Genomic DNA, 71370 nt, shown 5'->3' with positions numbered 1-71370 from the left:
AAAATAAATGTGTGCTAGCTATGGTAGTGGATCGGATGTTGGGGACACTGGTGAAGAAAAGGTTACACTGGTAGTGGAAGTGGTGTTTGAATATTTAGTGCCTTAAACAACTGTATTATGAACAGTTTGCTAAGTCTTAGTGCTATGATAAGTTAGAAAAAAATTGAAAATAAAAAATATTAATTTTAATAAATAACAATGATTTATTAATTAAGCTATAGGTCTTAGATTTCATAAATTTTCCCCAAGCATTCCCTTTTATTCATTCTACTTGTGGTTACATTTTGTTGTTGTTGCTGTTGTTTATTTTTGGGTCACATCTAGCAATGCTCAAGACTTCTGGCTGGACTCGGGGGACAGTATAGGATTCTGGGGATTTAACCTGGGTCAGTTGCATCCAAGGCAAGCTCCCTACCCACTGCATGATCTCTCTGACATCAAAAAGTAATTATTGACAAAAGTAGTTTTACTTTTTGACCCCAGTATTTAAAAAGATTAATTTTTTTAAAATAATTACTCCTAGATGTGCTGGGAGGGCCATATGGGATGCTTGGGATCAAACCTAGATGAGCCATATGCAAGACAAGCATCCTACTCATTGTACTACTGTTAGGTTACACCTTATTTTACCTAAAACAAAGATTCCTGGTTCCTTTGTTTGTTTACAACTTGGATTTACCCCAAAACAGAGAATGTTTTACTTGTAAACCTGGGTGGGACTCCTTACACTGTCCTTACTGCCCCATCTAGGGATGGTCTCTGTAGTCAATAAAAACAGCAGTTCTGGCAAGCAGCTGGGTGAAAAAATGAGATCGAGGTAGAAGACTGCCAGACTATATGTGTTTCACTCTCAGCCTGGTTTGGATTATTTTGTGAGCGACTCTGATTTAAACTTGTTCACCTGAGATTGCAAATACAGTACATGAGGTGACTGTTTGTTTGTTTGTTTGTTTTTGGGTCACACCCAGCAATGCTCAGGGGTTACTCCTGGCTCTGCGCTCAGAAATTGCCCCTGACAGGCATGGAGGACCATATGGGATGCCGGGATTTGAACCACCGTCCTTCTGGATGTAAGGCAAACGCTCTACCTCCATGCTATCTCTCCGACCCCACGTGGGATGATTTTTACATACTACTGCTACTATATTCTTTAGTTCTATAATTTTTGTTTGAACTTTTCTCAAACTTTCTGTTACAGGTTCTGTCATTATTGATGTCTCACTCCCTGATTTCATTTCCATGAACATCATTACCACTCTTGCTCTAAAGTCTTCAGATGTCTTTCATAGTTCTGTTATATTAGGTCGTTCTACACTGTGTTCTAATTTACAAGTGTGATTGAGTTCCTCTATCTCCCTCTATGTGCTTCAAATGGAGGATATGAAGGTCTTTTAAGATTAAGGTGTTTTAAGGGGACTGGAAACTGACCCAAGATTCAAAATAATGAGTACTTAGAGGTACTTATTTAATTTATAAGCTATACCAAGCTTCAATTTTTATTTTTCCCCTTTTGGCTGAATTTTGATTATCAAACAGTGGGGGCATGGGAGAGTGAGTATGAAGAGGTGGACTAGAAATGCCATAGAAAATAGGGACATATGGGGGCTGGTGCTATAGCACAGTGGTAGGGTGTTTGCCTTGCAAGCGACTGATCCATGACAGACTTCAGTTTGATCCCCTATATCAGGGGTCTTCAAACTACGGCCCGTGGGCCACATGCGGCCCACAGAGGAGTCTGATCCAGCCCTCCAGTAGTGAGCGCTGTTTGGTTGCCAAGATACCTGCCAGCATATACACTCAGTGTCACGGTTTCTCAGGGATGACGTCAACCGCCTCCGCGTCTACTCAGTCCGTTGGCTGAGTAGAGGGAGAGTTTTGAAACGTTTCTATGACTTACTTCCGCAGATTACAGCTTTTCTACTTTCAAAAAACCAAGAAGTACCAGAGCTCAATGATGCAGAATGGAAATGGCACCTTGCCTTTCTGACAGAGCTACTCAACAGTTTCTATCTGCAACTTCAAGGCAAGGGGAAGCTCATCTGTGATATGGCATCGCATGTGAAATCATTTGAAGTAAAATTAGGCCTTCTCATCAAACAAGTACAGGAGGAAAACTTCAGTCATCTCCCAACAACTCAAAACCTGTCAGCGGACAAACCATTGGTTGCATTCCCAAAGGAAACATGTCTGGCTTCACTAGAATTGTTGCAAAAGGGGTTTCAATTTAGATTCAAAGAGCTTCATCTCCATGAACAGGACATACAGCTTTTTTGTAACCCATTTTCTGTTGAGATTGAAAATGTCCTTACAATTTACCAAATGGAACTGGCTAAACTGCAGAATTGTGACTCTCTGAAAGACGCATTTAAGACAAGTAACCTTTTGAATTTCTATGCATCTCTCCCCTCTGAGACATATCCAAATATCAGAAACCATGCACTCAAAATGGTAACCATCTTTGGTAGCATTTATGCCTGTGAACAGACTTTTTCAAGAATGAAACATCTGCAATCTCCAACCAGATCAAGATTAACTGATGCCCACTTGCATCACTTGTTACGGCTGGCAATGACAGATATGGAACCAGACATTGACCATCTCATTAGCCAAAAGCAGGCCCACAGTTCCCATTGAAATACTGGTGCGTGATCTGTTTATTTATAAATGGTTTTCATTTTATTTATATAAGATATGTGCAGTGTGAGTAGGAATTAGTAGCTCATATAGTCCAGCCCTCCAGCTCTCTATGGGACCGTAATCCGGCCCCCACTTTAAAAAGTTTGAAGACCCGTGCCCTATATGGTTCCCCAAGCCAGAAGCAATTTCTGAGCACATAGCCAGGAGTAACCCCTGAGCATCACCAGATGTGGCCCAAAAACCAAAAAAAAAAAAGAAAAAGAAAAGAAAATAGGGACAATAGTGGAGGGTCATGGAACTCTGGTGATAACGGCCTGCAGTAATTTCCAACATTAATACTATAAATGTAAACCTATATACCCATATTGAAGCAGGCAGATATGAGGAATTTCTGGCAATTAATTCTTGAGATATAATAAAAACAAGATGGAATTTGAAGAAATTACTGTCACTAGCTCTAAAACAGTTAAAAGCATTACTTTCAGACCTACTGTGTGGACACAAGAACTGAAGTCTGATATGAAAGAGAGAGAAAGAGAAGTGTTTTCCATAGGGCGGGATTGGGGTGGGGTGGGGGAGGGCACGGATGGGTGTTATAGCATCGTATGACTGAACCTCAACTATCCACAACTTTTTATCTGTATCTCATGGTGATTTAATTTAAAAAATTTGATTAAAAATTAATTTAATTTGGGGCCAGTGAGGTGGCGCTAGAGGTAAGGTGTCTGCCTTGCAAGCGCTAGCCAAGGAAGGACCACGGTTCTATCCCCCGGCGTCCCATATGGTCCCCCCAAGCCAGGGGCTATTTCTGAGCGCTTAGCCAGGAGTAACCCCTGAGCATTAAATGGGTGTGGCCAAAAACAAAAAAAATTAATTTAATTTAAATTTGATTTAATTTGGGGGCCAGAGAGATAGCATGGAAGTAAGGCATTTGCCTTTCATGCAGAAGGACAGTGGCTTGAATCCCGGCATCCCATATGGTCCCCCAAGCCTGCCAGGAGGGATTTCTGAGCATAGAGCCAGGAGTAACCCCTGAACACTGCCGAGTGTGACTCAAAAACCAAAAAAAAAAAAATTTGTTTTTATTTAATTAAAAAAAAATAGCACAGACACAGTCTCACATACTAACCCCTCCAGAGAGAAGCTCCAGCAGCAAAGGGTTGTGACAGGAACACGAAGGTAGATCATGGTTGTTTTTTGAGAGATTTTGTTTTGTTTTGTTTTGACTGAATCACCATGGGATACCATGAGTTAAAAAGTTGCTGATGGTTGAATTTCAGTCATATAATGTTCTAATACCCATCTCCTCATCAGTGTACATTTTCTGCCATCAATGTCAGCAGTTTCCTTCCTGACACCTCCACCAGTCTGTCTCCATGCTTAATACCTATTCTTTTTTTCTCTCTTTTTTCCCTTTTAGACACCATAGTTTGCAATACTGTCACCAGAAAGGGTATCATGCTTACTACTTTACCTCCTTTCAGCATCCCATTCTCGTTCAGAGAATGATCATTCAGAGAATGGTTATTTCCAACTAGCATTGTAGTAGTGGTCCCTTCTCTACCCTAACTGCACTCCTCCCTTCCCCTTTGTGGCAAGCTTCCACCATGGACCAGTCCTCTCTGGCCCTCCTTTCTTCTTCTTGTCTTTTGGAATTATTATTCTCATACTATAACTTTGGGGAGTTTAATCTATTTATTTATTAATGGGTGGGTTTAAGAGGAAGATGGTTGCCTCACTGCTTCAGGCATCTTGCGTCTCAGCAACTCTAGTTGGAAAAAATCCTTCATGAGAGGAAAACGGGTGAACACAAGTGGCTGCGAATATGAAATAATGAAACCACACAAAATAAATTGTATGGGGACCCGCGTCTTCTGGCATAGGCATGAGACAAGCTTAATTTTTAAGCAGGGAGTTTTATAAGGGGTAAAGCCAGTCATAGGTATTGAGAAGAATGTTTACAACTACAAAGCAGAGTTTAACAGCAGACATTACTTAAGCTATGGGTGTGAGCCATAAGAATTCTGAGCTACAAAGGAGGTCACAATTCAAGGCAGCTCTTAACAAACTAACTTCAAATGCAAAATAAGAAATTATTATAAATAGAAAATATCTAGGAACATGATCTTCGCTGAGCTGAGCTCTATTATTTTAGAGGTCAAGTGAAAGAAAGAGCTAAATCCACTAAGGTGTACTTCACATTTTCTGGGCAGAGTCAATAGCCCAGGATTTGCATTCTGGCTATGCTCTTGATTACCAGAAACTGAGGCTGCAAGGACATATTTGAAAAAGAGAAAAAATGTTTTCTTTGATTTTGGTGCTAAATATTATCCAGAAAAGAGGTTTTCTTAGTAATCTTTGGTGCTGGGATTTCTGAAAAGAATTTGATTGAGGCCATATTTTTGCCTGAGATTTTACAAGGGAGAGATAGTCAAACATGACAGAAAATGTAATGTCAATACCATATCATGAATTTCAAAAATATTTCTTTGGAAATTCCTCAACTATCCATGCAGGGGAAGAAGCATCCACAGCAGGCCTTTTGAGGAACCCTGTGGGGGTTATTTCAACTCTCCACACCAGGGAAATCTGGAGAAATATCTGGTGGGCTGAGTTTCCCTTAAGTTTATGCATAGCAAGGCACCTCACCTTACCTCTGATATTTTATTAGGGCTGGTGGAGCCCTCTGAGTAATAGCCCTTAGGGGCTATTATTATGGAGACTAAAATTCAATAAGATGTCTACAGCCCTGATATCAGCAAGACTATGATAGATAGTTCATGCCAGGGACTCTAACCCATTTATGCTGGATAAGGGGGGGGACCACACCCAGCGATGTTCAGGGGTTCAGGGATTACACCAGGCTCTGCACTCAGGAATCATGCCTGGTGTTGCTCAAGAAACCTTATGGGATGTTGGGTATCAAACTTGCATCAGCCGTATCATTCTACTGTTTTTCTAGCCCCAGCTGGACAGTCTTTTGTCTCTTTTTCCAAGACTATAAGATAGAATCTTGGAGACAGTGTGCCAGATGTTTGGCATTTTTCTTGCTGCCCAAGATAAAGTTATATATCTTGAAAATCTCTTCCCAATCACAACAATTGCTATGGTGGGGCTTCTCAGCATGCATGCTGTGCATATGTGCAACATCAATAACATAAGAGGGGAAGGAAGAAGAAATAATAATTTTGTTCCCAATTATTATGACTCACCCATTGGTGTAGGAATAGCAAAGAGTCATTAATCATTAATAGGCATCTGTCCTGAAATGATGTGGGGAAAAGACCTGGGAATAGCCACAGGTAAATTTCATGCTCCACCTAGCATTAGAGTTGCTCTCCTCAGTTCTTAAAGAGAGACATGAAAATCACTGGCCCTCAGAGAAAGGAGTAGATCTTAGAAACAGAAATAACATAAATTAAATTTGTTTAGGGAGCTGCTGCTGCCTACTGTATTATATGTAGGACTCTCCAAAAACAAGCTTTGTGGAAGATATGAGTTTCCTATATGACAAGTGGACTTTGGCAATGCTGCACAAGTTAATTGACCAAATTCAGAAACAAAAAGATAAGAGATTTATTAGAACACAAAAGTGTGGGCAGGAAAAACAGGAAAAACAACTTAGTCAGGTAGGCAGAAGAATAGTTAAAGGGAAATGGGGGTCTAATCAAATGATATGGCATACCTATTATGTATAATCAGAGTCATAGCTAATCTGATGAGAAAGTTTTTGGTAAATCTCCATCTATGCAGTTTTGGTGTGTCTGTTCAAAAACACTTTAAGGATAGAAATATAACCACTGTTGATAACCTATGAACAATAAAAACAGAATCATCATTTATTATTTCTGAATAATGATAACAGGACTATCAGTTCGTATTTTGTTACCCCTTTCTTACCAGGTGGTTTAATGTCTATTTTTAGTCTTCAATAATAGTTTCTGGTTGTAATGTGCAGTTCTCTAAGTTCTATAAATGTACAGTGTGTTTCCATCAGTTAGACATGACAGAAAAGTTCCATTTCTACAAATTCCTAGAACTGTCCCCTTTTATTCATCTCTCTTATTTCATATCCCTAGAAACTATTGATTTTTGTCTTCCTCTAGCACTGCCATACAACAAAATAATATAATTTCATCTTTGACTTCTTTCATTTAATTAAATGAGTCTTATTTCATTTGATGTATGTTTCAAATAATTCAATGGACAATTCTTACATGTATTTTTTAAACTTTATTTAAGCATCATGGTTCACAAAGTTGCTCAGAATAGTTATTTCTGGTATTCGATGTTCCAACATCAATCCTACCACTGATAAGACCATCCCTCCACCACTACTCCCAGTCTCCCCCCCAAAACATGCCTCCTTTGACAGGCACAAAATAATTTATACTGCTTGTTTTATCAAAATGGTAAGTTGAATTTTAAAATTTAGTGCAGTGAAAAAATTTGTAGGAATTGTCATATCTCACAATGATGTTACTAAAGTTGTTGTTGAAGGATTTACCGAACTATTCGTTGCTAGTTGGGTCTGCTGTGTTTTTGTTTACTAAGCTAAGTTGGCTTCTTTGCTACTTTCCTATCTAAGTTGCTGTCCTCTGACAGAGCTAAGAGTATTGTAGAATGTGTAGATGTGCTCTAGGAGCTCCAGGACCTGTATACTTGAGAATTTCATTGACTTAGCATCTCTTCCAAGATTAATCATGAAACAGTGAAGTTGGGCTATTTGTATGGCTGTGGCAATGGGATGTGAGTGTCACTGCAAAGGTTTCAGCAGGGCAAGAATTCTGCCTGGCCCCCTCTGGAGAACACTCCAGAGTTTTCAGTCCAAAAATTGGTTATATCCATGAGTTCTATCTGCTTGACTTGCATTTCTTCCAAGGTTAGTCAGTAAGTTGTTTTGAAGCTAGGTCATTTATATGGCAGTTGTGGGGTGTGATTATGTCTTTATATGCTTTTTGACAAATGCACACATCTATAAGCTACACATCTATCAAGATTAGAACTTTCTCCTCACCTTTAAATGTTACTTCATGCCCCTTCCAAGTTAAATCTCTGATCTTGCCTCAACTCTCCCCCATAATCACTTATTTGTAACATGTTTATTTATTCATTCATTCATTTATAGGCTTTTGACTCAGGGCTTATTATTGGCTCTGTGCATAGGGATTACTCCTGGTGGTAGTCAGGGACATCAGGGATCAAACCTAGACTGACCAAGTGTAAGGCAAATATCCTACTGACTGTACTTCAGCCTCTTTTGTGATATCTTTAGATATAACAAACACAAACACTGTTTTGAAACAAATTTTTCCTAGAACATATTGCTTTTGTCTGTTCTTAAAATACACATACATATATGAATGTGTGATATATATTTGATATGTGGGTTTTTTGCTTACTCTAATTTTGTAATGACTTTAATAATAAGAGGTCAAACAAATAAAGAATATTTCCTGGGGCCGGGAGGTGGCGCAAGAGGTAAGGTGCCTGCCTTGCCTGCGCTAGCCTTGGACGGACCGCGGTTCGATCCCCCGGTGTCCCATATGGTCCCCCAAGCCAGGAGCGACTTCTGAGCGCATAGCCAGGAGTAACCCCTGAGCGTTACCGGGTGTGGCCCAAAAACCAAAAAAAAAAAAAAAAAAAAAAAAGAATATTTCCTATTAATAAATAAATATAATATTTTAATTTTCTTAAGTCTTGGAGAAACATAAAATAACCAATGTTTCAAACTAGTCACAAAATTTTTTCATTTAGTTTTTTTAGTTTATATAATTAATTATTGATCTGTCATAAACTTTATGAATCAGAGCCTGGAGAGATAGCACAGCAGCATTTGCCTTGCTAGCAGCCAATCCAGGACCAAGGGTGGTTGGTTCGAATCCTGGTGTCCCATATGGTCCCCCGTGCCTGCCAGGAGCTATTTCTGAGCAGACAGCCAGGAGTAACCCCTGAGCACTGCCGGGTGTGGCCCAAAAACCAAAAAAAAAAAAAAAATTTATGAATCAACCTTCCCCATAAATTATGGAATATACTTGAAGGGAGTCGGGGCTACCCTGGAGGTATCAAAGGCTACTTCAAGTGCTGTGCTCAGTCATTCCAGATGGACTGAGTTGGCTGCATGCAAGCAAAGTACCTTAATACTTGTATTACCTCTTTAGTACTGAAATTGTTTATCCAGCTCCATCTTATAATAAACTTGGTAGACTATATGTTAATGTTTTCATGGATTCTCTTCACATGGACTGCATCTAAAGAGAAAAAGAACAAATAAAAATTTCTGTAGATGATAAAATGACCATAGTTTAAGATTTCTCTACAAAACTGACAAGGATTTGATCAATTTGAAGCATACAATATCTTACATCTTTTAAAATAGGGCCAAACATCGTGGTGCTCTGTAATGCTTTTTAATAGGATTCAATCCCTAGTACCACATGCTTTCCCAAGAACTTCCCAGAGTAACCTCAAACCATAGAGTCAAGTGTTGCCTCTGAGCACTGCTGAGAGTGGTACCGAAACAATGCACTTATACACACAGAGCTGTAGCTATGAGATGAAAAATCCCTCTATTCTTGCATTTCTGTTCTGCAAAAATTTTAGGAGTTTAAGGAGCCCCATTATGGTCACTGTAATTTTAAATCATTATAGATTTTATCAGTTGAGTGAAACAAGAATTTACAAGAGCAAAAGCCAACATTTTGTTAAAAAAAAAAAAAGAAATTTAGTAGAATGCTTGCCTTGCACAAGGTTGTCCAGAATTACATCCCCAGCATCCTATATGGTCCCCTGAGCATCATCAGGAGTAATTCCTGAGTGCAGAGCCAGGAGTAATCCCTGAGCACCATCAGTATAGCTCATAAAGGAAAGCAAAACAACAACAAAAACAACAAAAATAGGGGGAATTTATATCATATGTGAATTTCAATTTGCATTTTAAGCCTGATTTCTCTTCTTTCCTTATATTAGATTCCCTGAGGATAGACATTTTTCAATGCAGTATTCCTGGTACCAAAATAGCAGCAGGATTATGTTTTTAAAAAAAATCTCTCCAGCAGTCACACAGTTCCAAGAAATTGAGGCAGGCATAAAGACTGGCAAAGGACTCCTCTGGGAAAATGGGAAGACCCATTTTCACCCCAAGTCAGTGTATCCTGAGGAAAAGAAAAGTGAATCTAGGCTAAGGGGAGGGGGTTGTGAGCCACCCTAGCTGGGCTCCATCAGCCAAACAGTCCCAAGAAACTGAGGTAGACAAAAAGACCAACAGTAGGCCCCTTTCTGACTCAGAAGAGCTATTTTTGCCCCAGATCAGGGTGCCTCAAAGGAAAGACCCAGGAGGAGAGGCGGGTCTTCCAGCCATCAGCTGGAGTCCAGACAACCACACAGTCCCAAGAAATGGAGGTAGAAAGACTGGCAGCAGGCTCTTTGACTCAGAAGAACCATTTTGATTCTAGATGAGTACTCTTCTAGTCAATGATCCCACCACAACACATTTAAAAACAACAACACTACTACAGGGGTACAGGGTCCGGAGAGATAGCATGGAGTTAAGTCATTTGCCTTGCATGCAAAAGAACAGTGGTTCGAATCCCGGCATCTCATATGGTCCCCCGAGTCTGCCAGGAGCGGTTTCTGAGCACAGAGCCAGGAGTAACCCCTGAGTGCTGCCGGGTGTGACCCAAAAACAACTACTACAATGCAAAGGTCACAATGGGAAAGCAACATAGAATCCCACCATGCTTAGCGAACAATGATGGAATAATGGTAGTTCTAAAGACTCAACTAGTATCAGCCACATATATAGCATCTCTAATAAGAACTTTAGACAGAAAATGTTGAGGATATTCAAAGAAACTATAGGATTGACTGCCAATAAGACACAAAAGTATCTGAGAGTAGAAATGGACAAACTTCATACAGAAATGACAAAACTGAAAAACTTGGTAGGGGGGAAAAATCACTAGAAGGCAATCTAGCAGAGTAACAGCTTCTAAGGACAGAATAGGTGAGCTGGAAGAGGAGCTGCATAACACTGCCATAGAACAGCAGAAGATAGAAAAGAGAAGATGGAAAAGTACTCAAAATAAGACAGCAATAAAACTTTAAATAAATTAAAATAAACAACATAAAACTCATTAAGGTCCCAGAAAGCAAGAGAGAAAACCCCTAAGAAACAGCAACAGTCAAAAACTTCATTGCTATACTTACCTGGCAGGGGCGATACCATGATCACGAAGGTGGTTTCCCCAGGGTGAGGCTCACCCATTGCACTCCGGGTGTGCTGACCTCTGAGATTTCCCCAAATGTGGGAAACTGGACTGCGTAATTTATGGTAGTGGGGGACTGCGTTCGCGCTCTCCCCTTAAAAAAAAAAAAACTTCATTGCTGGGCAGGAGATGTAGCCCAGAAGGTATGACATTTGCCTTTCACGCAGCTGACCTGGATTTAATCCCTGGCATCCCAGATGGTCTCCTAAGCATGCCAGGAGCAATTTCTGAGCGCAGAGCCATGAGAAACCCCTGAGTACTGCCAGGTGTGGCCCAAAAGCAAACAAATAAGCAAACAAAAAAGACATCATTGCTGAGAAGTTTCCAGAGCTAAAGAGCACATATACCACATCTTGGATAACCAAAGAGTACCAGCTAAAAAGAGACCCAAATAAAAGCACCATAAGGCACATCCTAGTTACAATAATAAAAAATTATAGATATAACATACTGAAAACAGAAAGATCAAAAATAGAAATTACACACAAAGAAGCATCATTAAGATTTACAGCAGATTTACTACAAGCAACCCTTCATGCCCTGAAGGTAGAGGGATATAGTGAAAAAACAAGTCTGATAAAAAATGGGAGGCTTCATTCTCTGGACTTAAATTTTATTCTAAAACTCAAATGGGTTTTGGGGGTTTTTTTGTATTGTTTTGGGGGGACACACTGGCTGCTCAGGGTTACTCTTGACTCTGTGCTCATAAATCACTTCTGGCTCAGGAAACAATATGGGATGCTTGGGATTGAACCTTTGTCCATCCTGGAATTAAATGAGTTTTAATGCCTCGCCAAGAATACTTTACTCCACCAAACTCAAAATCAATTTTAAAATCATTTAAGAGATATAACTTAAGGCAAGATAAACTCTACAAACACACCAATCTTTTATAAAAAGATGACACAAAATTCCATGGCAATTATTTCTCCCAATGTCAATTAACAAACTGCACCAATTAAGAGACACAATGGCCAATGAATTAGAAAATTTAATCCAACATTTTGTTGCCAGCAAGAAACACATTTGAATAGTCAGAGCAAACAAAGACTCAAAGTCAAAGGTTTGAAGACGATCCTTCAAGCAAACATTTCCCTTAAAAAGGCTGGGGTGGCCACACTAAAATCAGACAACACAAACTTTAGGCTTAAGAAGGTTATGAGAGTGGGTCACTTCTTAATAATCAAGAGATATGTACATCAGAAAGAAATCATATTCCTAGACATATATACACCAATGACAAGCTACAAAATAGTTCAAACAACTGTTAATAGACTTGAAGAAAAACTATTTGAGGTGTTTTATGGTTTCATATAAATGTTAAAGTTTTTATTCCAAGTACTTGAAGAATGCCATGTGCTTGATGGGGATTGCATTTTATCTGTAAAGTGCTTGAGTATAACGGCCTTTATTTTGGGGTGCCACACTCAGTGGTGCTCAGGAGTTACTTCTGGTTCTGCATTCAGGAATCACTCTTGGTGGACTCAGGGAACCATGCAGAATGCTGGGGATCACCCCCTAGTCAGTTGTGTGCAAGGCAAATGTCCCCCACCTGCTAAACTATTGCTCCAGCCTGGAACAACAATTTTGACTGTTCATTCTTCCTTTTTTTGTCAGGGTTCCCAGTGGTTTTAAGGGCTTACTTCTGGCTTTGTACTCAGGGATAACTCCTGGAGGCTTTGGGGGACCATATGAGATACCAAGGATCAAACCCTGATAGGCAGGTGCAAGGCAAGGACCTTTTCCATTGTACTATCGCTGTGGATCATTAACTATTAATTCTTCCAATCCATAAATAGAGGATATATTTCCATTTCCTTGTATATCCTTCTATTTCCTATAATATATTTTATAATTTCCATTAATAAGTCTTTCATCTCCTTTGTTACTTCCTAGGTACTTGATTAAATTTAGGGAGATTAATGAAATTGAAATAGGCTTTTCTTTTTTTTCTTTTCTACCTCAATTTTTGCATATAAAAATGAAACAGATTTCTGTGCTTATTTTGTAGTCTGCTATCTTCTGTACTGGTTTATTTTTTCTAGACTTTTTTTCTTAGCAGAGCAATGTTTTTTATGTGTAATATTGTGTCATTTGACAATGTTGATGGTTTGAGTCTCTAAATCAAATTTTGCTTAACTTGCTTTCATTTCTCTTTCTTGACTAATTTCTGGTGCAAGGACTTCAAACACTATGTTTAATGATAATAGAGAGTGAATACCCTTTTCTTGAGCCTAATTCTATTACAGTAGTTTTTAAATTTTTACCACTGAGTATGATGCAGGCTGTAGTTCTGTATTGTATGGCCTTTACTGTTCTGAGTTTTGTTCCTGATACCAGCATTTTGTTTAAAAAAAAAATTTATCATAGGGCCAGAGAGTTAGCATAGCAGTAGGGCATTTGCCTTGCACACAGCCGACCCGGGACAACCTGGGTTTAATCCCCAGTATCCCACATGGTTCCAGAGCTTGCCAGGAGCGATTTCTGAGTGCAGAGCCAAGAGTAACCCCTGAGCATGTCTGGGTGTGGCTCAAAAACAAACAGAAAAAAATTATAATAGATTGGTGTTGGATTTTGCTGAAAATTTTCTCATTTATTTATATGACCCTATGATTTAATCCTTCCTTTTTGATGTAGTGTATTCTATTTATTGGCTGCATATCTCGAATCATCCTTGTTTCCAGGGAGATGAATCCCATTTGATCATAATATATAATTTTTTTATTGTTTTGGGACCTCACCTGGTGTCACTTAGGGGTTACTTATGACTCTGCACTCAGAAATTACTCTTAGCAGGTTCAGGAGGCTATATAGGATGCCAGGGATCAAACCTGGGTCAGCTGCATGCAAATCATATGCCCTACCGAAGGGCTATCACTCCGGCCCCTGTGAATTTTTTAAGATCTCTTTTTCCTAAGGTTCCTCTAAGCAAGAAAGGGTCACTTCCCACAGCTATCACATGCTTTTTGAAAACCTACTGATTTATAAATTGTTACGGTATAATTTCTTCTACAGATAGTCCGATATGCTATCTATAGCCTCCAGAACAACGTTTTTAATGTATTGTTTAATTTAGACACTAAGATTTTGTTGAGAATCTTTGCATCTATGGTTCATTAGGATATGTAATTTACTTTTTGTTATCTGTGTGATTTGGTATCAAAATAATAATCAGATGGCCGATACGTTCTTTAGGGAAGTGGTGTGATCGTGCTGCCGGACGGGCACAGAGGACGAGGAGGAGGAAGAGGAGGCCACGAGGGAGATTCCCAAGGACAGGGAGGTCAGGCAGCAGAGGGCGTGGAAGAGGGAGATGAGGCTTCTCCAAACACAGACAAAAACGTCTTGCTGCTAGAAAAATATCCCTGTTCCAAGTTCATCATTGCCATAGGAAATAATGTGGTGGCCTTCATGTCCTCGTTTGTCATAAATTCGGGTAACTGGGTGGAAGTGGGCTGTGCTGAGCTGAGTGATGTCAGGCCTCCGACACCGTGCGTGTGTCCCCCGCCAAGGCCTTCTACATCTTCTACCACCTTCAGTCAAATCCCTTGGTCATGTTCTGTCAGTGCTGCTGCTACGTGGCCGAGGAGCAGCAGTTCCAGTGGCTGGAGGTGTTCGGCTCCTGTCCCCGGAAGGATATGCAGGTGACTGTCCTCATGTCCCACCACGTCAGACTACAGGACCTCTGCGGCGGTGGGTGGCTTTGTGTCGCCCTTCCTGAGGGCCCTAAAGACTTGTGACTACCACAACCCGTTGTGCTGTGCCCAGCTCGAGCCGCCCAACTTCGCACATTATCTCCCTGCTGCAGTCAGCAATCCTGAGCCACTGCCAGGACTGACACATCCCGGCAATGCTGTACCTTGTTACACCGACGTCAGGCAGCTCGACCCCGTTACAGTGGGTGCCTTCCAGCCGCTGATCCAGAGGAGCAGCCTGCAGACCCTCGTGAAGTGTGGGGGCATTAGCAAATACTGGAGGCTCTTCAGTAACCAACAGATCTAACTCTGCACCCAGTGAAAACACAAGCCCCACAGCAGGAACTACTGAACTTGGACACAAGCAGTTTATCCAACAAATGCTGCCAGCTCTTGCTGAAGTAAATCCTCAAGTAATGGTACTTTTCTATTTGTGTTTTATATTTTTAATGTTAAATTTTTCCACCACCCCCATAAGAAAGCAAAGTGATGATACTTTGATGTGTAATGAAAGGCACAATATAAGTGTTGAATAACATCCCTGTATGGGGCTGGATGGTGATGGGATGTATGGAGGGGCTTTTCTCCCCCAGCCCAGGCCACACATCTCTAAGCCCCTTCAGCCGGCGGGTCTGAGGGTTCAGGGTAGCAATGAGGAAATCATCCATTGTAGTCAGGTTTCAGCAGACATCAGCTTTATTCAAGGCCTTAGCCAAAATGTGTGGCTCCTAAGTTTTAAAACCTTTCAAGCCATCTCCATTATTGGCCTGCAGTTCTACGCCTTTCAGCCATCTCCTCTCTTGCTTCTTCTTCCTCCATCCCGCCAACTCTCTCTCTCCTGCTTCTTCCTTGCTGAATCTCTCCCAATCTCCCAATCAATCTTTCTCTCCCCCTGCCCCTCAGGGCAAACCTTTTTGTTACCTACCAAAGACCCCTCCCAGAAATGGGCTGGTCTTACCAGCAGGTAAGGTTACACAGGAAGAATGAGAGATGGGGGTAACAATTAGTATAGTGATCACAAAACAGATCATACAAAAATTGTTAAATATGGTATTAAAGGGGCCCGGAGAGATAGCACAGCGGTGTTTGCCTTGCAAACAGCTGATCCAGGACCAAAGGTGGTTGGTTCGAATCCCGGTGTCCCATATGGTCCCCCGAGCGTGCCTGCCAGGAGCTATTTCTGAGCAGACAGCCAGGAGTAACCCCTGAGCACCGCCGGGTGTGGCCCAAAAACCAAAAAAAAAAAAAAAAATATATGGTATTAAAGGAGACTTTAGTGTAGACACTATATAAAATGTTACAGGTTTTGTGAAATGATACTACTCATGCTTAATTTTTAGAGTTGCCTTACAAAATGCATTTTTGGTCATCTTCCTTAAACAGTTCATTTTGGAAAAGTTACTTAAAACCTTTTATAAAAATGTGTCAGGGAGGGAAAATAAAGACAGAACTAAATATATAAGTCAAAGTCAATGATAATAGAATCAAAGGACCTAAACTTTAACAATCTAAACTTAAAAGGACCTGTTATACTGGCAGGCCAGGGGGTAAAGGGTGGTGATATAAGATTTATTCTGGGGCCATTGGTGGAGGGAGGTTAACACTGCTGGTAGGAAAGGTCCTGACTCATTGTATAACTCAGATTCAACTATGATGGACTCTATTGATCACAATTGTTTCAATAAAATAAAAATAAAAAATATGACTTTGCAGAATTGTTAGGATTCCTGTTTCTCAGACTTTCTGGAAGAACTCGAGAAGGGAAGTAGTCTTTCTTTAGAGATTTAGATGGATCCATTGGGGCCTTGGCTTTGATTTGTAGACTTTGGCTTTTGATTGCTGTTCAAAATTTCAGTACTAGTAATCAGCCTATTCAGGTTTTGTTTTCTCTTGATTTAGTCTCTTAAAGATTGTACAATTCTAAATATCCGTTTTCTCTAAATTTTCCAATTTAGTAGTATAAATTATTCATAATAATCTTATATGGTGGGGCCAGAGCGATGACACAGTGATAGGACGTTTGTCTTGCACACGGCTGACCTAGGACAGACTGTGGTTCGCATAGCCAGGAGTAACCCCTGAGCATCACTGATGTGGCCCAAAATAAAAAAATAATGATCTTATATGATAGTCTGTATTGGTATTTTCTGTTGTAACTTTTGATTTTTATTTCCCCAATTTATCAGTTTTCTCCTTGCTGAAACCATCTCTTAAGGTTTTGTTTGTTTTTGGGTCACACCCAGCAGTGCTCAGGGGTTACTCCAGGCTCTATGCTCAGAAATCGCCCCTGGCAGGCACAGGAGACCATATGGGATGCCAGGATTCAAACCGCTGTCCTTCTGCATGAAAGGCAAACGCCTCCTTATTAAGTTTTTTAATTCACTTACTGTGTTCTTCAGTTCAGTGACTTGTTTTTTCTTTGCAGGGGAGGGAGGTGAGAGCAACAGCTAACTCAATTCAGTGCTCACTTTTGTCAGCATTTGAGGAAGTATTCAGCACCTGGAATTGAAGGAATTGAACCATGGACATCTGACATGCAAAGCACATGAGCTAGTCCTTTGAGCAACTTCCATGGTCAAGTTCAGTACCTTGACTGAAGTTTCTTCATTCTTTCTTTCCTTGTTAGCATTTTCTTCTATTGCTTTCCTCAATTCAGTGAACTTCCTTGTCATTGTCACTTTTTTTTGTTTTTAATTATCTTTATTTAAACACTGTGATTACAAATATGATTGCAGTTGTATGATAACAGTCATGTAAAGAACACCCCCCTTCACCAGTGAAAGATTCCCACCACCAATTTCCCAGATCTCCCTCCTCCCCACCCCACCCACACCTGTACTCAAGACAGGCTTTCTATTTCCCTCACTCATTCACATTGTTATGATAGTTGTCAGTGTAGTTATTTCTCTAACTGCACTTATCACTCTATGTGGCAAGCTTCATGTCATGAGCTGCACCAACATGGGAAGATGGGGGAAAAAAAGGGTTGGGACTGAGGCAGTAAAAGATTAGAAATGAGCTTTGTAAGGGTAGTATAAAGGTCACAATACAAGATGGATATTATGTGTATATAAACTATATGCATACAATACATTCAATAGACCAAGGAGAAAAAATTTCCAGTGACTGTCCCAACATAAACCAGTGCTAGAATGACCCGCCCTCCTCCCAAAGCGCATTCTCATTACTGTAGGGAGAGGTAGGGGGAAAGCCTGATGACCCCTATAGAGCCCACCTGGACTGGCGCCCAGGGAAGGCCTGGAGTCCAGAGGAAAAGAGAGGGATGAATGGGGGCCTGCCAAGCATCCCAGCACTCCCCAGGCTAGGGAAAAAGCCTCTGGCATGAGGACTCCCAAACCCCATACTTGGCAAGAGCTGGCCTTCAAAATCAAAGGGGAAACCGGAAGCAAGATTTCTGCCCATCCTCCTCCCCATGCACCTCCCCCCTGGAGTACAAAAGGAGGAAAGCCTGAGGACCACTAAGAATCCACCTGAACCCACTTCTGGCCATCTGAGCCGGCACCCAGGGAGGGCCTGGAGTCCAGGGGAAAAAGAGGGGAACGGCTGGGGGCCTGGTCATTGTCACTTCTATATCTTCATCAGAAAGGCTATAGAAATCTTATGTGCCTGGAGTTCTTTCTACACTTTCAATTTCATCCATCCTGCAGATGAGTTCCTCTACTTCACTGTATGTGTATTGAGGGCTACGAATATCTGGTGCTTTATACATCTTAGAAGCCATCTAGATTTTTTGCTGTGAAATTCCAGAGACTATGGCTTTGTGTTTACATCAATTGGATTACTTGCTAGGAATTACTCAGGTTAATGAGTCAGCTTGTTTCCTTAAAGACAGTCTAGGCTGGATTATTAAGATAATAGGTCAGGTAAAGTCCTTGCCTTGCTGAGTGGTCCATCTTGGTTCAATTTAGGACACAACATAGGGTCCACCAAGCCCAATAGAGAGTAAGTCCTCAGTACCACCATGTGGGCCCTCAATTAACAATTGCAAACACATAGAACTAAAGTAGATAGGGCATTTGTTTTGCGCACAGAAGACCTGGATTTTATTTCTTGGCATCCCATATGGTCCTCTAAGCACAATCAGGAGTGATTGTGCAGAGCCAGGAATAACCTCTAAAGCATCACCAGGTATGGCCTAAAATAAAACCAGACTAGACTACCTTACAGTATTTCACCATGGCCATGTGGAAATTCCATAGGCTTATGCAGAGCTTACATAAATTTGCTTAGTACTCATATGTCCATACTCCATAAGTCATGATGAGCAGAAAGCACAGCTGTATTTCCCTCTAGAGCAGGTCATTTGTCTGCCCACCATTCATGCTGTGCTCAGGTCTCAGGATGACTGTACTTCCCTGACCAGTTTTCAGGGAGACACAGAAGTCCACTTGTTATTAATATGGGGCCCAGCCTTGATTAAGCCTGCTAATCTAGGCTTAAGGAGTGATTTTAAAAAGTTGGATTACAGATTTTCACCTGCCTTTCATTTCCCAGACATCTATGGTTCATTGCTTCTGCTCTGTCCTTAGCCTCTCCTGGGTATTGTAGCTCTTATCTGTTTTGTTCTGGTACTCAATTCCACTGTAGAGAATCTTCAAGAGCTAGAGCTAGAAGTTGGGTGCTCCTCCTGTTCGCCTCCTCTACATCACTATACATGAAATTATTTTTTGGTTTTTTGTGGGGGCCACCCCGAATGATACCATGTGGACTTCATGGATTGAATCTGGCTCAAGAGCATGCAAGACCCATAAATGCTCGCTGTACTTTTTTTTTTTTTTGGGGGGGGGCGCACTCAACCATGCTCAGGGTTTATTTCTGGCTCTGTGCTCAGAAGTCGCTTCTGGGAGGCTCAGGGAACCATATGGGATGTCAGGAATCTAACCGAGGTCTGTCCTGGATCAGCTGCATGCAAGGCAAATGCCCTACTGCTGTGCTATCTTTCCAGCCCCCATCCCACTGTACTATAACTCCAGCCCCCACACACATGGAATTCTATCTTTAATTCTGCTTTATTATGGTTTTTGTTTGGGGATCTGACACACTCTCAAAACTGCGTTCTCTACCATCTCACACTGCCCTTCCTGTTTTCAGTGTTTTTACCATTATAAACAGACAGAATATACTCACATGTACCCTCTTTCAAATGTGATGCTTTAAAGTTAATTCTAGAGATTTGATATTCAAAGTGTGGAATCAAGACCAGTAATATCACCACTTGGGAAATTGCTTAAAAATGCATAATCTGAGTGGGGGGGGTCAGAGCAGTAATACAGGGCATAAGGGCCTTGTGTGAACTAGCCTAGGACGAACCAAGGTTCGATCCCCCAGCATTCCATATGGTTCCCCAAGCCAGGGGCGATTTCTGAGTGTAGCCAGGTAACCCCTGACCGTCACTGGTGAGGCCCAAAAACCAAAAAAAAAAGAAAAAAAAGAAAAAGAAAAACACATAATCTTGAGTCTCACACCAGACCTACTTAAGAAGAATCTTTTTTTTTTTTTTACAAGATGGGCCTGAGAGATAGCATGGAGGTAAAGCATTTGTCTTGCATGCGGAAGGTCGGTGGTTCAAATCCTGGCATCCCATATGGTCCCCAGAACCTGCCAGGAGTGATTTCTGAGCCTGAAGCCAGGAGAGACCCCTGAGCACTGCCGGGTGTGACCCGAAAACAAAAAACAAAAAACAAACAAACAAAAAAAAACTACCAGTAATGTATATATACAAAACAAGAAGTATGATTTTTTTTTTGTTTTTGTTTTGTTTTGGGGCCACACCCAGGCACTCAGGGGTGTGGCTCTTGGCTCTACGCTCTGAAGTCACTCCTGGCAGGCTCAAGGGACCATATGGGATTCGGGGAATGCATGCAAGACAAATGCCCTACTGCTGTGCTGTCACTCCAGCCCATGATTTTATTTTTCAAACTCTGATGAATTTGTGCTACTTCAGATTTTATTTATTTGGAGTGGGGTGGTGCTGTGCTCAGGATTTACTCCTGGCTCTGTGCTCAGAGCTCACTTCTGATGATGGTTTTGAGATTAAACCTGGGTCAGCTGCCAGTCAGGCAACTTACTTGTCCTATTTCAGATTTTAAATGTCCATGCATTAGACATATTTTTGATCTCAAGAAAAAAAAATTAACAACAAAACCCCACATAGTTGGATATCTCAACAATGTTACATTGCTATAAATTTTTTTCAATATTCACTGATTTTGTACTTACCTCCTTGAAAGATCAGTGATAACCAGTAAGTAGATGTGACTGGGATGGTTAGATACAGGTTCTTTATTTAGAGTAGAACCAATGAGTCATCTAGAACACCCATTCTCAGCCCTAATGTCAAATTGTTTTTCAAAGTGATGTAGAATAATGGCACTCATTTGTGGAATATAAAAAAGATAGTGTGGTAATAATATCCAAAGACAATAGAGATGAGGGCCATTCGGGCTGGTCCATGGTAGGAAACTTGCTACAAAAAGCAGGGAAGTGAAGTTAGGGGAGAGAAAGGAAACCATGACAGTAGTTGGAAATGACTCACTCTAGACAAGAACTGGGTGCTGCAAAGAGAAAGTGATATATGCATGCTCTCCCTTCACTAACAATATTGTAATCACAAGGATGGGGGAGAGGAGGAAGAGAAGGAAGAGAAGTATGGAGAAGGAAGAAGAGCTCTGCCAGGTATGATGCCCAAACAAAAAGAAACAACCTGCACCCCAAGGAAAACATGCAGACACCCCACAAACAAAAATATGAAAATATCTCAAAAACATTCCAAGACAGGGGTTTCTGGATGGCAGAGAATTGGGATCAGAATATTAAAATGTCAAAACCTAGGAGAAATTTCAAAAAACAAGATAGTCCCCAAGAAAACCTCTACTAAATGATACCCGATTCCCTTTCAGTAGCCAACCCTTTTCTTGCTAGCAAGGTGTCACCAATGGTGCACATTGTCTCCCAGATAAGCGAGTAGAGCAGACACTCTGGAGAGGAGCCAGTATCTGGCGACCAGCAGAGGACAAATGTCTTCATAGAGAGAAATCACACACACACACACACACACACACACACACACACACACACACACACACACACACACACACACACGAACCCACTTGCTAAAGACAAGTGCCATGGATTCAATCCCAAGGAAAGTTTTACTCGAGCAAAATTTCCAGATCACGACAACAAAAAAGAAACAAATTATCCTTAGGATGTCTGAAGGGGAAACCTTTGTCCTTCACCATGTAACAAAGGCTTACCAAAAATAACAGTACTCCTTTCTGGAAGATTCCCCTTCCAGACCATAAATTCCAAGCCATGTCGCCCCACCCCTAACAGGCAGCCTGCGTGGTGGAGGTGGGGGGGGCCGCTTGGAAGCTGGCATCAGCGTCGGTAACTGTATTAGGTAACAGTCCCGTGTCTTCCCAAATGACTCACCGAATAAATAAAAAGGGGGGGGGGGCAAGTCATGTCCTTGGGGAGTCATGAAGGGTATTTTTCCTCAGAGTGGAGGGAGGTATTCAGAGACTCAGGAAAGGGGCACTAAAATGCCTGCAAGCCCAGAACGAGCAACTCCTCTTGGTGCCCGGGGTTAGCAAACAGGGCGACGCGCGCACGCTAGGCGGCGGCTCCCCTCCATTTTGTCCCCAGTCTCCTTCTAGCACCAGCGGCGTTGCTTTGCAGGCGTTAAGGCAGGCCTGAGGGAGGCGAGGCGGCCGTTGGCTGAAGGCAGGCGCCCAGGGGGTTCTGGGTAGCCCGCTTGGGGTTGAAGCATTCTAGAAGCCGGAAGGACAAAGGACACAGGGGACGCGGGCCCGAGCTGTTACGGCCCCACTTCCGGGCGGGCGAGGCCAGGGAGAGGGGGGAGGGGCAGGGCCCGGCCCGTGCGCGTGCGTGCGCGTACACGACCCAAGAGGCGGCGGCGCGCGCCCGCGTAGGCGAGCACGCACGCGGACAGCAGTTCGAAATGGCGGTTGGGCTCGGGGGTGGGGGAGGGGCAAAGGCTAAATTGGGCGCTGGGGCGCCGCCCCGCCCCGCCGGGGGTGACGGGGGCGGCGAGGATGGGTTTTATCCCTTCGGTTCCTTCATTGGAGCTTCTCGGCATCTTTGTGTTAAATTAGCAATTTAACGGAGGGAGAAAGCGCCACCGTCCCGGCGCGAACAAAGAGCAGGGCCCGACCGCGACCCACCGCGACAACGGCGGCGCCAGAGCGAGGTCCCTAAGATGGCGGCCGCTGCGCAGAGCGGGGCGGGACTTCCGGCCGGGGCGGGCCCACGGGGAGCAAGCGGGCGGGGCCGCCGCCGCCGACTCGTGCCATGGCCGCCGCGGAGGAGCCCAGCGAGCCCGGGAAGCGGAAGGTAACCCGAGGAGCGGAGGGTCGCGGGAGAGGTGGCGAGGGTTCGGGGTCGAGCGTGGGGCTCAGGGCGGAGATTTGCAACGCCTGGGCCTCTCTGCCGGGTGCAATTCATTCTGATTTCTCTGCGATCCTTTTCCATCCAACCTTATAAACCAAATTGTCCTGGCCAAGGTAGAATGAGGGCAAGGCTGTTTCCTTCCTAAGCTGCAGCTAAGTCTCCTCAACATGAATAATACCTCGCTGAGGCCGTTTTCCTTGCACACGGTAGACCTGGGTTCGATCCCCGGCTTCCTCTATGGTCCTCTAGCACCCTAATATGCTGGTACTAGTGACAGTGCGATTTAATAGTTCCTTGACGATTCCCTTCAATGTTGCATGCTTCGCAGCACTAAACGTACGGGGTCAAAAATGCACTTTAATTTCCATTTCGGTGACTATATATCCAGAGCCGAAAGACCGAATGAGATTGGGAATTTCCCATGAACCTTACTTTCTCTTCCAAGTGGACTGCAGCATTGCATGGCATCAGTTGCTTTCCCCCGCCTCCTGTGCTGTTTCTCGATTGCTTCTTGTGGGGTTCTGAAGCTGGGAGAGTTTGCCTTGCGCGTGGCCCACCGAGGTCAATTCCCCCGCCATCCCATAAGGTCTCCCGAATCCCAGATGAGTGCAGAACTTAAGGGTTACCCCATTACCATCAAATGTCAAAGAAACTTATGCGTTAAAAATTTAATGAACAACGATGTGGTAATTATTTCTGAAGCTAAATCCTCCACACGTCAGGCATGAGTTTTAAGTCAAGGATTCCCCTAAAATTTTTATTATTGGAAATTGATCGGTAATGCCTGAAAAATTTGCTTTGCAAATATTAACTTTACTATTGGTTGGAGAAGTGATGATCTAAAGTGATGCATGCTCAGGGGTCACTTTGGCACTGCTGCTGTGCTGGGGATTGAAGCTGGGCCTCTAGAATGCAAAACATTTGCTCTGGTTTTTGAGCTACCTCCCCAGTTCCAAAGTCAAAAGGGAGATTGAATCCGGGTGGGCTTGCATGCAAGGCAAGCACCCTATCCACTATTATATCATTCTGGTCCCCGTTTGTTTCCCAGAATTTGCCAAAGGTGACCTTGCAAATAAAAGCAGGAGTGCTATAAATGGCTAAAACCAAAAATCGTTAGTAGCTACAAAGATGCCAAGCCCCAAAGAAAAACAAAACCAGAGATAAAGGGCCTGCCTTTAACAGCCTACCAAGCAGGATTTGATTCTCCAAAGGACTCCATATGGACCCAGCTCACTGGTAGGAGTGATCCAACTGCAGAGCAAAACCAAATTAGAAATAGAGAACCTGAGTACAGTGGCCTTGCACAGGGCCAATCTGAGCTTGATCTGATATCCTATATGGCCTATATGGCAACACTGCCAGGTGTTGCCCCTCCTCCCCAAAAAAACTTGGGTGGAGGGGAACCAGGAGATACAGTATTTATAGTTGCATAAAATGTCTTAAGGGTTCTTTCCTACCCTCCTTCCTTTTGTCCTTAAAAAAGGAAAAAAGATCAAAAAAGAAAAAATGTCTTAACTCGGAGATCAAAGAGCTGACAAACATGCAATGTGCTTGCTACTCCCCCTGAGCACAACAGGGTGTCATCTAGTGACCCAGTACACTGGATCCAAGCACCATCTTACTTCGAACCAGCCAGCCAGCTTGAGAGCATAATACGGAGTAACCCTAGGACTATGTGGAAATCCCCACCCCAAGTTCAAAATTTTGCACTACTCCCCCCCCCCCCCGTCACCTCATGGCTTCCCCCACAGTAAGTAATGATTAGCCCCAAGAATTTTCTTGGTTCTGTTACTAGGTCACACCTAGTGGTACTCAGGACTCACCCCCAGTACTTGAACTGGGGCCAGTGATGGGAAATCAGCTGCCTTTGTAAGTGAACCCGAGCTTTCTGTATTTAAAGCATAAGTACTTAAAAAAAAAAAAGGCTTTTATACATCTTTATTTAGTACAAACTATGAAAGCAATTTGAAATGAGACTTTGCTGTACACCCGCTATTGCAATCTCAACAACCCAAGTGGCTCATATGTGTTCCCTAGTACAGAGCCAGGAACACCCCCCAAATATCACCATCTGAGGCCTAATCCCCTCCCCCAGTCTTATAAATTTAAGCGTTAACAATGTACATTTTTACTAAATGAGATAACCATGAGCACATGCTTAAAAAAAATTAGTAGGGTCTTGGCTTACTCATCATGGACCTGGGGGCTTAATACCTAGGATCCAATGTGGTCCCCTAAGCACCCCTAGGAGTGATTCCTGAGTGCAAAGCCAGGAGTAACCTGTTATGATGTACATTCTTTAGAGCCAGTAGAACCTCATGCACCCACCAATGTGTATGGAGACATCTAAGAATGCCATAGAAACGGCATACTCTTGAGCCTTTATGACATGAAGACCTCCTTTTAAAAGATGAGCTTGTAGGGGGGGACAAATACAGTACACCAGATAGGGCACTTACCTTGACTCGCATTTAAGAGGTTGAGAGGTTTCTGTTGGGGTCACACATGGTCTGCTATGGAGTTACCATGTTAGACAGGGCTCCTAAGAGCATCAGTGAGATTGAAGATAGGAATTGTAAGGGTTTTTTTTTCCAGACTAGCATAAGACTGGAAATAAATGTTCCATGTGATGAAACAAAAAGGAATGGCATTCAATAACCTGGCCCCAACAGAATCTAGCCACACTGGCATGGCTTTGCCAGTGGTCCTAGAAATCCTGAGCACCACTGAGAACCCTGTAACCAGTTGAGGGGTTTAGAAAGAGCACTAATGTTGTTCATGCAGTCTTGAGAAATGTTCTCCAATCAGAGAAGCAGAAAAGCTCAGTAAGAATACAAGTTTATTGAGACAAACTCCATAAAACCAAATGTTGCCCACCCCATTATATTCACTTGTGTCCATCCAACTTGCTTTGACCTACTTCATCCTTTAGAATTCTTCACTTGACTCCACTTCTGTATCACATTTACAGAGAAATGTTCACTTAGAATTTAATTTTATTAGTACTGGAGATGTGGTTCAGTGTGTGGAAGCCTTTCATGTAATTGAAAATGGGAACATGGGGCTCCTCATGCAAAAAGCAAGCACTCCTTCAGCCCTTTGGGCCATCTTCCCAGTGTGCTTCCTGGAGTCAACTAATATTCAACACACAAGGCTTATGGTGGCAGTTTTGGGTGTTTATAAATTTGTTATTTCTCATCAGGGAAGACATACTAAAGCCAAAGAGAGTAGCCCAACCCTCATTACAGGGGTAGAGCTGAGACAAAACTAGATTTTCAAGTTGTCATGCTTAAGCGTGGTTAAAAATAACCTCATTATATGCAAGAAAATAAACCAGGCAGGACAGATTGCCCACTTTCAGATGAAAAGTTCTTACTCTTCCCAAGTATCATCATCATGGTTAAGCCATTTATTTTCCCACTCTAGTTTTTAAGGCGCTCACCAAGGAACATTGAGATTTTCCATTAACAAGCTTTGGCAATTTAATAGTATAATTCAGATACCTCACACATATACCTTTTAGAATTGTCATACTCAAAAGGTTCCTATATATACAAAAACAGAATCAACTGTTTGATTTTAGTTCAATCTTTGCCAGTATTTCATGTTCAACCTAGGTTTGTTTTTAAATCCTAGCCTTTTAAACTCCTAGGAATTTTAGATGTTGAAAATACCCCCTGTGCACGGGATTCATTATTATACGGTTCACTGGGATCTGTTGTGACCGGCTTTGGACACTTTTTATTAACTAGTGAGTATTATTTTTAATAGATTTTCTGTACGAGCATTTTCGATATGAAGAAATATATAATTAATGATTGTTTTATTGACAGGTAGAATTAAAAGATCATGTGATGTTGGTTTAGGAGGATTTATCTTGGTTACTTTAGGATGCTGGTAAGTACATGCCTAATGTTCCAAATCTTCGGTGCTAAGGCACCTTTCGATTTTGCAAGCACCCTTGATTTTGTTTCTATAGAAATTCCTAACAGTGTGGTCTTTTCTTACAAGGTTCCACTGTAGATATAACTATGCAAAACAAAGAATTCAGGAAAGAATCGCCAGAGAAGGAATTAAAAACAAGATTTTATATGAGAATACCCACCTTGATCCTGAGAGAAAACCAAACAACTGATGAATGTTGGACACAGAAAACCCATATGAAATCCACTCAAGTTCAGCATGGAGTGCTTTAATGTTAAGAACCTCGTGTATCATAAGGCTTTCTCAATAAAACAAAATGAAACCATGTTTGAGGTTTTTTTCACCCTATCCATTTTTACTGCAAGAAGTGTACTCCCATTAAGGAATTGATGGCACTCCAGGTAATCATTCCCAATTGAAAATTTTAAAGGAAAACAGCTTAAAAGGCTTGGGAGGCAGGAGCCTGGCCTTCTAAGTTTTATCCTTGGCACTGCACGGTCCACTAGACAGGGCTAGGTATAGCCCTGGAGTATGGTTAAGCACTGAACTGTACCAACAGGCAAGAGCACAGCTGGCAGGCATTAAGTGAGTACAAGTTACCTAGACAAGAAAAATAAAACTAGTTATTTTGTGGCCCTTTCTTTTTCAAAATTCACTCATTACAAATATGCTTTCATTTAAAATAGCAATGCTTTTGAAGTTTAATAAGAGAACTTTACTTTCTAAACAGTATATTTCTCCAGGAAATACTTTTGAAATAATGAGACACAAGCTAGATTGTAGCCTTATTCACCCAGCATAACTGTCAGTTAAAGAAACAGCAAGGGAACAAAGAGATGACTTCCAGAACATTTTCCCCCAGTAGCTTTTCCCCGATTTTAATAATTTTATTGATCCTCACACCATCTGAACTGCCCAAAGGTTTTAGAGAAGGGCTATTAAGTTCTGCCTGCCCACTCTTATGTAAGCTTTAAGCAGCCTGCCATTTTCTCATGAACCAGTAAAACCCCATGAATGGGAGATTCAATTTTAATTGGCATGAAGGTGGAAAACCTGACTTTTAAAAACAATCGTCAAGGGAAAAAAGGCTACTTCTACTCTTCAGGTTATGAAATATATAAAACTCTCCCCACCCCGTTAAGTAGCCAATAGCCCTTCTAGCTCTGTATACATTGACTGTATGACATCTTACCCTTAGTGAGAGAGCAAGTTAGTTGGTTAAGCATGTCCAAGTCTTCACCAATAAACTTCCAAGCTTTCATTCATTTTCACAGCAGACTGCATGGAATTGGAGAACCTGGATTTAAAAAAAATACTTGATTGGATATGGCTTTATCTGAAATACTTTTATTTTCTCCTTGAAATGCATGTAGAGAAGGTATTCATTAATCTCTGGACTGGAGTACCTTAGGCATAAATTTATATAGCATAAACATTAATAGTTGTCTTTGCATTAACTTGGAAGTTAGTCTTAAAACTTCCACTTATTAGATCTATTCTCCAGTATCATCCAGCTCAAATCCAAACTGTGAAGTTCTGTAATCCTATCTCAAGTGCAATTACCATCATCAAAGCCTGAATTTATGCTTTAGAATAGATCATGCCCAAAACCTTCCATTTACACTTTCTTCCTTTTATCATCTATAGACCTCATTCCTTTTGTCTAATAAGTTCCACCAAGTAGAATTCCTATTCCCTCATTTAGGTTATTTTGTAGTAGTTGAGGACTATGCTAATTTGTCCTTCGAGAACAGCTCAACTTTGTTGAGAGAACTGTTTATTGCATATCGGGGGCAATGGGAAGATGTGCATTTATTTAATCTACAACATAATTTACTCCTGAGTGTTGGGAATTGAACAGGGATCAGTGTCATGCAAGCACAGTATCACACTGTACCATCTCTGGCCCTCAATTTTTTTCTAAGCCTTTTGAGCCAAGTGTCTGACACAAAATAAATTACTAAATGCCCAAATCATTTAAGAATTTTGGTTCCCCTCAGCTCCACACAACACACTCACTTCACTTCAAAAGGAAAACCTACCTTTCATGCTCATTTGAAGCCTCCAGCTGGATAGCGTTCTTGATCGGTCCATTAATTCCAATTTCACACTAGGTGATTTAGCAGTAGGTACCAGCTAAATAGCTGATTAAAATAGAATTGTGGTCATTAGTTTTGAAGACTTTATGTGCTTACCATACCTTTAAATACTTTCTAGTACTTTAGCATTTCCCCTTCCCTAATCCCACCCAGTTTTCCTTTACTATTCATACCTCAATAAAAGACCTCAGGGAATTTAAAATTAACAACTTTGGGAGACTGGTGATTTATAAGTTTGGCAAAGGGGAATTTTGACTATACCTAGAACCATATTATTTGATTTGAGAGCATCTTTTTAGTCTACGTACCTCTACTCCATCGCTGGTTTCCCTTTGCTTCGATTATATAATGCGAGGAGGTCTATATAATAAAGTCAGGATTCCTGTTTATGCACTTTTCAGCAAAGAGCTAGGGATCAAATAGGGTTTGAATAATCCTTCTATTCCTAGATAAAAATCTGGCAGATGAGGGTGGGTCATGGCACCCCTTTAAAAATCAAGATATACCTACACTTTGGGTGTGCAGAGAACCTTTATGAGGAAAATAGAAAAATTAAAAGATGATTGCTAAAATCAACTTATTGGCCTTCTAGAATAAGTCGTGGTCAGTATACCAATTTCCTCTACCACCCAGAATTGTGCTACTTTTGCAGGTTGTGTATTGAGTTCCATGTTTAAAATGTTTACAAATTCCTTAAAAGGAAGCGGTTAGGGACAAAACTTAAGTTTGTAATATACACCTCTAAAGCAGTGTTAACTACTTGAGCCATTTCAGCCACTTAATTTTCTAAAATAAGGATGACCTTTACCAAAGCATGCTATTATTATACTCAAGTATACCAAGCCGTCTTTGGTTCACTTTAAAGATTTAGATCAATTTAACAGGTGTTGTTATATAGTCTGCCCTTAAAATCTTCAATTTCCATGAAAGTGCTGAAGTCATGTGAAATGAAACATGCTTTCCTATCTTAAAATAGATTTTCCTAAGTTTTCAACATGTTTTACCTTTTACTTTGAAACCTTTCATTTCTTGACAGTGTAAAATAGGTAAGATTCATTGACTATACCGAAGTACATCTCAAACCATTAAGGCACCAAGATCTCAATACTTTATTTAGGATTGAGAAGTATTTATTTTTATATCTGGCAAATATTAATTTCCTACTTCTCCTTTCAATTACAAGGCAATGACAAAAAGTACATTCTCTAGTCTGACAAAAATTCACTGTGCCTTCTTTATACAACTTAAATTATTTACTAGTTAATACTTTGATCAGTGTTTACATTGCTTATGTATTAATACAAGATTCCTTAAGGAAGTCAAGTCAGATATAGGTATTCTAGACTTAGGGTTTTGTGCATTAGAACACTAACATGGTAATAATTAAGCTCTTCTAAGGGTATTATTAAAAGCAAATGCCTTCGAAGTTAAGTAAAAGAATCTGACTAGGAAAAAAAATCTAAGCTCAAGCTTCAACTATTTACATCTAGTGCCTAAAAACATGCAAGGAGTCAAATAGTAGATATCAGGTATTGCTGTGGGCATGCACAATAGCATCAGGAAGCCTTTCTGCTAAATAAACAATCTGGATCAATTTCTCCCTTCCCACTCCTAAAATTAAGTTCTAATTATGGTGACTGAAAGCCCACTAAAACAAGTGTTACATGTACAAACAGCAATTAATTTGGAATACCTATTGGAATCACTGGAACACATTTAGTTGGGCCCTTTTACTCTTCCACACAGCACATTCACATGGACAGACTAAGGAAAAGGAGATGAGATCTTGTCAGCACACATCTTTTGCTTTATTTGCTAAAAAGAAAAACTGGAACATTTTATTCTTGTAATGTTTACCATGACTTGTCCAACTACTTCCTGAACTAGAAACTGACATGGTTCAAGGATACCTTAATATCTACCTTTAAAAATACACTAGTGGAGCTGGCTAAATACCGGAGGGTAGGGGTTGTGCCTTATGCACAGCTGACATAGGTTCCATTCGTAACATCCCATGTGGTCCTGAGCACTGCGCCAGGAGTTAATTCTTGCAGAGCCAGGAGTAAACCCTGAGTACCACTGGGTGTGGCCCAAAAATAAGATTAAAAAAAAGTATCATGCCACTAAGGTTCCCATTCACAAAAGCACCAAAAATTCTAAAATTCTCATCTATTGCCTAGTACCTTGTAACTTTAACTTTGCTGTTAGGTAGTCTGTTTGACAGGAATTGGTGACACTGCTTGGCAAGTTACTTCACAACACTAATTTTATTTGTCGATAGGGATGAATTTAAAAAGAAATTAGCAGGAAAAGGGCATGCCAAAAATAAATATTTTAATGCTATTAATATTAATCTACTATTAATGCTATTTAATCTTTTAGATGCTATTTATTGCCCTGGCCAAAAATCCCCTCATAATCTCATAATGACGCAAAAACTCAATCCGAGCATGAGAAGTTACTATTTGATAAGAGTGTTAACAATGCAACAAGGACTGAAATCTTTCCATAAGACATCTTTTTGCCTAGTCTGTTAGTATGTTATCAATTATAGTAGTTTCTCATACCTATAAGATCCAGCTTTATTTTTTTTTTAAAGTAAAATCCCTGTTCCTTGTTGAATCCTGGCATGCGAGGCAGATAAAATTTTCCTAGGCAATGCAAAATATATGGTTAAGTTCCTTTGTCCCAATTCACACAAGTGATTAACAAATTATTCTGACCAGTTATGTGTAGTTGCATTAATACTGTACTACAGTCAAATGGCACAATTTGCCTCTGAACCCCAAAATAGCTCTTGTTCAGCTTTAAGACAGCCTGCACCCATTGCCAAGCAACTTGGGTATCTTCAAAAGAAACAAAATTCTGGACTAACATGAAAAATGGGACTTTATTTCTAAGGTACTTTCTCCCCTTAGACTAAATGAGTTACACCTTGGTAAACTAGACATACTCATACTTTCAAGTGCATTTAAAAATATCTGCAATTATTTGCACTGTTGAAATTGATGAGACATCACTCAATATAGTGGTTGTTTCAGTTTGTTTTATAAACACTGGGAACTCATTCTGGATTAACACTTCTCATATTCATGGATTACCAGTTTTGTGACTTGACTTCCAAAAACTTATGGACTAACTTAAATATAGAAACAAAATGTATTAAAACCTACGTTACCTCAACTAAATTAACTGTATCAAGCATTTTTAGTACTTGCCATGAACCTGTAGCACTGGTGCAAGATTAGTTGCTCTTATAGATATACCAGCTTCATATATCTAATCTTAAAATAACCAGAAGGCTCTTATGAGCATGGTATTTTGTTAACTGCAAAGTTTGACTGAAAGATTGCTAACATGACTGATCAACTGTTTAGATGAAATTGTTAAATTCCCCACAAAGCACTAAGTAACCCCTTTATCATTAAAACCCTATATTTATCATTAATATGTGAAGAAAAATTCAGTATGTCAAAATTAAAGTCCATTGAAGGGTCCAAAAATACAAAACTGAAGATTATATTGAGAGGGGTATGGTTCCCACACCTGATGGTTCGCAAACATCATTTCTGGTAAGCTTTGAACTCTTTGGGGTGCTGGAAATGAAAGCTAGGACAATAGCATGCAAGGAAAGCATGCTGTACAGGCTGTTATATCACTCCAGCATCATAAGGAATAAAACTCAAGCCAGAAAAAGGGTATAACAGTAACTGGGTCAACATTTTAACCCCATTTCAGATGAATATTGGTGTGAATGGGTAGATTAAGGCCCTAACCATTCTTTGCGACAAGTTCTAACCATCCTCCAGTTTATTCTGGCTTCAACCTTTATATTGGGTGGTGGGAAACAGGAGCATTAGGCCATACAAGGGTGTACTTATGTGACCCATATGGGATGCTAGAGATCATACTTGGGTTTCCAATTCTCTGGTCTGAATTTTTTGCTTGGGCCACTTCTGTGCTCTGAGAACCACATGGAATGCCAGAAATTGAGCCCAGGCTGACTGTGTGCAAGGCAAATGCACTACCCACTGTACTATCACTCCAGCCCCAGATCATTATCTTGTGTGCTGAAATCAAAAATATATCCTGGGAGAATTAACATTAAACTTATAAAAATGCAAATTCCCACAATATCCATGAGTGTAAACGTAGAACTATCTTTTGTGCTTTTACAGGAAAATACTAAGCTTTGGTAACCTTTAATAGTACTCAAGAATATTGTTTCAATTCCAATGACCAGGATCTGATCATTCTCTCTAGGAGAGTAACAACAGTCCAAGACTGAGAGGTGAGGTCATTAGTTCTCCAAACTTAACTTCCTTTAACATGTCTTTTAGTTAGTCACATTTTCCCCATCTTGACTATATTTTTGTCATTATTACTGACAGCTAACCCAAATCCTATCCTAGTCATGACCTATGATATTTAATAGTTACAGTACCTCCTTTACAACAAGAGAATTCCTGTGGATTTTCTCTAATTCTTGTTATAGATGGGACATTCTGTCCATATGGTCTGCTGTTTGGCATTTTGATTGCCAGAGGCAGGTAGACAATGTATTTTCATGGTTATCTATCCTTCACTCATTCTGCAAAAATCCACATCTAACTTTTTCTCCTTGAAATTTCTTTATCTGGCCATGACTTGCTCACTACTAGTCTTTCAAATATACTAACTTTTCATTCAGTAGTAAGAAAGATCTTTTAAAGGCACCTAATTTTGTGCCACCTAAAACAAACTACAAACTAGTGTTCTTCCTTTATTAAATAAACCTATGCAACCCTAATTATACTGATAGAGGTGGTTCGTGTCAGTGGCTCATGTTGCTAACACAACTCCTTTACTTCTTTGTAACATTACGTAATCCTCTTCTTCAGATAGCCTTTGTTCCAAAAAGCTTCAACTGAGCCTATACAATCACCTACAACTCAATCCAGTTGAATTTTGTCATGAAGTTCCTAGAAATATGAATTAAGTTAAATAACTCAAAGTGGCTAACCCCACAAAACCTAAGCAAATAGACACACCTAAACTTACCAGAAGCAACCTAAAAGTAACAAAACTGAAGTTTTTTAGTTCTACAGTTTGACTCCTGATTCCTCACTTCAGTGAGAATCCTTTAGCATATTTAAGTGTTCTGTGCAAACCCAATAAAATTACAATTAGGGGATCTAATGTTGTCACATAGCTATAGTTAAGTTAGCAGTGTTGTGTAGCAGTGGAATCAACTGGCTCATATGAAGGCTTCTAAAAGCGCCTGTTCCCAAAGTTTCTTGTATTACATAGAGATGTATATAAAATATATCAGTTGTGGACAGCTATTAGCATTCGTAAAGATGATCATGTGAGCGTTAACTTCTCCCAGCCAGTAGTACCTTTATCCCCTCATTAAATAGGTTAAGTCATCTTGGTGGGGGGGAGGGGAAGGGGATATTCATCATAAAATTCCATTTTACTTCATACTTCAAAATCATTTGTATTACACATTTAAGTTTTTAAAACCTAAATGTTCCAAGTACAGAGTATAAAGAATTAAGCTGTCCAGAAAGCACACAAATTTTCTCCTCTTGGGAGTTTTATAAAGGGATTTGAACCTTGATGGCGAGAATCCCAAACAAGAGTAAAATGAATTCTTTTTATTGCAAACAAACGTCTAAATTAATTTCTCCACCCACTTTCTTTAGAAAGAAAAAGAAATCAGCAGGCTAAGGAGATACCCATTCAAGAACTGACATGATTAAAAATTAAGATATAAATGGGTGACTCACAATTTCATTAGCTTACAAAGATGGTGGAGTTTACTACAAGCACACTAGTATACAGTATTTTGTGGGAGAAGGGCATACAGACATAGCTAACTTCATATAGATCCCATTAGACAACTGGATTTACAACAAGTTTTTTTTTAATAAGAAATGGGCAAAGCCAGCTTTCTTTTCAGAATCAAAATGCAGAACAAATGGAAAAAGTTATGGTAGTAACCTTCACAAGTTTGAGCCTCCACAAATAATGCAACCAAGTTTTACATTTTTAACAGCCCTTCTACATACACTCCATCTTCTCTATTTTGGTTCCAATTTTCATCTTCATTTCCAATTATGCCAATTCCATCGCTAGTTTAAAAGAAGTCCTTCCCGGTTGTCATCACAAACCATTTAGCTTACCCCCTCCACTACTCAGAAAACTACAGAGAGGATGGAGTGTAATATGAGCAATACAGAGTCTTAATGAAATTCATGAGGACCACTTGGTCCTTACATGAATCTGGTTGCTAACATTTCTATTATATTGTGACAATGACTCCCGACTGTTATCTCTGAGAAAGGGGGGAGTAAATTCTTAATAAAAGACACCAGGTACAAAGCAACATTTTACTTTTGTTGTGATAAAAAAAAAAAAGTCACATTTTACAGATAAAATGTAGAACCCTGAAATACTGACACATTCTCTTATCGTGCACAATGCTGAGGTTCTCTTACGATTCACTTTAAAACTGCAATTAAAAATGTACAAAAAAGAAAAGAAAAAAAATCAACCCACAAAGCTTCTAAAAAAGGAACCCGCAGGCACTTCCTCTTGTGGAATGTTTAAAAAGTTAGCCTACTAAAGAAAACAGTCGACTTCTTGTGAAGGTTTTGGAGAAATATGTATCAGTTCGTTTTATTTGGGTATTCAATAATATCCTTGGTGATAATGCTGACTCCATGGCTTCTGACCCCAGAATTGCTGTAAGAGAAAATTTTTTTTTTAAAGAAAAAAACATCAATAAACCACTCAAATGATTTTAGGAAATGACAATCTAATTCAGAGTAACTGCTGGAAACAAATTTATAACTGTCATTGCCTCTGACTTTTATCAAACCAGTATTATTAATGCCCCATTACCATTAAACACATTACAAAAAAAAACATAACTTGGGTTAGTTTATACAATTAAAGGTAGTAGAAAAAAAGCACCATATTACTTAAAAAATATTACATTACAGCAAACTCCAACCTGTTTTTCTTACAAAGGTAATCTACATCTTCAACACAATTCACAACTTGCCCTGTAGCACTTATAGACACTTCAATTTCTGGACAAGATACTTTAACACTAACTACTATAAACTCATCATCAACATAAAACACTTAAATTACTTACACCCTGCTGCCACTGGTTGTAGCCCTGAGATTGATTTTTGTAGCCACGATTGTTTCCTCGTCCTCTGAAATTCTGTAAAGAAGAATGAATCTCTTGAGAAACTTTCCACTAAAAACTTGTTCAAATAGAAAGGGACTGACTAGTGAATCATTAAACTCTGGGTACCCTTCTGTTTCTATGATGTGATAATAGTAAACCTGAAAGTCAAAACAGTCCACTCTACTAAGTTCAAACTTTATCAATGTAGTTATTTTCCAAGAGTGCCCAGTATCAATGAGGGCTACCCCCAAATAGAACCAAGACAGCCCCTAAACATTGCTGAAGGTACATCCTTCTAACATTCTTGCTGAATTATGCAATACAGGCCCTTCCAGTTTAAATTACACAAATAAGCACTGCTTCGAAGGATTGAATCTCATTACCTGGTTGTAATTCCCTCTGTTGGGCATTCCACCTCTGTTGTAGTTCCCTCTGTTTGAGTAACCGCCTCGGCTGGGGAAAACAGGGCCGCGAGGGTATGGATAGCCAATTCCACCACTTCCACCACCACCACCTCTCTGTGGCATATTGCCCCTCCTGTTATATCCTCCACGGTTACCAGGAGCTATAAATAAATAAATTTAGTAAATGTTGTGCTTTTTACATATAGCTAAATTAATTCCTCTAGATTTCTCTTTTAAAGAATCCTGACAGTAAGTAGCTGTGATTATTCTTATCAGTCATAATCTAGTTGCATTTACTATCAGTTTCTAAATTATGTCAACAAGGATCAATATAATCAAATGCAGTAATTCAGCTAGACAACTAACCTAGATAGCAACTAAAGAATTGTTTTATCTTTAAGCTACATGTTACATACATACATACACACACATTCTTTCTCTCTCAAAATCTACTTGCCAAAAAAAAATTAAAAAAAAAAAAAAAAAACAACAACTACTTGCCTCCTCCTCTGAAATTCCCACCACGCATATTGAATCCACCACGTCCTCTATGGCCACCTCCTCTATTAAACTGGTTCTTGCCACTCTTGTTTTTATTGCTCTTCTTAGAACCAGTATTCTGTTTCTTTTCTGGAGGAAGAGCTTTCTTGCTTTCTTCCTTGTATTGCTCCAGAAGTTTTTGGGCTTCCTCTTTCTGAAGTTCAACATATGTTATTTCATCAAAACACTCAGCTACCTCTGGCAGCGTAAAGTTTCCTACAAGGAATAGACAAAATCTTTAATCCTGAATGTTCCTCATTTGACTTAACAAATTTACCTATTCAGTTTAACATTTTTTAGAAAATTTAATTTATTAATTCCTTAGCAGCAAAAAATCTTTTGCCATAATATAACAAAGAATTATATTAAACTACAGACCTTTCATTTTGAGGACTGCATGTTCTGGTAAGTCTTTTCCCTCTACTTCTGCTTTCTTCTGTGTTCTTTGCTTATAGTCTTCATCTTTTGGACAAACTACAACAGCTTTTCGCTGAAAACCTGCAAACAGGCACATTTTTCTCCTCTGGGCAGCAGCAGACACATTTGTCTTTCCAAAGAGAAAGGAAAAAAAAGGTGGTTTATAATCCAAATCCTCAATTTTATACCAAACCCAACTGTGAGGCTTTAATTTCAAAAAACCTAGTTCAGGGACTGGAGAAATAGCAGAGGTAGAGTGTTTGCCTTGCATACAGTAGAACGTTGGTTTGACTCCCAGCATCCCATATGGTCCCCGAGCGCTGCTGGGTATGACCCAAAAACCAAAAACCGAAAAAAGCTAGTTCAAACACCACAGCTATATGTACAGTTGGTAGGTAGGGGGTTTGCCTTGCATAGGGATGACCAAGGTTTGATCCTCAAGCATCCCATAAGGAATCCTGGGCCCATCAGGTGGGTGTGACCCCAATACCCAAATCACAAAACAAAAACAAATACTAGTTTACCTGATCCAGAATGAAATTTCGTTTCTTGCGGGCAGCAATCTCAATAAACTTTCCAAGACACTGTGGAGCTCTCTGCAGAAGTGTGTTCAGTTTTCCAGTATCTGCCATTTGCTTCTTAAAACCTGCCACCTATTATTGAAAGTTGAAAATGTCCTTTTAACCATGCAATCTTAAGATAAACGTAACCATTATAGACTTTATGTAAAACAAGTATCATCTTAAGTATCTTTCAGTTTTTCATATGCAGTATTCAGATGATGCTGTTGAGGCAACATATCCCTGACCAACTAAGATAGTGCTTTTGGGAGGATAGGAGTGAGCAGTGTTGGTCCAGTACCAGCTAACGAGGAGAGGGTAGGTAGGAAAGACCCAAACTACTAATCTTAAAGTTCTTTATAAAAGGGGTAATGACAATAGACAAAAACAGGATTATTAGAATATCCATGATTTATAATCATTAAGAATAGGCCCTATACATTTTACTTACCATCATTTTATCCATTATGGTATTTGTTCCAAGAATGTTGTATTTACCAGGGTTTTCTGCTGCATGTTTAGTAACCCAGGTAGTTTTTCCAGCTCCTGGCAAGCCAATCATCATAACAACCTACAATGTGAAAAAAAATCTTAAAATACTTTTCACCAGGATTCACCAAATTTCTTACATAAATCAAGCACAAGAATGCAACTTAAAATACTTAATTAACAGAACCAGAACAATTAGTACAGTGGGTAGGGCATTTGCTTGCACACAGCCAACCCTTAACCAGTAGGAATAATCTAGTACAGACCCAGGAGTAACCCCCTGGGCAATGAAAGGAGGCCCAAAAGCCATTTTTTTCTAATATTTAAATATCTATTAAACATTTAATATTTCAGAAACCAAAGATATACAGGGGTGGTGAAGAAAGGTTAAGGCACTTGCTTTGCCTATAGCTGACCCTGGTTTGAATCCCACCGCCAGAGCACATTCAAGTGAGCAGACTGCCTACATTTTCATAGTTCTAATAAAGGAATTCAAACCAAGTAAATACTTAAAAATTAGCACATATAGGGAAAGACTAATCAAATAATACATCGCTGACAAAAGGTATGGCAGAAAATACCTATCCCTCAACTCATTTTTTAAGTGTGACTACTAAGCAAAAGCTATCTTCAAGTACTGTTTTAGCACAAAATACTTACCTCACAATCTTTCTTCTCTTCAGGCCCCTTTGGCCCTCTAACTCGATCCTCTAAGGGAACATTCTGGATAAAAGTATAATCTTCAGGAATCGGGAAATATGGCTTTTCCTTCTGACCGAAATTAAATTCAACTGCACAGTTATGGCAGAGAACGTGTGGAAAGAGTGGCCGTTCAGCAAGAACTTCCTTACTAATTTTGAAGGCAATGCCAAGATCTTGTCCATTCTTGGCATACGAGAGTTCCACTTCATCACTTTCAAAGTTCTGTTAATTGGAGAGAGTAAAAAGTTCATTTTTATTCTTTTAATAATCCCTCAAGTATACTTTTATTTATGCTTATTCCATTATATATAAGGTTACAATTGCTTTTGAAGCAGAAACAAATTGTCCAAAGAGGTAAACTAGATTTTCCATTCAACTTCATGATCAACTTTCCTTAGTTCCTCTAACTTAACTTGCCATTCACATAAATGACTTACAGCAAAACATGTAATCACATCATTTTCATCAAACTTCTCTCCATAATCTTCAGTCTCACAGTTGCATGTTTTAATCCCTTTTAAAGAATACCCATAAGAAAACTCTTCTTCACCTAAGGAAACAATTTATGTTGAGTTAATTTTTCAAGTCCAATGTAAGCTCACTACTTAAAAACACAGGTCTCATAGGTCTTAGGCCAATGAAGGAATAGTAGGTAGGGTCCTTGCCTTGCAAACAGCCAACCCAGGTTCAATCCCCAGCATCCCATACAGTCCCCAGAGCATGCAACTGAGTGATTTATTCCTAAATGCAGAACCAGGGTGTGGCCCAAAACAAATACCAGAGAGCTCAAAGTGCTAAATTATTTAACCAACATTCAATATGTAGTTCAAAAAAAAAATTCTGAGCAGTTTTATATCCTGTTATAATTCGAAGGAGCTTATATAAGACAAAAAGTGGTCTGAACAGACAATATGGTGAGCAGGGCCCTCGTCTTCATGTGAAAAGACCCATATGGGTCAGCCCAAGAATGATTCCTGAGTGCAGAATCGAGTAAACTGACCATTGCTGGCTGTTGGGCCCCTCTCACAGTAGACAAAATTCATGACCTAGATTAATATACAGGCAGATGTCACCCCCCCTTCCCAGTGGGCCAGAGCAGTAGTATAGCAGGTAGGTACTTGCCTTGCATAGGGCTGACCTTGGTTGATCTCTGCATACTATATGATTCCCAGAGCATCACCAGGAGTAACTCCTGAGTAGTCAGTAGTAAACCCAGAGCACAAGTAATTGGTTGTAACTCAAACCACCCACCAATAGATAAAGCAAACTAAAACATGTCTAACACATGCTAATTTATTTTTGGGCCACATCCAGCAGTGCTCAGGGGTCGGCCCAGCTCTGCACTCAGCGCTCCTGGCAGCCCCAGGCCAGGGTCATGCCCTACCACTGTGCTATCTTCCCCTATCTCTCCCGCCCCACATGCTAATTTTTCATTTATGAATTACCATAGGAATAAGCAATGGGGGGGAGGCGTGATCAATGGCACAATAGATAGGGCATTTACCTTGCAGGTGCTAACCTAGGATGGACCTTGCGGTTCACCCCCCAGTGTTCCATATGGTCCCCCCCAAGCCAAGAGCGATTTCTGCGTGCATAGCCAGGAATAACCCCTGAGCATCACCAGTTGTAGCCCAAAATCAAAAAAAAAAAAAAAAAAAAAAAGAATAAGCAATGGGGCTGGAGTGATAGCTTGGTGGGTGGCAGGGTATTTGCCTTGCACAAAGCCAACCTGGAAGGCGGTACCCAGCATCCCATATTGGTTCCCCGAGCCTGCCAGGAGCAATTTCTGAGCAGAGAGCCAGAAGTAACCCCTGAGCACCACTAAGTGTGGGCCAAAAACAAAAACAGAAAAAAAAGCAATAGCTTAGAATGCCTTCTAATAGTTTCTCTACAGAAATTGGAACATTTAAGACAAACCCATATTATTCAAATAAACTTTACCAAGTAACATTCCACTTGTGGTTAGTGACCAACCGATCCGAACCTCATGTATGTCAATATCTTTTGTATATAAATGCCTTACAGGTATCTTCTCAGTAACCTAGAAATCAAGATTATGTAATTAAGCAAAAATTAATGACAATTAGAGCCTAAGTGTTGGTCTCTTTTACATTTTGCTGTTCTCTGGCTTTAAGACTCCACTCTACCCACTCCCAACAAGAACTTTACAATCATGGAGCCTTTTAACTAGAAAATTAAGATTATTCTAATCAGTGACTTTTTGTAAGCTCAATGCCTTATTCCAATTAAAAAACTGATCTTTTAATATGCTCTTTTCTGAACAAAAGCTCAACCAGGGAGCAGAGGTATAAGAGCAGTGCATATGGATGCTTGAGGCCAACCTAAATTCAATCTGGCACCCAAAAAAGTACCCAAAACAAACAGAAGTCATCCATGAGTAGGAGTTAGCATTCAGGTGCTGAGCACAAGCTGTTCCAGAATATCAAAACCAAAATTTTTGTGCCATACCGAGGTGCTTAGGGTTTACTCTCAAAGGACTCAGGGGTCATAGAGGTAACAGAGATTGAATCAGCATCAGCTGCGTTAAACAAGCATGCTATTGACTGGAACACTCTTGCCCCCCAAACATAATTTTACACTTAAAAAAAAAAAGGCAGCCTAAAACCCCAACCCTAAATGTCCAACTCTGACAGACTAGATTTAATCATTCAAGTCCCTTTTCTGGAGTGGACAGCCATGGATAGCAGTTGATAGGGTGCTTACCTTTCACTCAACTAAGCTGGATTTAATCCCCAATAAAGTTCCAAGTCTGTCAGAAGTGAACCCTGAGCACAATACAAGCCCAGAGCACAGCTGCATGTGGCTCAAAAGCAAAATCCCTTTTTTAAAACAAGGAAAATAAAGGTTCTGTAAAAGCCCGTGGTCTCTCTTCTCCCTCAGATTACTCTAAAATTCTTCTCTATTAGGAACTCATTTCTCTTTGTTAAAAAAAAAAAGTTACTCTGGGGCAGGAGATATAGCACAGCAGGTAAAGTATTTGCCTTGCATGCAGCTGAGCCAGGTTCAATCCCCTACATCTCGTCATGTCCCCAGAACCTGCCAAAGTGATTTCTGGGCACAGATTCAAGAGTAACTAACTAACCCCTGAGGGCTGCCAGGTGTGCCCTCCCAAAAAGCTTCTTTTCCACATATGTTCAATGGGGTTAAGCAACTTAAAATTCAATTTCCTGGGCCCGGAGAGATAGCATGGAGGTAAGGTGTTTGCCTTTCATGCAGGAGGTCATCAGTTCGAATCCCGGTGTCCCATATGGTCCCCCGTGCCTGCCAGGAGAATTTCTGAGCATGGAGCCAGGAATAACCCCTGAGCGCTGCCGGGTGTGACCCAAAAACCACAAAAAAAAAAAAAAAAAATTCAATTTCCTAAAGTATGTATTTACGGAGGCTAGCAAGATAATAGTGGACTAGGTAGAACTGCCTTGCATGCAGCCAATCCAGATTTGATCCCCAATTTGATTCCTGGTTGCAGTTAGAAGTAATCTCTGAGCACTGTCAAGTGTGGCCCCCAAACCAACTAATGTATATTAATAATTTACCTTCATCTCAAAACAGACTTTGCCTTTTGACACACCGTAAGATGCCCTTCCTCCAGCCCAAAGGAAAGCAAAACTTTCCATAGTAAGAGAAGATGCACTCAGACGATCTCTTGATATTTTAAAATGCAAATCGCAATTATCTGTAATTATATAAAACACCATATTATTTTTTGACATTCAATCTAACTATGTTGTTAAATAGACAAAGCTTGGTTAAGTTTTTATCTTAATGCTACACATAGTTTATATACATCATGCTGCTTGCTGTTTCACGATCAGAACCCCACTCCCACCAGTAAGGAACTCCAAATTATAAACTCAAATACAAACTAACTATAAGACTAAGGATTAATATATTTAAGTATATAAAAGACTTGACATTAATACATACCTGCTCTGCTCTTTACCTTGATTTAGAGGCAAGCAGTAGAGTATAGCAGGAAATCAAAGTGAAGCATGCCAGAACCAGGTAGGATTTACCAGTGCCATAATAAAACTGAAGGGAGGCCAAGACCAAGTATTTTTGAAGAGTATGAGCTGTTGACCCTACACTTCTAATTATGAACCCAGTGGCTCTGCTCTAATCCCTCAATTCTCTGCTAAAATTTGTGACAACCTTAATCTTCAAAATACAAACCTTAAATGACAAAAAACATTGTCTTGTAATCTATACTTGGCGTGAGTAAATAGGTCATTACCTGCTTCCCAAAGTTATTCAAAAGTTGTATCTTTTAACCTCGCTACTTTTGGGTCACTGGTGTTATTAGCATGCACCTCTCTTAAGTTCTTCTAAGGAAATCATATTATGGCTTGGTCATCTACTTTGTATTAGAGCTTGGCTTTTAAAATCCCCTGACAAGGTAAGATTTTTAATTCAAAAATTGTGTTTGATCCCCAACAATATATTAAGATTCCTAGATCATCAACTTAGTATTGTTACCTTCCTGACTGCCTGGACTTCCCTATTCCAACTAAAGCAATAAGTACATAAGAAATCAAGAGCTTTATATTTACCTTCTTTTAAGTTTTTGACAATTTTGTACTTCAAAGTATAAAGACTTAAATCTACAGGAGTTGATACCTTAATCTTTCATTATTAAATCATGCCAAACACTAATCTTGCTCTCTTTAACACAACAGGGCATTCTGATCAAGCATTGAAATTTCTTTTGTAATAAAAACTACAAATCTGACGGGCAAGGCCCATTTAAAGGTTTGCACTACTTCCTCATACTCAATTGCAACTACAGCGCTGCCATTGATACCATTCGTGGCTGAAGAAAGCTAGTGGCCCAGAGATAGCCCACTGCTGCTGCCCCAGGTCTTTGGAAGAAATCAACTTATTTGTTAAAGCAGCAGCTACTGAACTGGAATCAAGAACAAAAAAGCGGTTATTGAAAGTATTACAAGTCTTTCAGAATAAAGAATATGCTCGTGTACTAATGGGGAAAGCATTAATATCCAAACAGCCCAAATAGCTCGTTATTAATAGTTCCACCGATAAAATTAATGTACTTTTTATTAGGAACCTACCTGAACAGATTCTTACAGATTCTCATTAGCTAACTCGCCCAAAACTCATTAATTTTACATTCCTGAAGTTTTCTATACAAAATTTACCAAACGGCTAGAGGCGGTAAAAGTATCAAGATGACTGATAAGCTACCAAAATCTCAAAAAGCGATCGTCAGTCTGCGTTATAAAAAACTCAGTTCCCAACTAACAATTACAACCAAACACCCGGAAAGAGAAAAACTTCACTTACAAGTATCAAGACAAACCACTGTGTCGTCGAAATGTTCGTCTTCTTCTTCAACAGGTGGCTGAGGGGACTTGGCTCTGAAAGAGAGAATTGTCTCCTGGTCCAGCTTTTCCCAGCAAAAAAATAATGTAAAATTAAAGGGGGGGAAATCCCCAAAACGAAGTCTTCTCTACCTGCTATACTTGTTCTCTTCAATGTACTCAAAATAGCCACGGCCATGATCTTCTCGGGGTCTCTTAACGCCTCTCTTTTTATCGCCGCCTTTTTGTTCAGTTTTGCCGTCTCCTACAACACAACAACTGCCTAAGTTAAAAATAAAAAAGCCAGAGTCGCTCGCAACCCAAGCGAGGTCAAGCAAAGAGAGGAAAAAAAAAAAATACCCGTTTCCTTTGCAGATCTACATGGAAGGCACTTAAAATGTTTTTATTACTTAAAAAAAATCAATTCCTTTGCAAATCTACATGAAAGGCACTTATATTCATTCCTTTGCAGATCTACATGGGAGGCACTTAAAATAATAATCTCTTCGCAGATCTACATGAAAGGCACTTATATTCATTCCTTTGCAGATCTACAAGGAGGTAACATATATTAAGGAGGGTCTTCCAACCGCTGTGTATTTTGGGGATCGAATTTTTTTTTTAAATAACCGTTTGTGATCGACGAACTCATCGCCAACTCCAAAGAACCCTCTACAGCGAGGCGAGTGACGCAGCTTCAAGACAAGACTAATGACAACTAGGCCACGCCGGCTGAGAAAGCCCACGCTTAGAAAAGAAAAGCGAGGCCCGGGCTCTAGGCCCACCACGTGTAGCCGAGTTCAGGACGGAGGGAGGGAGAGAGGGGAGAGAGGGAGGGGCCCCAGAGCAGGCGCAGGCGGCTCCCGCGCTCGGGGCCTCCCTTCCCCCACCCGGGCCCGCCCGCGCTCCTGGAGGCCGCATTGTGCCGCGCTTCCGCCCCTCCCGGCGGCCCGGCCCCGCCCTCCGGAAATGACGTCACGCCGGGCCCCTGCGCCACTTGCACAATACCGCGGCCCGTTCGCCGCCGGCGCGCGCCCTCCCCTCCCCTCCCGCCCCGGGCCTTCGTGCAGTGCCGCTCCCCTCCCCCACTGACATGTGCCCGCTTCTCTCTCCTCTCTGCTCCTCCAGGCGCGCACGCGCCGCGGCGGCGCCACCGCGCGAGGGCGGCCCGCCTCCCCCCCCCCCAGTCCCCTCGCAGCTGCAGCCGCAGCAGCTCCCCCTGGCTGGCGAGCCGGATAATGGGGGCGCTGCGGGCGTCGCCGCGCACGTCCCGCCGCCCGAGGCCTCCCGCCCGCTAGTGGAGCCGGGATTCCCCGCGCCCGCCCCCCAGGGGCTCCCCGACGGCCGCGCGCAGCGCCCCGCTCACCTCCCGCCTGCTGCTGGCCCTGCCGGGCCCCGGGCGGCGCCACGGTGACGGCGAAGAGCGAGGTGGGGCCGCTGCTCTTGGCGGCCGCCGCCTCCTTGTTTGGGCCGCGCGGCTGCGGGGGCTGCGCCTGCGCCTGCGGGGGCTGCGGCTGGGGCGCCGCGGGCGGCTGCGCCGGGCGCTCCCCGTGGCCGTTCTCGTCGCCCGCCGCGTCGTCGTCGTCGCCCAGCTCGTCCTCGCCCTCCTGGAAGCCCTGGTCGTCGCCGTTCTCGTCCTCCGACGCGCCCTCGTCGTCCTCCTCGCCGGCGCCCGCCGCGCCGGCCGCCCCCGCCGCGCCGTTCTCCTCGCCCAGCTCCATCTGGTCGCCGTCCAGCGCGGCGATGCCCTCCTCGTCCTCGTCCTCCTCCTCGTCGTCGTCGTCGCCGCCCGCCGCCGCCTCGCGCTCCAGCCCGGCGCCCGCGCGGCCCGCCGCCTCGCCGCCCAGCTCCAGGCTGCCGTTCCCGGGCTCCAGGCCGGGCCGCCCGCCCGCCGCCTCCTCGTCCAGCGCGGCCTGCAGGCGCTCCATGAGGTCGGCCTTGAGGCCCTTGTCCGACAGGCGCCGCTTCTTGAGCTCCTCCTTGAGCTCCGACACCTTGAGCTTCTTGACGTTGATGGGCGACGAACTCATGGCGGGCGAGGCCGAGGCCGAGGCTGAGGCTGAGGCTGACGGGCCCCGCGACTCCGGGTCTCCTCCGCGGCGCTTAGTGCGGCGCTGGGCTCTGGGCTCGGGCGCGCTCGCGAGGCCACGGGCGGCGGCGGGAGCGGGAGCGAGAGGCTCGGTGCTGCAGAGCCGAGGGAGCGCAGCGGACCCGCCTGGGGTGTCGATCGGCGCCAATTCCTTTCACCGAGTTCGCTCGCTCGCGAGGCAGCAGACGCGGAGACTCGCCCGGCGCGAGCGAGCACGCAACGTCCTCTCGCCCGGCGGGGCGGGGCCGCGCACGCCATATAGCCGCCCGCCCCGCCCCGCCCTCGCGCCGCGCGCAGGGGACGCCGGAGCGCGCTCGGGCCCGGCCACGCCCACCGCCCGCTTGCCCCGCCCCGCCCCGCTCCGCTCCCGGGCCTCCGAGCCAGCGCCGCGCAGGCCTCGCCGGCCTCTTCCTTCCTCCCTTCCTCCCTTCCTCCCTTCGTCCCTTCCTTCCAATTGGGATTGGGCAAATGCGAGCAAAAAAGAAACCGCCTTTCAGTTAAACCGACCCCACTCTCCACCGACCAACCAGCCTCTCGGGGCCATGCTTTCTTGTCCCGGTCTCTCTGCTCTTGCATTTTATTTTTCCCCTTTGGAGTCCTCCTCTCTCTCCCTCTCCTGGGCCGCTGCAGTTTTCAGTCCTCCTCCACTTCCCTCCTCCCTGTCTTCCATTTTAGATTTGCCTGCTCTGGATATCTCTTTCTTTCTCTCTGGCCGGGTGTTGTTTTTTTTTGTTGTTGTTTTTAAAAAACGCCTTACTTTTTTTTTTTTCTCATTTGCACGGCGCGATTTGACTGTCCTTAGGGGAGAGATTTTTTTCCCCCCTTCATATTTTAATTTTCCAAGGCCCGCCCGGAGACATTTGAAATTCGGGCAGGGTGAGTTTGAGGGCAAGAGCCTTTTCTTTTGTTCCACAAACCCGGAGTGCAGCCGAGCTTGGTAGCCTCTGGTTTTCAGGAGACTGACGGGCCCCAGGCATTCAATAAATCTCGGAATGGCATCGACCCCGCAGTTTTCTCTCCCTGCCCAACAGAGGAGATTTGTTCTGCCCAGTGTACGGCCTACTCATCGGTGACCAAGTCCCCACTGGCTAACAATGGGGATGAGACCCAGCTCCGTGGCTCTTCCTTGTCCTGGAAAAATACTCGACCAGATGGTGCTTAGATAAGAACTCCGAGGAAAAAATCGGACTAGTCTTTGGAAAAACGTCCCTTTAACAGAATATTAGGGTCTCATTGAAGTTAGATGTTTTCCTTTATCAAGTAACGGTTCAGTGCCGTGCTATTCAAGATTTAGAGAAAGGTACTGGAACGAATTTCTATTTACAACACATGAAACACATAAAATGTTTTATCCCAACGTCTACACAATGATTAGGAAGGAGGGCCATTAATACCCAAGTTTTGGCACCTTAGTTTACACAGTAATGCTACCTACGTGATACTTTGAAATTTGCAAAAATACACGGGCGAATTTTCTCCATTAATCTAGTATAATTTAACCTTATAAAATGTTTTTATTTTTAAACTTCTGATACCTTTGAAGAAACTCCTGGTGAAGGTCCCTGTTCACCCCTAAGCACTGGCTCTTGACTTAGCTCTACTTGAAGCCATGCAGTGTCTTGCCATGCAGTAATATGTAAACAAAATGATTAACACTTAAGAGATTACTTGAAAAAAATTTTAATGAGCTCTATACAGTAATGGTGATTCTCAATTCAAGTTAGTGGAGGTTGGAAGGCACAACAACAAAAGCATTCTTTGTAGGCCACAAGGAGCTGTTCTCTGGAATCACTCCTGGAGGAGTTGGGGGACCACAAGATCAAACCAGGGGTGAGCCTCGAACAAGACAAGCACTCTTCCTTCCCTTTGTACCATCGCTCTGGTTGGACAGCAACCAAAAAACTTCCAAGTAATATCAAAACTCATTTAAGATTTTCAGTTATCCTGTCTTTGGACTTTCTAAACCAGTCACAAACTAGTTTGTTGAAATTTTCCAACTTTCTGTCATTGTTCAAAAATGGGAAGAGAGGGGCCGGGAGAGATAGCACAGCGGCATTTGCCTTGCAAGCAGCTGATCCAGGACCAAAGGTGGTTGGTTTGAATCCCGGTGTCCCATATGCCCCCCCCCCCCCCCCCCCGTGCCTGCCAGGAGCTATTTCTGAGCAGACAGCCAGGAGTAACCCCTGGCACCGCTGGGTGTGACCCAAAAACAAAACAAAACAAAAAAATGGGAAGAGAGTTTTAGGAGGCTTAGGTGTTCACAAGTTGAGTAGTCCTCACTGAATCAAAGTTAAAGATAGTCATAATTGTCTTTTAAGTTTATATATTCCTCAATGTTATTTACATGTTAAAATTGTGATAACCATCTTAAGATTGGATAAAATTAAAATGTATAAAGTTTCTAGTGAAATATAATTTATAATTTGTACTTCGTATGTTAAATACCTAGAACAAATACGACTTTTAAAAATAAACATAAAGAAAGGCTGGTGAGGTGGCGCTAGAAGTAAGGTGTCTGCCTTTCTGCCTTGCAAGTGCTAGCCAAGGAAGGACCTCGGTTTGATCCCCCGGCATCCCAAATAGTCCCCCCAAGCAAGGGTCAGTTCCTGAGACTTGGCCTGGAGTAACCCCTGAGCATCAAACGGGTGTGGCCCAAAAATACAAAAATAAATAAATAAATAAACATAAAGAGCCAGAAATAGAGTCGTATAGCTGTTAAGGAACTTGCCTTGTATCAAAGGCACCCTGTATGGTTCTCCAAACCAGCCAAAGCAAACCCTGAGCACTGCTGATATGTCCCAAAACCAAAAAATTAAATAATAAGCATAAAATATAACTTTAGATGGAACATGCTAAAGTTTCATGACTTTTTTGAGCTTTGTAGAATTGTTTTGTTTTGGGGGCCACACCCTGCAGTGCTCAGGGTTTACTTCTGCAGGCTCAGAGGAACTATATGGGATGCAGGAAATTGAACCTGGGTAAGCCACATTCGCTTCTAGGCAAGTACCCTACCCACTGCTCTATCACTCCAGCCCCCAAAACACTCATTTTATTAATTTGGCTTTTTTTTGGTAGGGAGATTCGGTCACACTTGGCGGTGCTCAGAGATTACTCCTGGTTCTATGCTTAGAAATTATTACTAGCAAGCTTGGGGACCATAAGGGATGCTGGAGATTGAACCCTGGTCGGCCGCATGCAAGACAAACACCCTAACCACAGTGATACAGCTCTAGATCTCTGAACTTTGTAGATTTTTAAAGTTTAGTAATAGTTGAGTCAATGCCTCAGCGTGCTCATTCTATAGACCCCAAAGCTTCCAAAGTTGAAGCACTATCATTTCCTTTTATTTATTTGGGGGGGGGGCAGTGCTCAGGGGCTACTCCTGGCTCTACGCTCAGAAATTGCTACTGGCAGGCTCAGGGGACCATATGGGATGTCAGGATTCGAACCACAGTCCTCCTGCATGCAAGGCAAATGCTCTACCTCCGTGCTATCTCTCTGGCCCATCATTTCCTTTTTTTAAAAAAATATAATCCATACTTACCTGTCAGGGGAGATACCATGATCACAAAGGTGATTTTCCCAGGGTGAGGCTTATCCATTGCACTCCGGATGTGCTGACCCCTGCGATTTCCCCAAATGTGGGAAACTCGACTGCATAATCTGTGGTAGTGGGGGACTGAGTTCGCGCACTCTCCTGAAAAAAAGAGAAAAAAATAAAGAATATAATCCTTTTAATGTTTTGAAAAAACAAGTAGATTTTTGCTTTTTGTACTTTTAATGATTGCTATCGTAATTCTAATTGCCTTGTTTTATAGATACTAATATAGATATGGGTCGCACACATCTCATAAATCATTGGAGAGCCTGCAAATTTACTAAACTTTTCCACTAAAAACCCCTTTTCATCAGAGAAACTTTGGTTTTGTTTTTGGGACCACACTGGGTGGTGCTCAGGGGTTACTCCTGGATCTGTGCTCAGAAATCATTCCTAGCAGGATAAGGGCTGGAGTGAGGGCCGTATGTGATGTCGGGGATTGAACCCTGGTCAGCCGCATGCAAGGCAAACACCCCACTCACTGTGCTATGGCTTCAGACTCCAGAGAAATTTTTATGTGAACCGAATATATATATAAATACATATATATATATATGTAATATTGAAGCACCATGATTAAGAGCCTGATTGTAATTGGGTTTCATTATAAACAGAACACCCACCCTTCACAAGTGCAACATTCCCACCACCAGTGCCCCCCTCCCTCCATCCCAACCCTTGCCTGTGTTTGATACAAGCATTCTACTTCTCTCACTCATTGAGACTGTCATGATAATTGTTAGTGTAGTTATTTCCCTAACTGCACCTCTTCTCTCTGTGGTGAGCTTCATATTGTGAACCGGTCCTTCAGCCCTCATCTCTATTTTCTCTGGGCATTATTACAATAATGTCCTTAATTTTTCTTAAAACCCATAGATGAGTGAAACTATTCTGTGTCTCTCTCCCTCTGATTTATTTCACTCAGTATAATAGATTCCATGTCCATCCATGTATAGGAAAATTTCATGACTTCATCTCTCCTGATGCTACATAATATTTCCACTGTACATATGCACCACAGTTTCTTTAGCCATTCATCTGTTGAAGGGTATCTTGGTTGTTTCTAGATTCTGGCTATTGTAAATAGCACTGCAATGAATATATGTGTGAGGAAGGGATTTTTGTTTTTTTTTTTTTTTTTGGTTTTTGGGCCACACCCGGTGATGCTCAGGGGTTACTCCTGGCTATGCGCTCAGAAGTTGCTCCTGGCTTGGGGGACCATATGGGACACCGGGGGATCGAACCGCGGTCCGTCCAAGGCTAGCGCAGGCAAGGCAGGCACCTTACCTCTAGCGCCACCGCCCGTCCCATGGAAGGGATTTTTGAATTGTATTTTTGTGTTCGTAGGGTATATCCCTAGGAGTGGTATAGCTGGATCATATGGGAGCTCAATTTCCATATTTTTTGAGGAATCTTCATATTGTTTTCCAACAAATTATCTAGGCATATAAAGATTTACTAATAAAAATCATAAGGAGATTTTTTTTTTCATTTTTAGGCCACATACTCCTGGCTTTGCTCTCAGAAATTACTCATGCCAGGGATCAAAACCCAGATAGTTACGAACAAGACAAATGCCCTACTTGTTGTGCCATCACTGAGGCCTCCAAGAGATTTAATTTTTTTAAACGATTGATTGATTGATTGGTTTTTGGGCCACACTCAACGGTGCTCAGGAGTCATTCCTGGCACTCAGAAATTTCCCCCTGGCAGGCTGGGATGCTGGGAATCAAACTAGGTCTCTCCCAGGTCAGCCCCATGCAATGCAAATACTTCACCACTGTGCTATCTATCCTGTTTTTATTTTATTGATTGATTTTTGAGGTCACACCCAGCGGTGATCTGCTTACTCCTGGCTCTAAGTTCAGAAGTCATTCATGATAGGCTCAGGGGTGGGGTGGGGGAACCATAGGGATGTCAGGAATCGAACTCATGTCAGCAGCATGCAAGGCAAACACTGACTATGGCTCTGGTCCCAAGATTTGTTTGTTTGTTTGTTTGTTTTGACCACACCCAGTAGCACTTAGGTTATTCCTGACTCTTCGCTCAGAAGTTGCTCTTAGCAGGATCAAGGGACCATATGGAATGCCAGAAATTGAACCTGAGTCCATCCCAGGTCGGTCATGTGCAAGGCAAAACACCTTACCACTGTGCTATCACTCAGGCCAAATATTTATTTTTAAATCAGTTTAAAAAGTTACAGGATCCCATATGAAGTTGCATCCAAGGTTTAAGAAGCTGAACTGTAATAACTTGAAATTTCCACCTTTTGAAATTGTTTTAAATACTGGCCTGGGATGGGCCTGGGTGATAGCACAACAATAGGGCATTTGCCTTGCATGTGGCCCACCCAGGATGGACCCAGGTTCAATCCCTGGCATTTTTTTTGTTTTGTTTAGTTTTTGTTTTTGTTTTTGGGCCATACCCGGCGGTGCTCAGGGGTTACTCCTGGCCGTGGCCGTCTGCTCAGAAATAGCTCCTGGCAGGCACGGGGGACCATATGGGACACCGGGATTCGAACCAACCACCTTTGGTCCTGGATCGGCTGCTTGCAAGGCAAATGCCGCTGTGCTATCTCTCCGGGCCCAATCCCTGGCACCTTATACGGTCCCCTGTTGCAGTTAAGCCCTTGATGGGGCGGAAGGTGATGGTATGGAGAATGAGGTCTTTCTCCTCCAGCTTGGACCACTCGTCTGCCACCCTGTTCAGCCGGCGGGTCTGAGGGTTCAGGATAACAGGCAGTCAGGCTTCAGGAGATATCAGCTTTATTCAGTGGATAAGGCTGAAGAATCCATCCCAGAATTGGGATGCTTTTATACACAAGAATCAGGTATCACCCTAGAGTGGGAGCAGAATATTAAGTAAGGAATAATCCAATATATCACCAAGTGACTATCACCAAGTCACGCCCTAGGGTGGGGTACAATTTATGAGTGCAAAACCAGGAGTAACCGCAGAGCACCACCGGCTGTGGCCAAAATAAAACCCAAAACAAACAAAAATAGGCTGGAGCACAAGTGTTTGTTTGGTAGCTCCATATTTAATCCCCTACATCCTGAGAACCATCTAGGTGTGCCCTGCAAACCCCTCTAAAAAGGAAATTAATGCCTCTACTACAGAATGAAAGAGCAAACAAAATGTGGTTTGATCAAAATGTGATTCCTTAATTACCCATGGGTAATAAGAAATTATTACAGGGGCTGGAACAGTGGCACAGCAATAGGGCATCTGCCTTGTACGCAACTGGCCTGGGATGGACCACAGTTCGATAACCCTGGCATCCCATATGGTCCCCCAAGCCAGGAGCGATTTCTGAGTGCAGAGCCAGGAGTAACCCCTGAGCATCACTCACCGGGTGTGGCCCAAAAACAAACAAACAAAAAAACCAAATTATTACAGCAGTTGGAGCGACATTATACCAAGGTAAAGTGCTTGCCTTGCACAAGACTGTCCTGGTTCAGTCCTTCAATCCCTAGTATAGCAGAATGATCTCCCCCTTCTCTCATAACACCACCAGAAGTGGTCTCTAGGCACAGAGCCAGGCCAGGAATGAGTCCTGAGCATCAACTGAAAAACAAAAAAAGAAAAATAAAGATGCTCAGAATATAGAGCTCACATTTTATTTATTTATTTATTTATTTTGTTTTTGGACCACACCTGGTGACACTCAGGGGTTATTCCTGGCTATGCGTTCAGAAATCACTCCTGGCTTGGGGGACCATATGGGACGCCAGGGGATCAAACCATGGTTTGTCCTAGACTAGCGCGTGCAAGGCAGTCGCCGTACACCCTGTGCCACTGCTCTGGCCCTTAGAGCTTACATCTTAAACTCAAAAATGGGGGCTGGAGCGATAGCATGGAGGTAGGGCATTTGCCTTGCATGCAGAAAGATGGTGGTTTGAATCTCGGCATCCCATATGGTCCCCTGAGACTGCCAGGAGCGATTTCTGAGCACATAGCCAGGAGTAACCCCTGAGTGCTGCCAGGTGTGACCAAAAACCAAAAAATAAATAAATAAATAAATAAATAAATAAATAAATAAATAAATAAATAAATAAATAAATAAATAAATAAAGTCAAAGATATACTAAAGTTTGTTAATTCACTGAGCAAATTTTTTTAACTTGTCTAATATAGGCACTGATCTACGAAGAATAGAGTGAACTATATGACTTGATTCTCTTGGGAGAGTTAATACAATAGATAATAGCAAGTACTTACCTCAGGTAAATGAAAATGTTAAAGGGCACAGCAGGTAGGGCTTTGCCTTACATACAGCTGACTGAAATTAAAAATAAAAGTTAGAAGTGGTAAAGTACAGCTTACCAATAATTGCCTGGCAGAAACTTTGTAAGTTATTAATAGTGACTCAATATTACCTGACAGAGTGCTATATTCAAAGGAGTCTGGATATTGCTTATAGATAGATAGAGAGAGACAGAGAGAGAAAGAGAGAGAGAGAGAGAGAGAGGGAGAGAGGGAGAGAGAGAGAGAGGTGGGGAGTATAATATCAAGTGAAATGAATCAGAGAGGAATAGAATGATCTCTCACTCATTTGTGAGAGATAAGGGGGAAAATAGTAGGGTAATAATATCAAAAATAATAGAGATAAGGGCCAGGAAGACCCGTCCATGGTACAAAGCTTCCCACAAGTAGTGGAGCAGTGCAGTTAGGGTAGAGAACGGACGACTATGACAATGATAGTTGGAAATGATCACTCTGAGTGCTGAAAGATAAAGTGATAGGCATGATACTCCTCAGTAACAATATTGCAAACCATAGTGTCTAAGGGGAGGAGAGACAGACAGACAGAGATAGAGGGGAAAATGTCTGCCCATAGGCAGGCAGGGGTGAGGACTGGAGGGAAACTAGGGACACTGATGGTGGGAAATGTGCAGGGGTAAAAGATGTTGTATATTGTATATATACACCTGTATATAGAGTGAAACTCAATCATGAATAATTTTGTGGGGAAAAAAACCAACTGTATTATTAACAACCTTGTAACCACGGTGTTTAAATAAGGTAATTAAAAAATAAAGAGGAGTCAGAATATTATTTCATTTAATAAATAATGTGGGGGGGGTTATTGTTGTCGTTGTTGTTTTGTTTTGTTTGTGGTTTTCGTGTTTTGTTTTGTTTTTTTTTTTTGGTCACACATGCCAGCGCTCAGGGGTTACTCTTGCCTCTGGACTCAGAAGTCGCTCCTGGCAGGCTCGGGGAACCATATGGGATGCCAGGATTCGAACCACCATCCATATGGGGTTGGCCGCATGCAAAGCAAATGCCCTTCCGCTATGCTATTGCTCTGGCCCCTAAATAATGGTTTTATAGTTTATTCCTCAAAGTGGTTTTGTTTTGGTTTTTGTTTGTGGGAAACACCTGGTAGTGCTCAAGGCTTACTCCTGGCTCTGTACTCAGGGATCACTCCTGCAGACTTAGGGGACCATATGCAGTGCTATAGATCAAACCAAGATGGCCTTGTTCAAAGTAAATACCCTATCCATTATACTATCACTCTGGCTCCCAAAATGGTTTTGTCCTGGTTTGGCTTGGATTTTAGCTGTGTTTTATTGTTGTTTGTTTGTTTGTTTTGTTTCTCTGGTTCTGATGGTTGAATCCAGGAGCATGCATGCCAGAAAGTTCTATATCACTGAACAAATTATTTTTGGATATACTTCAGTCAGTCCCACCTTCAAGAATAAAATACGTTGAAATACATTGCCCATCATATTAAAAGAAATTAAAGCAACTGTAATTTATTATACATTAAAACTAGGCATTTTCAAATGGATAAACAGGATGCGTCAAATTAAATAAACAGGAAAGTTCACTGGGTAAAGAATATGTGTCAATTTTGGTTTAGAGTGCAAGTTTAAAGCATAAGACATGAGATATTACAGGAATTAAAGTGTTTGCCTTGAATGTAGTCAGCCCTTGTTCAATCCCTGGAGTCCTCAGAACAGTATTCACAGACTCCTGAGGCAGATCCAGGAGTATTCCCTACATACTATCAGGTGTGGCCCTAGAACAAAACAACTAGGCTGGATAGTGGGAAGGATGTAGTTGCTTTGCTTGCAGCCAACGCGCAGACTCAATATCTGGTACACAGCCAGGAGTGACCCTGAGTACAGATCCAGGTGTAATCTCTGAGTACCACTGAATGTGGTCCAGTGGTACAAAACCAAAACCAACCCCCCCCCAAAAAAAAGTGTGCATTAGATATTTTGCTTTGTTTTCTTGTGGGGGGAGTCACATCCAGCCCCCGACTTGCCTTGCACTATATAATCACTCTGATCCTAGTTTTGTTTTTTTTTTTTGGTGGGGGGGGGCCACACCTGTTGACGCTCAGAAATTACTCCTGGCTATACACTCGTAAATCGTTCCTGGCTTGGGGGGCCATAGGGGACGCGGGGATCTACTCAAGGTCCGTCCTGGGTCAGCCGCATTCAAGGCAAACACACTATCGCTGCACTATCGCTCCAGCCCTAAGACCCCCAGATTTTTTTTTTTTTTTTTTTTTTTTTTTTTTTTTTTTGGTTTTTGGGCCACACCCTGTGACGCTCAGGGGTTACTCCTGGCTATGCACTCAGAAGTTGCTCCTGGCTTCTTGGGGGACCATATGGGACGCCGGGGGATTGAACCGAGGTCCGTCCTAGGCTAGCGCAGGCAAGGCAGACACCTTACCTCCAGCGCCACCGCCCGGCCCAGACCCCCAGATTTTAAAGTACTTTTTAAATTTATTTTTTTGGGTTTGGTTTTTATATGGGGCCACACTCACCTGTGCTCTCGTGGCTTGCTCGTGGCTCTGTGCTCAGGGCTCACTGGTGGCTTAGGGAACACTAAGGGGTGCTGGGGATTAAACCTGGGTTGGTTTCTAGTCCTGGCTCTACTTCAGGGACTTTGTGCAATGCTGGGAGTTGAGCCCATGTGCTCCACCTCATTGAACTCTCTCCCCTTGGTCCCCCAACCCCTATACCTATACTTTTAGTGTTGTTTTGGTTAAAGTTTTAAAATGGTTTTGTCAGCATAGAAGATGATTCAGTGTTGAGGCCAGAGTAATAGCACAGCAGGTAGAACATTTGCCTTGCACGTGGCCAACCTGGTTAGATCCCCGAATCCTGTATCATCCCTAGAGCCTGCCTCGAGCGATTTCTGAGGCAGAACCAGGAGTAACCTCTGAGCACTGCTAGGTGTGGCCCCTAAATAAAACAAAACAATCAAACAAAAAGATGATTCTGTGGTTTTGAGTGCTTGCCTGGCAAAATTAGAGCTGTGAGTTCAAAACCTGACACCCCACATACTGGAATCCTGGTAAGGCAAAACAAAATAAGTAAAATTAACTAAGTAGTTCCTTTTTTATCATCTTGTCTGTTTTAATGTCATTAATTTGTTTATTAATCATGTAACCACTGTAAAATAAGATGTGCCCCTGGTGAAGGGGGAGTATTCTTTTTTTTTTTTAATGTCCTTTTATTTATTTTTTATTTATTTATTTATTTATTTATTTTTTTGGTTTTTGGGCCACACCCGGTGACGCTCAGGGGTTACTCCTGGCTATGCGCTCAGAAGTCGCTCCTGGCTTGGGGGACCATATGGGACGCCGGGGGATCGAACCGAGGTCCATCCTAGGCTAGCGCAGGCAAGGCAGGCACCTTAGCTCTTGCGCCACCGCCCGGCCCGGGAGTATTCTTTTTTTTTTTTTTTTTTTTTTTTGGTTTTTGGGTCACACCGGCGGTGCTCAGGGGTTACTCCTGGCTCTATGCTCAGAAATCGCTCCTGGCAGGCACAGGGGACCATATGGGACACCGGGATTCGAACCAACCACCTTTGGTCCTGGATCAGCTGCTTGCAAGGCAAATGCCGCTGTGCTATCTCTCCGGGCCCGGGAGTATTCTTTTTTATAACTGAAACCCAACTACAAACATGTTTGTAATCATGGTGCTTAAAATATTAATTTTAAAAATCTTTAATTATATGTGATGAAACATCTTTTTGTGGTATATATCTTTTTGGCAAGGGGTGTGTGTTGGACCACACCCGGTGACACTCAAGGCTTACTCCTGGCTCTTCGATCAGAAATAGCTCCTGGTTTTGGGAACCATATGGGATGGCAGGGACTGAACTGCGGTTCATCCTAGGTCAGCCTCGTGCAAGGCAAACGCCCTACTGCTGCACCACTGCTCCATCCCAAAGGTATATATCTTATGTCTCTAAAAAATAATAATAAACAATATGTGCTCATTTGAAAGTTTCAAGAAAACTTAGACCTGAGAGAGAATATGGTGAGGAGGGTGTTAGGTAGTTTGATTTTCGGCATCCATGTGGTCCCCCAAGCAACTCCAGGAGTGATTCTTGAGCGCAGAACCAAAAGTGATCTGTGCTGCAGCCTAAAACAAACAAAAATTGCAGAAAGTTGCAGAAAAACTAAAATCGTGGTTAATACTAAGATGGCAGGTCAGAGAGCACAGGTGAAGCATGCATAGACTACGGAGAAGCACTGGGTGTGGCCTAAAAACAAACAAACCAAAAAAGAGCTTTACAGCTTTACATAAGTGTTCATTAGATTATGACATAACAGGACATCAGTTAGTCAGAAGGCAAGTGAAACACAGAATGCTCTCCCTCATATATGGGATATAAATAAACATAATGGTGGAATAATGAATACCCAAAGACGATAAAAACAAATAATTGAGAACTGATAAAATTCAGTAGGAAACAAGTCCCTTGAGGAGACTAGAGGCTGACTGGGGGCTGGGGAGAAAAAGGCAGGGCAGGCAATATCTATGGTGGAAAAGGAAAAGGACTTGATGCTGAAAGGTGATAAAGTGTTACTTACATATCAGGAACAGTACTGCAAACCACAGAGCAAATATTTATCTAAAGCAAAAAGGGCCTCTTGAGAAGCAGACTGGTGGGAGGAGCAGACTGGTGGAGGGGGTGGCATTGGTGGAGGGACTGGTATTATGGAGGGACTGAAAAATTGTATGCATGAAACCCAATCATGAATTGCATTATAATTTCTCTCGAGCCTGTCAGGAGCGATTTCTGAGCACAAAGCTAGAATTAATCCCTGAATATTGCTGAGTGTGACCCAAAAAACATGCTCAGGGGTTACTCCTGGCTATACACTCAGAAATCGTTCCTAGCTTGGGGGACCATATGGGACGCCAGGGGATCGAACCACAGTCGGTTCTAGGCTGGCACGGAAGGCAGACGCCTTACCACTTGCACCACTCCTGCAGGCCCAAGACTGAGGGGTGTTTGTTTGTTTGTTTGTTTGTTTTGTAACAATGCTCTTTTTTTTGGGGGGGGGCCACACCCGGCGGTGCCCAGGGGTTACTCCTGGCTGTCTGCTCAGAAATAGCTCCTGGCAGGCACGGGGGACCATATGGGACACCGGGATTTGAACCAACCACCTTTGGTCCTGGATCGGCTGCTTGCAAGGCAAATGCCACTGTGCTATCTCTCCGGTAACAATGCTCTTTTTATGTTTTTGTTTTGTTTTGGGGCCCCAACCACCTGTGCTCAGGGGTTACTCTTGGCTCTGCATTCAGGAATTACTCCCAGCTGGCTCAGGACTATATGGGATCCAAAAAAAAAAAAAAGAACCCCCCTAGGGACCGGAGAGGCATTTGCCTTTCATGGAGAAGGATGGTGATTCGAATCCTGGCAACCCATATGGTCCCCTGTGCTTGCCAGGGGCAATTTCTGAGCATAGAGCCAGGAGTAACCCCTGAATGCTGCCAGGTGTGACACCCCCCCAAAAAAAAAAGGACTATATGGGACACCAGGGATTGAACCTAGGCCAGTCACATGCAAGTTGCTACCCACTATACTGTCTTCCAGTCCTTACTAAGATTAATTTGTATTTTGCAAAGAGCACTACGAAAAAACACTTGGAGGAATTGTTTAAAAGCTCTTCCTGAAAGCTATTGGGGCTGCTCTTCAAGCCCAAGTTCTCCTTTGCATCTTGCTTGCTTGTCTCTAGGTATCTTTGCTTGTTTCCCTTTTTTACCCTCACTCCAGAGATGCCCAAGTTAGTCTCTAAGTATTACCAGAATAATGGCCTCCGGAGAAAAAAAGAAAAAGAAAAGAAAAGAAAGAAGGAAGGAAGGAAGGAAGGAAGGAAGGAAGGAAGGAAGGAAGGAAGGAAGGAAGGAAGGAAGGAAGGAAGGAAGGAAGGAAGGAAGGAAGGAAGGAAGGAAGGAAGGAAGGAAGGAAGGAAGGAAGGAAGGAAGGAAGGAAGGAAGGAAGGAAGAAAAACATCATGAAGAGACACCTGGAGTAAGTCATGGAATCAAAGCAGTTCTTAGCAACCTGTGTGCCTGGGAACTTGGTCTCTCTTTGCAATTTGGGTTAAACTGACTATCAAGGAATGTTATCAACTGGAAAATGAGACAAAGAGAATGTGTGACCCACAGAGGTCATGTGGAAAGAAAGGTGATTTTTTTTTTTTTTTTTTTTTTTTGGTTTTTGGGTCACACCAAGCAGTGCTCAGGGGTTACTCCTGGCTCTACGCTCAGAAATTGCTCCTGGCAGGCTCGGGGGATCATCTGGAATGCCGGGACTCAAACCACCGTCCTTCTGCATGCAAGGTAAATGCCTTACCTATATGTCATCTCTTGGCCCCAGAAATGTGATTTTTAACTCTGGAAAGAAAAGCTCTGTTATAGGACCGAATGAAAAGTTAGAAAGAAGAAGGAGGTGGACTACCACCAGGAAACTCAGCCGCTCCTGTCCATTGCACTGTCTTTCCAGCAGAAAAATGGGCCTGCTATACCAAGCTCCAAAAGAAAATAATGGCCCAGATTCTCCCCCAGGTAGTCTGGTAGGAATTCTCAAAATGGGTCAGAGCAGATTCCCCTTTCTGCTACAGCCACTGAACCCTACACACCCACCCCTTATGACAGAACTGACCCAGCTCCACGACTTAACCTTATCAAACTTCCAAGCAAACAAATTAAATGAGTTTGTAATATGTTTCTGTCTTTATCTCTCATTGACTGAACTTGTCAAGTTGGCTTTGTTATAGTCGCTTTTTGTTTTGGGACTATATCCGGCATTTCTCAGAGCTTACAGTGCTCAGGGATCCCTCCTGTGAAGGCTCAGGCAGTGTATGTTGTGCAGGGATCAAATGCAGGTCAGCTGTGTTCAAGACTAGTAACCTAGGTTCAATCCCTGGTGTCCCATTGTCTATCTTTCCCCCTTTCCTGGTGGTTTTTTGTTTGTTTGTTTGTTTGTTTGTTTTTGGTTTTGGTTTTAGAGTCATACCCGGCAGCGCTCAGGGGTTACTCCTGGCTCTACACTCAGAAATCGCCCCCAGTAGATTCCGGGGACCATATGGGATGCCCGAATTCGAACCGCCGTCCTTCTGCATGCAAAGCAAATGCCCTACCTCCATGCTATCTCTGAGGCCCTCTCCTGGTGATTATTTTTGGAGGGGGTTGTTTGTTTTTTGCTTTTGGGGGGTTTGACGCTCTGGGGTTACTCCTGGCTATGCACTCAGAAGTTGCTCCTGGCTTGGGGGGACCATATGGGACGCTGAGGGATCAAACTGTGGTCCGTCCCAGGCTTGCTCTTGCAAGGCAGATGCCTTATCTCTAGCGCCACCGCTCAGGCCACCTTTCCTGGTGTTTTAAAGTTGTATTTAAGCAAATACATTTGACTCTTAGGTGCTCCTCTGAGCACTAGGTTACAAGCACCACTTGAGTTAAAGAAAGAAGAGGCTGGGTGCAATTGTCACATTACTTCCGCAGAAATACTTCTATTGCAAGCAACAAAATTGAAAACTGTAAAAGAGGCTAGCCCTTTAAAATCTGAAGATAAAGTCACTACAGATAAAGATCCCCATTGAATTAGCAGGCTACTCCAGGTGACAGTGAGTTTGCTGACACCTGAACACACCATTTGAAACAATAAATGTATTGAGTGCAGAATGGAGTCTTACCCCCAGGGTATGGGTGTACGGGAGAGTGGTGTTGTCCTCCAGGTTTGCAGCATTTTCCTCTCCAGAAAGTCAATTTCTAATCTGGCCTTTTTAATATACATATTCCAACAGCCCCCTAGTCCTACAATAGATGCACTAGAAACTAATTCGCTTTTAAACTGTAACTGGCAAAAGGGAGGCAGGGCCAGAGTGATAGCACAAGCAGGTGGGGGTTTTCCTTACAGGGGTGTGGGCATCCTGGATTGGATCCTCAACATCCCCGAGCTTGCCTGGAGTAATTTCTTTTTATTTTAATTAATTTATTAATTCATTAAATTTTGTTTTTGTTTTTGGTTTTTGGGTCACACCCGGCGGTGCTCAGGGGTTACTCCTGGCTGTCTGCTCAGAAATAGCTCCTGGCAGGCACAGGGGACCATATGGGACACCGGGATTCGAACCAACCACCTTTGGTCCTGGATTGGCTGCTTGCAAGGCAAACACCGCTGTGCTATCTCTCCGGGCCCTAATTCATTAAATTTTATATATATTTAAATACCGTGATTACAAATATGATTGTAGTTGGGTTTTGGTCATGTAAAGAACGCCCCCCCCCCCTTCACCAGTGCAACATTGCTATGACCAATGTCCCAAATCTCCCTCCTTCTCACCCCACCTCCGCCTGTACACGAGACAGGCTTTCTACTTCTCTCATTCATTCACATTGTTAGGATAGTTCTTAATGTAGTTATTTCTCTAATTGCATTCATCACTCTTTGTGGTGAGCTTCATGTCGTGAGCTGGACCTTCCAGCCCTCCTCTCTTTTGTCTCTGAGAATTATTGCAAAAATGTCTTTCATTTTTCTTAAAACCCATAGATGAGTGAGACTATTCTGCATCTATCTCTCTCCCTCTGACTTATTTCACTCAGCAAAACAGATACCATGTACATCCATGTATAGGAAAATTTCATGACTTCATTTCTCCTGATGGCTGCATAATATTCCATACCACAGTTTCTTTAGCCATTCATCTGTTGAAGGGCATCTTGGTTGTTTCCAAAGTCTGGCTATTGTAAAAAGCGCTGCAATGAATATAGGTGTGAGGAAGGGATTTTTGTATTGTATTTTTGTGTTCCTAGGATATATCCCTAGGAGTGGTATAGCTGGATGGTATGGGAGCTCAATTTCCAGTCTTTGGAGGAATCTCCATATCGCTTTCCATAAAGGCTGGACTAGACAGCATTCCCACCAGCAGTGAATAAGAGTTCCTTTCTCTTCACATCCCGCCAGCACTGCATGTTCTCATTCTTTGTGATGTACGCCAATCTCTGGCATGAGATGGTACCTCATAGTTGTTTTGATTTGCATCTCCCTGATGATTAGTGATGTGGAGCATTTTTTTCATGTGTCTTTTGGCCATTTGTATTTCTTCTTTCACAAAGTGTCTTTTCATTTCTTCTCCCCATTTTTTTTTTGTTTTGTTTTGGGCCACACCCGGCGATGCTCAGGGGTTACTCCTGGCTGTCTGCTCAGAAATAGCTCCTGGCAGGCACGGGGGACCATATGGGACACCGGGATTCGAACCAACCACCTTTGGTCCTGGATCAGCTGCTTGCAAGGCAAACGCCGCTGTGCTATCTCTCTGGGCCCTTCTCCCCATTTTTTAATGGGATTAGTTTTTTTTTCCATGTAAAGTTCTGTCAGTGCCTTATATATTTTGCATATTAGTCCCTTATCTGATGATATTGGGTGAATAGTTCTCCCACTCAGTGGGTGGCTCTAGTATTCTGGGTACTATTTCCTTCGAGGTGCAGAAGCTTCTCAGCTTAATATATTCCCATCTGTTTATCTCTGCTTCCACTTGTTTGGGGTGTGCTGTTTCCTCCTTAAAGATACCTTTAGTCTCAATGTCATGGAGTGTTTTACCTACGTGTTGTTCTATAAACCTTATGGTTTCAGATATGATATCAAGGTCTTTAATCCATTTGGATTTTTATCTTCATACATGGTGTTAGCTGGGGATAAGTTCTTTAATTGAATGATACAGAGTTACAAAGCTGTTCATGCCTTCACCAAGTGAACATTTCCTGCCATCATGGTCTCCAGTTTCTCTTCCACTCACCCCTACCCCACCTCTCCCCAGCCTGCCTCTGTGGCAGACATCCCTCTCTCTGAGTTCTTTTTTCTTACCTTTTTTTTTTTCCTTTTAGACACTGTGGTTTGCACTATTGTTACTGAAGGGGCATCATGCATATCACTTTGTCCACAGTGATAATTTCTATCATTGTCATAATAGATCCTTGTCTGCCCAAACTATACTCCCCCACTATGTGTGGCAAGCTTCCTACCATGGACTAATCCTCAAGGCTCTCGTCTCTATTATCTCTGGATATTAATCCCATAAAATTTATTTAATATCCCACAAATGAGTGTGACCAGTTTATGTTATCATTCTCCCTCTGGCTCATTTTGCTCAACCAGGAGTAATTTCTGAGCGCATGACGAGGTGAAACCCCTGAGAGCCACTGCTGGGTGTGGCCCCCCCCAAAAAAAAAAAACAAGAAACAAAAGAAGGAAGGATGGTTATGATCACACTTTCTGAAAGGTGATAGGATTACTTCCTAATATAGCAGAGGTTTGTTGTCTGCAAAAGGTGACATATCACTAGTTTTCTACCTTCATTGGACCTTGACTTGAGTTATACTGTTTACTCAAATGTGAATTCCCAGAAGAGTAGCTTTTCTACCCAGTTACAGTGTGGTCTAGGTTGAACAGGGCTTAAGGTGCACGCCTTATATGCAGCTCATTCTAGTCCAATTCCTGCAGTATGTATCCTCCAGAGAACTGCCAGGATGGCTTAGGTCAGTGGTCAGCAACCTGCAGCTCTCGAGCCACATGTGGCTCTTTACACTAAAATGCGGCTCTTCTGTGTGCCGGGTGGCTGCTCCAGGAGTCAGGACTCTGCTCCTACCCTCTGTCAGGAGCGCCCTGTGTGGCTCTCAAAATAATTTTCAATCGTGGTTTTGGTGAGATTTGGCTCAGTTGAAAAAAAAGGTTGCCGACCACTGGCTTAGGTAATTCCCAATACCACAGAGCCTAAATGGCTTCCCAGGGTCTTCAGAGAACAGCATAAGAGCCCCCCAAATGAAACAAAACCAAATTGGTAGTGCATAATGATGTTTTCATAGTTAACAAGAGACCTCACAAATGATGCTCCCAAACTCTTTTTGCCTTGTGATGTCACAGTGATGGCCTGTGTAGTACTGCAGCACAAGGAAGTGGCCAAGCCTCCGGTAGAGAGGAGTCCTAATTGAGTGCCATGCCCGAGATATGGAAGGTGGGTGTAGGAAAAGCTACACCATATGTAGTTTTTATATACTACATATGTAGTTTATATATTACGCATATACATGTGTATATATTTCTACACAACCATAAAATCACCCATGAATGTATTCTCAGGACTTAGTCAATCGGGGATCATATGGGATGCCAGGAATCAAACCCGAGTTTGTCCTGGGCTGGCCATGTGCAAGGCAAATGCCCTACCGATGTGCGATCTCTCCGGTTCTTTTTTTTTTTGTTTTTTTTTTTTTTGTTTGTTTTGTTTTTTTTTTTTTTGGTGTTTGGGCCATACCCGGTGACGCGCAGGGGTTACTCATGGCTATGCGCTCAGAAATCACTCCTGGCTTGAGGGACCATATGGGCTGCCAGGGTATTATTAAACCATGGTTCTTCCTTGGCTAGCACACCCAAGGCAGATGACTTACGGCTTGCTCCACTGCTCCAGCCCTTCCTTTTTTTTTATTTAAAGAAAATGCATCACGTAAAAAAATGAAAGAGAAAAAGAAACAAGAAAAAGTACAGTTGCAAGCTCTTATGTTATTATTGCATCATCAATGAAGTCATTGATACAATGACAGGCCTAATCTCTTGTTGTTAAATGTCTAGTTTGTTAAATTGGGGTGTTCCTTTAGGGATGACAGCATCAAACAAATTAAATTCTCCTTGGTACAGAGGGATTAGCACAGTGGTAGAGTGTGGCCAACCAGAGTTCAATCCCTAGCATATAGTCCTGAGTCTGCCAGAGTGATTTCTGAGTGTAGAGTCAGAAATAACCTCTAAGTGCCACTGGATGTGACCAAAAAATAAACAAACAAAAACGTTTTCCAGAAATTCAATGGAATGATACTATGAATTTTAGGGGCATATACTCTGCTGTAGGGGTCCTGGAAGATGGCCTGGTTCAAACATTGTGACTGTGCTTGCTGCCAGGCTTTCCAAGGAAGAAGGAAGATATGGAGGAGGGTACTTGAATTTGAAAAAAAAAAAAAAAAAAGCCCTGGTGATATCAGCTCCATCAACTGACTTACTGACAACTGATTTATATCAATCCAGCATGTGGTCAGATCAGCATCCCCACAGGGAATTGCAGAGGGTCAGTGATGAGGCAAGGCCATCAGGGTTATTCTAGGTGATGGAGGCAGCAAGCATGGGTGGGTTTTTCAGGGTGGGGGACTTGGACCACCCTCTCCTCCTGAAATGGCCAGCTTTGTGCTGCTTGGGCTGGTGTAGTCATAATCTTTCACTGCTAGGCTACATCTCTTTTGAGAAAAGAGTGAGTCTATGGAGTGGCTCAGTTTAAACATGGTGATTGTTTTTGTGGGCATAGTTACAGATGCCAGGCTTTCCCTAAGGAAGATGTCCAGAGGATAGCTGCTCTGGCTCCCCAAATGCCCTGGTGATATCAGACCAACAACTGGCATATATGGCTTTTGGAGTTTTTTTTATTTTGTTTTGCTTTGAGGTCACATTCAGTGGTGCTCAGGGGCCACTCCTGGCTCTGCACTCCGAAATCTCTCCTGGCAGGCTCGGGGGACCATATGGGATGCCGGGAATCGAACCCAGGTCCATCCTGGGTCTGCCACATGCAAAGCAAACGCCCTACCTCTGTGCTATCTCTCCAGCCCCTCAACTGGCATATCTGAAGTGTGTTCAGATCAGCATCCCCACAGAGAATTGTAGAGCATCAGTGATGAGGTAGGCTATCGAGGAAGTGGTGATTTGAGGTGATGGAGGCAACAAATGTGGCTTCGGCGGGGTGGGGGCTTGAATCACCTTCTCTTCCTGAGATGGGCAATTTTATGATGCATGGGCCGGTGTCAGTCATAAGCTTTTGTGGTTCGGTTTACATCTCTTTCAAGAAAAGAGTGAGTCTATGGAGTTGGCCCTGTTCGAACATGGTGTTTGTGGGCATGGCTAAAAGATAGGTTTTTGTTTGTTTGTTTGTTTGTTTGTTTGTTTTCAGACCACACAGAGTGGCTCTCAAAGGTTATTCCTGTCTATGCTCTCAGAAATCACTGCTGGCAGGCTCAGGGGATGATATAGGATGCTTGGAATCGAACCCAGCGGGTCCATCCCGGGTCAACTGTATGAAGATAGGGTTTTGTTTGTTTGTTTGTTTGTTTTGAAGGGCTTCTTGATTGTTTCCAGAGTCTGGCTATTGTAAATAGCGCTGCAATGAATATAGGTGTGAGGAAGGAATTTTGAATTGTATTTTTGTGTTCCTAGAGTATATTCCTAGGAGTGGTGTAGCTGGATCATATGGGAGCTCAACTTCAATTTTTTTTTTTTAGTTACTAGAAATTTTTATTAGAGAACTTGAGTATTTTATTCCAAACATTTATTTTCTGAATTGAATTTCTTCTCCAGATAGTTTTAGTGTCTAACAAAAATTCAAGTATAAGCTTTGAAACAAATCAAACATTTTAATCTTTAATACCTAACATTTTCTTCTGGGTGGTACCTCTTCAGAATCAACTTCAAGTTTTTTGAGGAATTTCCATATTGTTTTCCATAAGGGCTGGACTAGACAGCATTCCCACCAGCAGTGAATAAGAGTTCCTCTTTCTTTCCATCTCGCAAGCACTGTTCTTTGTGTTGTGTACCAGTCTCTGTGGCATGAGATGGTACCTCATTGTTGTTTTTATTTGCATCGCCCTGATGATTAGTGATGGAGCATTTTTTTTCATGTGTCTTTTGGCTATTTGTATTTCTTCTTTGAGGAAATGTCTGTTCATTTTTCTTCTCCCCATTTTTGGATGAGGTTAGATTTTTTTTTCTTGTAAAGTTCTATCAGTGTCTTGTATATTTTGAATATTAGGCCTTGTCTGATGGGTATTGGGTGGATAGTTTTCCCATTCATGGGTGGCTCTTGTATCCTAGGCACTATTTCCTTTGAAATGCAGAAACTTCTCATCTTAAGATAGTCTCAACTGGGGCTGAAGAGGTGGTGCTAGGGGTAAGGCATCTGCCTTGCAAGCGCTAGCCTAGGACGGACTGCTGTTTGATTCCCCGGTGTCCCATATGGTCCCCCCAAGCCAGGAGTGATTTCTGAGTGCATAACCAAGAGTAACCCCAGAGCGTCAACAGGTGTGGCCCAAAACAAATAAACAAAAACCCCAAAAACATTTTTTAAAAAAAGATAGTCCCACCTGTTTATCTCTGCTTCCACTTGTTTGGAGAGTTCTGTTTCCTCCTTGAAGATTCCTTTAGTCTCAATGTCATGGAGTGTTTTACCTACGTGAAGTTCTATATACCTTATGGTTTCGTTTTTTGGGCCACACCAAGTGACGCTCAGGGGTTACTATTGGCTATGAGCTCAGAAATTGCTCCTGGCTTGGGGACCATATGGAACGCCTGTGATTGAACCGCAGTCTATCCTAGGTTATCACATGCAAGGCAGACTCCCTACAGCTTGTGCCACCACTCTGGCCCCAAAGATATATATTTTAAACAAAACTTATTTAGAAAGATGTGAGATGAGAAAAGGAAGGGAAATAAGTGTTCAAAAGAGAACACGAACTACTCTGGAATGGAAATAGCTAGCAAGGAACCACGTGAGATTCGTATTCAAGGGAGAGACAGGTTTGTAGAGCAAACCTTAGTTTCTTTTTTTTTTTTTTTTTTTAAACTTGATTGATAGATTTTGGGGCCACATTCAGCAGTTCTCAGGAGATACCCTTTGCTCTGCACTCAGAAATTGCCCCTGACAGGCTGGGGAACTATATGGGATACTGGGAATCAAACCAGGGTTGGCTGCATACAAGGCAAACGCCCTACCACTGTTCTATCTCTCCTGCCCCAAACCTTAGTTTCAACTTTAAGAGAATGGGGTTATACCAAGCAGTGCTAAGGGGACTCTTGGGGCCACTTCTGGCAATACTTGACCTAGTGTTGCTTTAGCACAGCAGTACTGAGGACTACCAGGCAACCCCGTTGGTTCTTGGGGGGCTTTGTAATACTGGGAGTGGATCCAGATTAGAACACACACTAGGTGACTGTTTTTGCCCTTAAGCTATCTCCCTAGCTCCTAAAGGAAAGATTTTTTTCTTTCCAGTCTTAAAACTTTTATTTATTTATTTTCAATTTTGGGGCCTCACCAGCAGTTCTTAGTGTTTAGTGCTTACTTCTCTCTCTGTGCTCAGAGGCTCAGGGGACTCTATAGAATGCCAGTGTCAAGCCTGTGTCAGTTGCATGCCAGGAAAGGACTTTACTATCTCTGTTCCCCAAGATTTTTTGTTTCCTTTTTTTGACACATACCCAGAGGCATTCAGAGGTTACTCCTGGTGCTGTGCTCAGAAATCACTACTGGCAGGCACGGAGGACCATATGGGATGCTGGTATTTGAGCCACTGTCTGTCCTGGATTGGCTACTGCTCTTTGGTCCCAATACCCAAGACTTTTTTTTTTTTTTTTTTTTGGTTTTTGGCTCACACCCGGCAGTGCTTAGGGGTCACTCCTGGCTCTACTCTCAGAAATCGCTCGTGGCAGGCTCGGGGGACCATATGGGATGCCGGGATTTGAACCACTGTCTTTCTGCATGCAAGGCAATGCCCTACCTCCATGCTATCTCTCCAGCCCCTCAAAACATTTTAAATGTAAATACTAGTGATATTTTATATACCAAGTAGCTTGCTGAACTTGACCTCAGAACTATAAAAAAGATAGAAAGATGAGTATTACCAATTCAACTAAATATCTTATAAAAATTCTATTTACTCACTATGATTTATAATAGTGACAATAATAAAGTTGCATACATATAGGGTTCCAACTCCATATTTCCCAACGTGGTGTTTCCCTCCACTTTTGTCTCACAGCCCTCAACCTAAACCCTCTCCCAGCTCCCCCCACCCCTGTCTTACCACCATGGTAAGTTCAGTTCTGAAGACCACTTCAAATATCTATTACTATGGGCCATTTGTTAATCCCTTAATATGCTGCTATGTGCAACATATAAGAGAGCCTTTTGTGTCTGTTTCTCCTCTGCCCCTCTGCCTTCACTGTGATCTTTTCTTTGTTGATATATTTTTTTTTATTTTTTTGGTTTTTGGGTCACATCCGGCAGTTTCAGGAGTTTATCCTGGCTCTATGCTCAGAAATCACCCCTGGCAGGTACGGGGGACCATATGGGATGCTGGGATTTGAACCACCATCCTTCTACTTACCTCCAGGCTATCTCTCCAGCCCCTGTTGATATTTTTTTAAGCCACATTCAGATTGCTAATAATTTATTCCTAGCTCTACACACTACTCCTGACAGGGCTCAAGACTATATGTGATGTTGATGATAAGACCAGATTGACCACAAGCAAGCCTTACCTACTGTATTTGCCTTCTGGCCCCTACTATGGTCTTTTAAGACCTAGCTAAACCTGTTTAGTGACTTCCCACTACCCTGAGGATAGAGAATTAGTAGGTGGAGGGGCTTTGAGAGATGTCCTGAGGCCTCTTAGGTGTTATCTCAGGCTTCTCTATGCTTTATGGGCCTAGGGGGTGGAGAAGGGGAGGTGGGGCACCTAATATTCCCAGTTCTGGCCCTGCTGGAGGTTCTGAAGGCTTGGCTAACGCTCACTAGAAAGTAATTCTGACCAAGTGCTGTCCTCCTTCAATCTGTCTATCATTGTCTTCCCCAGGGCAGCTGGCACTTCTCTTCTCTCACTATTGGTCATTTGAACCTACTTCAAAGTTAGCAAAGCAAAGTGACAGCTTGCTTGGGAG

The 71370-nt window shown here is 42.4% G+C and overlaps 2 protein-coding genes, 1 long non-coding RNA gene, 2 other non-coding genes and 1 pseudogene across 5 annotated transcripts; 4 read left to right on the top strand and 2 right to left on the bottom strand.

Annotated features, from left to right (window-relative positions):
* Nucleotides 1-10837: 10837 nt before the first annotated feature.
* On the top strand, nt 10838-11001 carry LOC126015302 (U1 spliceosomal RNA). Its single transcript, XR_007498181.1, has one exon. It is a non-coding gene; the product is annotated as a U1 spliceosomal RNA (small nuclear RNA).
* Nucleotides 11002-14079: 3078 nt separating this feature from the next.
* LOC126014246 (proteasome assembly chaperone 1-like) lies at nt 14080-22318 on the top strand (annotated as a pseudogene).
* A 602-nt stretch (nt 22319-22920) lies between these two features.
* LOC126013512 (cytochrome c oxidase assembly protein COX20, mitochondrial) lies at nt 22921-27281 on the top strand. Its single transcript, XM_049776633.1, has 4 exons — nt 22921-22975; nt 26669-26783; nt 26866-26929; nt 27044-27281. The coding sequence occupies exons 1-4, from the start codon at nt 22934-22936 to the stop codon at nt 27165-27167; spliced, it is 345 nt and encodes a 114-aa protein (XP_049632590.1). The 5' UTR covers nt 22921-22933; the 3' UTR covers nt 27168-27281.
* Nucleotides 27282-28121: 840 nt separating this feature from the next.
* LOC126013553 (uncharacterized) lies at nt 28122-31259 on the bottom strand. The gene is made up of 3 exons (XR_007497530.1): nt 30749-31259; nt 28999-29100; nt 28122-28253 (listed from the first exon to the last, which is right to left on the bottom strand). It is a non-coding gene; the product is annotated as an uncharacterized LOC126013553 (long non-coding RNA).
* A 3420-nt stretch (nt 31260-34679) lies between these two features.
* HNRNPU (heterogeneous nuclear ribonucleoprotein U) lies at nt 34680-46779 on the bottom strand. The gene is made up of 14 exons (XM_049776440.1): nt 46056-46779; nt 44843-44954; nt 44673-44746; nt 42908-43047; nt 41295-41394; nt 39791-39903; nt 39312-39575; nt 38614-38733; nt 38127-38255; nt 37564-37732; nt 37147-37401; nt 36625-36806; nt 36203-36274; nt 34680-35784 (listed from the first exon to the last, which is right to left on the bottom strand). Exons 1-14 carry the CDS (start codon nt 46717-46719, stop codon nt 35731-35733), a joined length of 2448 nt encoding a protein of 815 aa, XP_049632397.1. The 5' UTR covers nt 46720-46779; the 3' UTR covers nt 34680-35730.
* Nucleotides 46780-50314: 3535 nt separating this feature from the next.
* Nucleotides 50315-50478, top strand: LOC126014530 (U1 spliceosomal RNA). Its single transcript, XR_007497576.1, has one exon. It is a non-coding gene; the product is annotated as a U1 spliceosomal RNA (small nuclear RNA).
* Nucleotides 50479-71370: the final 20892 nt, after the last annotated feature.

The sequence above is a fragment of the Suncus etruscus genome, chromosome 7 (genome assembly GCF_024139225.1).
Source record: "Suncus etruscus isolate mSunEtr1 chromosome 7, mSunEtr1.pri.cur, whole genome shotgun sequence".
In the NCBI taxonomy this organism is placed as follows: Eukaryota; Metazoa; Chordata; class Mammalia; order Eulipotyphla; family Soricidae; genus Suncus; species Suncus etruscus.
The sequence above is the reverse complement of the archived record's forward strand: the minus strand, read 5'-3'. Positions and strand labels throughout refer to the sequence as shown.

Coding starts and splice junctions, on each gene's coding strand:
- HNRNPU (XM_049776440.1), bottom strand. CDS start 46,719: ATGAGTTCGTCGCCCATCAACGTCAAGAAGCTCAAGGTGTCGGAGCTC. Junction 41,395..42,907: donor AAGTCTGTTTTGAGATGAAG/GTAAATTATTAA, acceptor CTTGATTTCTAG/GTTACTGAGAAGATACCTGT. Junction 35,785..36,202: donor ACAACCAGTGGCAGCAGGGT/GTAAGTAATTTA, acceptor TTTCTCTTACAG/CAATTCTGGGGTCAGAAGCC.
- LOC126013512 (XM_049776633.1), top strand. CDS start 22,934: ATGGCCGCCGCGGAGGAGCCCAGCGAGCCCGGGAAGCGGAAG. Junction 22,976..26,668: donor GCGAGCCCGGGAAGCGGAAG/GTAACCCGAGGA, acceptor TTTAAATCCTAG/CCTTTTAAACTCCTAGGAAT. Junction 26,930..27,043: donor TTGGTTACTTTAGGATGCTG/GTAAGTACATGC, acceptor TTTTCTTACAAG/GTTCCACTGTAGATATAACT.